Raw genomic sequence first — 72089 nt, forward strand, 5'->3', positions numbered from 1 at the left:
TTGAAATCTTATTTTTGTTTAGAATTTAGCTTTGATTGTGCTTCTTCATACACTTGTATAACATTTTGATTCTTAATAATATACTAACCTTTTTACTTTGTGTTCTAACGCTCTTTTTAAGGAATTAATTTATATAGCCTAAGAGTTTTTTTTTACTTGAATAAGAATTTTACTCATATGATGAATTTAAAAAATAATTGAATTGGATTCTCTTTTTAAATAATTAATTAAAAGATTTAATTATTTTTTAAATTATTTGGTTTTAACATAAAAAATTAATTTATTCTATGTTGATTAAAATCTTAATATTAATTCATCTCTTGTTTTGAATATTTAATTTTCTTACAAATTATTTTTTCTCTCTTTCTCACACATTTATATTCTTAAATATTTTCTTAGCTGTTGTTTAATAATTATGTATTTTTTAATATTACACAAAAAATTGATTAAAAAATATTATTTGAGTAGAAAAATAGTTCAAATATAATATAAAAATATATTATCGTGGGAGTATTTTTTCTCAATTTCAACTCTTTATGCAATCCATTTAATATTACTTTTAGTTTTTCTTCGTATTGGACATTATGTAATGGTAATGTATTGCCAATACGGAGGATTCTTATGAAATTAATTTTATTAAACCTTCTTACATATTTTAAATGAGAATTTAATAGACAAAATTTTATTAATTTTAAAATTTTAAATATTAAAAATTAGCATTGAAGATATTATAGTTCAAAAAATAGGTTATTGTAGTTATTTCCTTTCCCTATGAGGTCTTCCGTTTAATATTTTAGGGCTATTTCGATATATTAATATTGTATTTATAATTTTATAATAATATATGCTCTCATTTTTCTAAATGAATTTGTACAATATAATATATTCTCAAATAAATTAGTAATAGGACATTATAATATGTTTTCAAATTAAATTAGTAATATGAGTTTTTAAGAAGTCCTAAAAGTAATAGGATTACACGACTAAAGGTATTTACTTGTTCAATTTTATATGAATTAGACAACACAAAATTAATTATACTAATAGGATTCCTAAAGGTAATCATATAGGATTCCTAAAGTATAATATTATGTCTTAAAACTAATAGGATTATAGGGCTAATATCTATAATTTCGTTTATGTCCTTTTATTATGATTTATTATGCTTAATATTATAAGATTATTTTGATAAACCGACATTGTATTCATGCTTTTATAATAATAATAATAATAATAATAATAATAATAATAATAATAATAATAATAATAATAATAATAATATATATATATATATATATATATATATATATATATATATATATATATATATATATATATATATATATATATATAATCTTTTTCTTTATGTTAGTTACTACTTTCTTATATATATATAAGAAAGTAAGTTTTAGATGTTGTAGAAGAAAAGGTTTCTTTTAAAAAAACAAATAGAAAGAAGAAGAAAAGGTTAGCATCATTAATTGAATGTAGCACATTAATAAAAAAAATAGATTGTTTTTTTTTTTTTTTTGACATATACTGCTCTTTGTTTTTCTTGTCGGTGCATCTACATAACACGTTTCATATTATTTTATTTCCTTTTTTCTTGTAACTCGCGTTACATCCCCTCAGTTTAATTTATTTTGGATCATGGGTTTTACTGTTATTTTTTAAATGGAATTGCAACAAGCTTTTAAGACCTTTCAAGAACTATGTACAAAATGAGTTGATACTACAAATAAGACTTGTATGTGTATTTATTCGTAGAGTTCAATGGCCAAGAAATCTTGAATTTATTTTATGTCTCATCACCTATTAACTAGTAAACAAAATGAAATTAAAGAATATTGAAACTATTAAACGCATATAAAGTAGTGGACAAAAAGAAATAATAAAATGTCTGAAATCTACTTAATGAAGGCTCTAAATATTAACACTAATGCCCCACTGGTCTTTTTCACATGATCATGGACTAAACAGAAGAAAGTCCTTTTTTAATATTTAGAAATGTATATTTTTAACCGTTTCCAAAAATAATTGTTGATAAAATATATATTTAGAAATACATGTGTACATATTTTACACCACCCAATTTTATATTTTGTCCTTTCATATTCTCCATTGTGAAACAACTCAGCTAGTCCACAGACATCGACTTTTCCTTCCTATTTCTTTTCTTTTTGCCTTTTAATCATTTTTCCATCTTTATATATTAATTTCAGTAAATCATCTCATTTAAAAGTTTAACATATTAAAGATAATATATATTTTTAATTAATGATGTCTTTACCGCACCACCCACATACAAAATAAATTCTATTTCATCAACCAAGCAGGTTAATTTTCTTTGTTTTTTCTGTATTTTTGTGTGTGCGCGCGCACGTGTATTAAGTGTGGCTGCAAGACTTAATTCAAAACCTTTAATTGTTCTGATAATATATAAAAGTTTGAGTGAATCACTTCATATAAAGTTTAGAGATGACACCTTTTTTACTATATTTTATCTCTTCAGACATTATTTTTTGAAATTTTAATTCACCAAACTAAAAAGTGCGAGGGAGAGTAATTAGTAAATGATTGTGCTGATACATAAAGTCCAAGGGTATTGCATCACTAGCTCCTTTTTTTCATCACTAGCTTTAATTGAAAATGTCTAGTCCAAAGGTATTGCATCACTAGCTCCTTTTATTCATTACTAGCTTTAGTTTGTTATTTTGCTTACATCTTTTGATGTTTTTACGTACCCAATTGCTTTTTTCTGGTTTTTCATCCGAAGTTCAGTACCCGTATTGAAGTCTTGAATAATCTAGATTCGCTCCGCATAAGGCCGATTAAAGGGGAAAGTGTCTCATACGTGTCTTTTTTAAAAAAAAATTAGATCAAACCCAAAACCTCTGGTTAAATGTGTATGAATTGAAAAAAAAAAGTATTATATAACTGAGAACAAGATTCTTATTAAATTAGATCAAACCCAAAACATCTGGTTAATGATTTGTTTTCTAACAAAATTTAACTTTAAGAACATACGAGTTCCTATTTTTCATTCCTCTTGTAAAGGATTCTTGATTGACAGTGCATAGTGCCAAAAAAAATAAAAAAATAATCAGATTTACAACTGATAATTGAAAAATAACCACAATTTCAAAAGTTATCGAAATTTAACAACTTTTTCATGTAAAAATAAAATCTGAAGGGAGTTTCAACATAATATGCGGGAAGTTTATATGCAGGAGCTCCATAATCCAGCATAATGTGCTGGAATTCCAACATAATAATATGCGGGAAGTTTATATGCAAGAGCTCCATAATCCAGCATATTATGCTGGAATTTTCCGTGTGCTGGAGTTCCAACATAATATGCTGGAAGTTTATACGCAAGAGCTTCATAATTCTGCATATTATGCTGGAACATTTCGTGTTTCAGCAAAATAGTGACTATTTTTTAATAACTTTACAAACACTGGCTACTTTTTAATTACCAGTCCGAAAACTGACTAGCCCGTGCTATTGTCACTCGAACCTCCTTTTTCAAAAAGCGCAGCCCGGTGCACTAAGCTCCCGCTATGTGCGGGGTCCGGAAAAGGGCTAGACCACAAGGGTACACTGCATTTTTGCAAGAGGTTTCCACGGCTCTTTCAAACATTTCTTTTTTCCAGTTTGGCCATGTAAAGCAACATCTATTGACTGTTGCAAAGCTAAATCCATAAGATTATGAAAACAAACAAGAGAAAGAATCGGAATTGATCAATTGTGTGTTAAAGAAAGAAGGCCCAAATGAGAAAGATGGCAAAGTAAATGGAGGAAGTCACAGTCAAGCTTTGCTACCATTAAAACTTCTAAGCATTACCTATACTGCCTTTTGCTTTTAACTGCAGTATCCATGAGCCACATGCTTCACTTTAATAAGATTTAGTGGGCAGCCCGGTGCACTAAATTCCCGCTATGTCCAGGGAAGAGCCGGACCACAGGGGTCTATTGTAAGCAGTCTTACCCTGCATTTCTGCGGGAGACTGTTTACACGGCTCGAACCGCTGACCTCCTGGTCTATGTTGCTACTAATATTTGAGTTATTTAAGACTATCATAAAGATAGGTTTGCGAACTTTCACCTCTGTATCGACTTGTAAAGAACCACAGTCACGTATTTGGACAGGAACCGGTTAGTTGAACCAAGTGCTACCACAGAAGGAGTACTCCTGCCTTTCTGCATGTAGAGATGGTTAAGCACCACGTGCTGAGGCCTCGAAAGCGGAGGTGGAATTTCCATGTGAGATGAAGGGGCATTAAGCAAGGTCATCTGTAGATGGGGTGGGACCACGGGCGGCTCCTTTGCATAGTCCTCAGCTCCAAGGTGCAAGTTATTGTAGCTGGAATCTGGGGATTGAGGAGGTTCAAAACCAGAAATGCTCTCAATGTCTTCTGGAACGTAATCCTGCACTTGCATCAGCAAGGATAATATTTGTCAAGTTATAGCACGCCAAAGCAAAGGAGTAACTAATTGCACTAGGAAATAAAGCACTTAAAAACATTTCTCTTCTGAGAGAGATAGATAGATAGAGAGAGAGGCATATGATGTAATCATCCCGACACCGACCTTCGACTCCGATCCTGACCCCCAACCTCGATTCCCAACCCTGACCCGTGACCTCGACCCTAACCCCCGGCCCCCAACTCTGACGTCGACACCGACCCTGACCCTCGACCAGACATTGGACCTGACTGCGAACCCTGACCTCAAACCTCGACTTCGACCATGACCCCCAACCCGACCTCCAATCTCGACATGGTCCTCGATCCCGGCCCTAAACCCCAATCTCAAACACCAACCCCGACCAGACCTAGACCCCGAACCCCTACCACCCTGCTCCTACTTCCCTTTCACCCATTTCGCCTTCCACAGTGTTTGCCTAGATTAATTCCAAAAAATATTTTTTGCTAACTAACCAAACACCAAAAAATAAGTTCACTTATTTCTAAGAAAATATTTTCTAGGAAAACATTTTCCTTCATACCAAACAAACCCTATTACATGTTTTTTTTTTGTTGAGAAACCCCATCCATATACCCAGTGGTGAAGGATCAAATACTAATGAACTCAGTTTAGAACTATCAATACATCAAATGATGAGAATAGTCAGTAAAGGCAGCTACGCAAGTTGAGTAAGACTTCTATGACTCATTCGAGCAAGCTTTGGCTAATACTAATTAGAGAACAACCTGTGTCATCAAACAAAGTCGGGCTAATCATGCTTGTACTTTTTCTTTTTGATACGGTAACCCCAAACCTCGCCCCCCAAAACCCCTCCTACCCAGGAGTCAAAAGTGGAACTCTCACTTTTGCTCCCTTGGACTCAAAGACCTAGGAGTCAAAAGTGGAACTCTCACTTTTGATCCCTTGGACTCAAAGCCAACCTAAGGTTGGGTGAACCACACGACAAAGGCGGGATAGCCTAGTGAAAAGAGCCCTTCGCCTCCAACCATGAGGTTGCCACTGTCCTCTGAAGAGGGGGTTCGCAGAACTGGTGTTTACCATATAAAAAAGGGTTGGAGCGGATCAAGCTTGTCTTGCTACATATTTTTCCGTATTAGTCCACAAGCGTCATGAGTTTTCATCTAAGTGCTAGAATGCGCTTTTAATCACATCAATATCCACTAGAAACAAAAGCAAGTTATGGACATCAAAATGAAAAAGAAAATCACATAATAGTGGAAGTGACAAAAACCAAAGGACTCATAAACAGCCAAAATAATCTTCCTTGCAAAGTGGGATATCGGGGTTACATAGGAAATAAGTAAAGCATTTACAAGCTTATAATTAACAGCAGCAGAATAACATGTGAAAAGCTGATCTTTATCTGTTAAGACCTATAAATATAATAAACAAATTAGTTAAATATATCAGGCTTGTAGCTGAAAAGACGCACAATTTGGTGGATGACAACAGCAGCAACAACAACAACCTAGTATAATCCCACTAGTGAGGTCTGGGGAGGGTAGTTTGTACGCAGACCTTACCCCTACCCTAGGGTAGAGAGGCTGTTTCCGATAGACCCTCGGCTCCCTCCCTCCCAGAACTCCCCACCTTGCTCTTGGGGTGACTCGAACTCACAACCTCTTGGTTGGAAGTAGAGGGTGCTCACCACTAGAGCAACCCACTCTTGTCAAATTTGGTGGATGACAATGATCAAATAATAGAAAAATAGTTTTGTGGATGACAATGATCAAATAATAGAAAAATAGTTTTGTGGCCATTTGCTTGCAGGCAACCAGTATGATGAACCATGAATCAAATAATCAATAGTGAATGGAGAAGAAACAGAGAACAAAAGGATCTAGCGTGAGAAATAATCAGTAACACCTAAAATTCCCTGGAAATAACCCCCGAGGTTAGGCTGCATAAGGCACTAAAGAAGCGACAAATTTCACCAAAGAAAAGTTCATCTTTTAACTCTGAATCTGAAAAACATGGATATTAACACCTTTAATTTTTTTATTTTTTTTAAGAATGAACATGGATATCAATACTTTGTAGCTTTCCCCATCCAAAAGACTACCCCTAAACAGAGAAAAAAAGAAGGTATTCTAGTATAATGCAAGCGAAGACTTCTTAAACAGGTTCTCTGCAAAATTGAGCAAAAAACCAAAATTATTTATTAAAAAAAATGAAATAGAGGTTACAGAAAAAAATCGAGGATATCAAAAAAATAAAAAAGGCCTATTAAATCATTAAGATTTATCTTTCACATTCCCTCTTCAGCTTTTTTATTTTTTCCTGACATGGAGGCAAGGCGAGGGGGTTTCTCTTTTAGAAATTTCTTAGATCAATTTTGGCCGAGTAAATGCATTAACAACCCCCTTTAAGCAACGTGATGATGCATACAAGATAGCACCCACATAGATTAACTATGTCCAGAGATGTTGCACATGTTCCCCTCGGGATGATAAATTAGGGATACTTTTATGAACAGTGGGTTTGATTCAAAAAACCATAATGAATTCTATTTGTCTATGATTTTCTTTGAGAAAAAAGAGACATACTCAGACATTTACTCCGTGATCTTTCACCGTAATTTCTATTGCACAGACATGAACAAAGTGAGTAGAGCTTTTTTTTTTTTACAAGGTAAAGTATTTTACTGATGATTAGTACCAAGAAGGTCCTTTAACAAACTGTGCTGAGCTTAAATGGAGAAACATGTGAGGATTCACATAGCCGACTCCAACTTGTTTGGGACTGAGGCAAAGTTGTTGTTTGTTGTTGTAGACATGAACAAACTAGAAAATAGTGAAAAAATGTGTCACAGCAAAGGTTCTTTTTTTTGTGTGTATGTGCACCGTGTGGTTGATGCTAAGATATAGTGAGATTCAGCAGAGATTCGACCTAGACGCTAGAGACACATGAAATCTTTTTCCATATCATTTCTGAATGCCAAATCTTTTGACAGCCCAAAACCAGTAGCATAAGTGCAACTCATAGGAGCTTTGGATCTATGTAGAAGAGCCCTATGCCATTTCAGAAACCTCTTAATTCGAATTATCTACACCTGTATAAGAATGAGCCATGAAGACAACTCCTTCAGAAGTGGCAGTCTCAGTGCCATAAGGTGAGTTCTCAGCATGATTGAAGTCAAATTCATAATTAAGATGTGGGTTCGATAGGCAGACACTACTTGCTACAAGAAGGCTCAGCTCACTCAATCGTCACAAATCAACAGTGTATACACAGAGATCTAACAGAAACGTGTACTCATGCAAGAGAAACTGCCAATCACATAAAAATGAGTATTCCTCCGTGTCATTACACACAACACAGTTCGACTTGGTGCAGTTAATTTGACTAATATTTTTTTTAAGAAATTCCCCAGGGCTATGGTGCACAGTTCGAAACTCAGTGGATAATGAGCCCTCCCCTCTACCCTTCTCAATCCCAGTTGGATCAAATTATTGCTTTGTGCCTTTGAAGAAACAGTGCAACACAAAACTAGACGTAGAAAATCAATGAATTCCTGAAAATGTAGTAACAGCCATGACAACAAGATGACAAATATACCTTCACGTCTAAAAGATTGTAAGCATTCCCTGCTTCATCCTGAATACATGGCATGTCAGGGGAACACCGCCATTGTCCATCAACTATAAACCTATATTGGTAAACCCCTGAAGGAAGCACCTTCAAAATGGTGAAATCTTTCCCTGATTTTTGCAGAGGCATCCTGGAAAAAAGAGCTTGAATATTTCAACGTTAACTTGCAATCTTGAAGCCTAAGTAGAGATCATGCATGAGCAAATTGTGCTTTGAGGTAGAATGTGGATGAGAAAATTAAATTTCTAACCTTGATTTCCAATTATCCCATGAACCCTCCACAACAACTTCTTTGCCCTCATGTGTCCAAGATATCAGGATTGGAACTCCTTGCTCGTCGGTTTCTTCATACTCTGAAGCAGTTTGCGGCCATGAAAGGCTTGGTCCGTGCCCCTCATCGGGTCTTTGTAGAGGAACCACTGGCATCTGGGGCAAACATTTGAAAACAAAAGAACATTGACCATACAAATTATCTTCTTTTTTGGAGAAAGGTTAAGAGTACAACAACAACAAACCCAGTAGTTTCCCACAAGTGGGGTCTGGGGAGGGTAAGATGTACGCAGTCCTACCCCTACCCCTGGAAGGGGCAGAGAGGCTATTTCCGATAAACCCTCGGCTAGAGAACGACTGAAAAAGAAAAGGTAATTGCAACAAGTAGGAATAACAACAAGATGAAATAAGATTGAATCCAAGAATGCAGTCAAACTCTAGGTAGTAATAGCCATTTATGGATAAAAGATATCATACTAACACTAATGCAAACGAACTGAGTAAGACAAAGAGAAACGCTCGACTACCTACGAACCTTCTACTCTAATCTTTGACCTCCACACCCTCCTGTCGAGGGCCATGTCCTCAATCAGCTCCAGTTGCGCCATGTCTCGCCTAATAACCTCTCCCCAAGACTTCTTAGGCCTATCTCTTAAGATAAATCAGACTAAGAACATGATGGACCTTAAATTATACACTAGTAATCTTTTAGAAATCAATAAAACATGAGAGACATAGATTCCACGCTCGCTGATAACAGAAATCAACATTAGAAGTGGAAAGTGTAGTTTAGCAATTGCTTTAGGAGGCTCTTCTCAGTTTCAAAGATTTTACTTTTGCTGCTTAATTTCAAAGTTTTTATCTGGTGCTCTTGGTTTTACTAATTCAGAAAATCCTCAAGGAGAAAACTCTAATTAAATATAAAAAAATTCCCTTCAATCAGCTCCCTTCACATTTCTTAGATAATTTGTCATATAGAATGAAGATAACAAATGTGTGTCTTGAATAAACTAGTTGAGCTTATAGACTTGACATTTCAAAAACCATTCAGACTTCAGAACCATATCGTTTTCATCAATATATACAGCACTTTAAAGTGATGAACTTTAAAGTGATAACCTTTATTGTTTTCAACCATCTATTGTATTACAATATCTCCGGTCTAAGTCTACTTGATTCCGCAAACTTCAAGCAATTAGATGTACAAAGATTAACATAACAACTGACTATGCCGCAATTCCAAACTAGTTTGAACCAATTAAACAGAAAAAAAGATTACTTTATACCTACATAAGCAACAACTAATATGCCTCAAATCCTAATAGAAAAAAGATTTCTTTACACCTACATGCAATTAGATAGAAAAAGAACAAAAGTTTACACCTAAACAAGCAAAACAACAACTACGCTGCAATCCAAACTAGTATCAACCAATTAAACAGAATAATATTTGAAATTTACACCTACATAAACAACAACAACTAATATGCCTCAAATCCTAATTAGTTGAAGTTGGCTACATGAATCCTCAATAAGCATTCCACTTCATATAAACTCTTTCATTCCAATACTAAAAACATGAGAATACTAAGATAAAAAGAAAAACTAAAAAGACTACCCCTCTGCACCCAAGGGTGTGGCTTAGTGGTCAGTAAATTGCAAGGAGAATCATGAGGTCTCAGGTTCAAATCTCATCGACGGTGGCGGAGCTAGAAGACTGTAGCGGGTTTGGCCTAACTAGTAGCTTTTGCTCAAACAGTCTATGTGTATTAAGAAATTCATTAATTATGAACACATTAAATTTAGAATCCAGTTACTAGCACCTAAAGTCATCATTTTAAAATCTAAAACCTATAAAGCTTCACCTCTGCCCGCTGGAGGCAAAAAATACAGGATAATTTCTTCTTATCTGGCTAAGTCTTGTCTGGTACATTGTAGGTAACGGTGAAATAGTCGAGATGATCACAAACTGACCCACAGAAGCGGATCTGCCTAACAAATGGTGGTGCCGGTGACCCCATGCTAATCCCACAAAATTTGATTTATGACATATATAATTAATTTAATATCTATAAAAGTATTTGCTGGCCCCCATGATAAAAAATGGGTCAAAGGTGCACTAGTTGGGCCTTTTCTTTGTTTCCTTGCTGTCAACTAGTAAAGTGTCAATTTTTGTACTTAATTATTATTTTTTCTCCTCTCTTTTATTTGTTTTGCACGGTGGCAGCAGTGTATTATTTCTTTTCAGTTTTTTAATCCCAAATATCCAATATTCTCCCCAAATCACAATCCCAATTCACGCCAAAACCCCAAAAGTCAATTGCGTCTCTCTCTCTCTCTCTTAATCTAGTTCTAAACCCCAAATCACCGGATCCTCTTTCTTCTCTCGATTCACTTCGCTATAATCTCGCAATTCCAGAATGGTATTTTAGAATCTCTGTTATCAGCGATTCTTCAATCTTATTTGCTCTCTTTCTCAAGGATTTTCCAAGTTTCTTTTACTCCTTAAGCAGGTATATTTTTTATTTCTTATTTTGTTGTTAATCTCAGTTATTTTATTTGCTTTCATCTTTATAATTTTTTTCTATTTTCCTCATTTGTTTGGTTCATTGTTTATCTAATTTTTGGAATCCTATTAACCTGCAGTGTAATGCTTTTTTTGCGTGTGTCATTTGGCAGATTACATTGTGAAACTCGCTTCAAAAGTCCGGAACTTGGGCAGAGTCGCAGAGACATTCAGTTGATCAAGATAAACTATTACATATTTTGCGGACGAATTGGTATGTTTTCATTTTATATTATTGTAAGTTAGAAGGGGTGTGATTCCCCTACTATATTATGAATTTGTAAGTGTTCGTGATTCTCTTATATTTGAATGTGAAAGGGGTGTGAATGTGTGATTTCATTATGTGATTCCCCTTTTAGTGAATTCTTTGTTATGATTAAGATTGATTTGAATTTATAAAATGGATATGGTCTAAGATTGAATAAATGCTAGTATTTAATTTTGTAGGAACAATTTTTTCGAACATCAAAATGGATAGATACTTGATCAAGTTAAACAATGGACAACCAAGTTCTAGTTCATGTCAACCATATGCTAATTCACAAATAGTTCCAGAAGTTCATAGAGAAGCAATTCCTTCCCCTCCTTCAAATGTTAATAGTGTTCTTAGGTTTGGATCTCTTGAAACAGATCCTAAAGAAAGAATACCCATTTATCATTATAGTCCTAACATTCGAGATGAAGTGAGAAGATATTTTATTCAAAGAGGGCCTTGTCAACCGATTGGTCATGACTTCCCTAAAACTAAGTTTGGGAACAAAATGCGTCAATTCAATCCCGATTGGTTTAAAGGTTCAGTTTTTTTTTTGTTTTTTTTTTATAACCGTGGTGTCCGGGCCAGCTTGCGCGCACCTCGACTAATTCCACGGGATACCTGTCACCTCCCACCAGCAACAGGTATCAGGTAACTCTATCCACCAAGGCTTGGATAGATGGAAGAAATCACCTAGTATTTGCCTCCGCTGGGATTTGAACCTGAGACCTCATGGTTCTCACCCACTTCATTGACCACTAGGCCACACCCTTAGGTGCTTAAAGGTTCATATTCTCAATGGTTGGAGTATAGCATAAAAGCAGATGCTACATTTTGTTTGTGTTGCTATTTATTTAAGAATGAACTTGAGCGTAATGCATTTGCAACTGTAAGTAATGATGCTATTATGGATCGGTTTCAAAATATGAAAGCTCGTCGAGTACAAATGTAAATTGACGATGTATTTTTGAGATAATGGAATTGGATAATTTTTGCTAGTCAAGTTGTTGATTTTGTAAAATTTTATATCATGAAACTGAATATTTATCTTTGAAGCATGTTTGTCTTTGAAGTAATGGTGCACCCATCTTCTCAAATTCCTGTATTCGCCTCTGCTGACCCAAACAACACTGTCAAATTAAAAAAAGAAAAGACTAACCCCCAACTCCCACCCCACCCCACATATCCAAGAAAGGGAAACAAAATTAACAAACTAACCTCAGGTCGAAACATCAAAGGTGAAGCAGAAGCCCTAGGACTGGACGGTGGAGATTGACCCATGAACTCTCCATCAACCTGCTGAACGGCCATAATTTCTTGGGCCCCACCAGAATCAACCTCATCAACCTCCTCAACCCCAGATGGGATAATATTGCCTCCGCCTTCTTCTAAATCTTCTCTTCCATTAACATTCCCCATTATTCTTTGAATCTACAAAAAAAAGGAGATTCCTTGTACCACTATATATGATTTATTAATAACATCAAAGAATATTATACTGTGTGAATTAATTATGTATGGAGGATCTAAAGACAAAGGGTGCTAAGATTAGATGAAATTGTAGGATTTGATTGGGTTTTGTTTTTGTGTATGATTATGGAATTAGATTAGATTAAGTGCAGATGAGTGAAGTGAGGAACACAAAAGAAAGCCTGAAAAAGGAAAGGCAGAGGTTAAAGATGATATTTTAGGTGTATGGAACTAATTACTTGTGGTTCAATGGATTGAGTGAAATAATCATTGTGTTATAAGGTCTGCTATCATTTTATTAAATGTTTAATTTATCTTTTGAGTCATATATAATTAATTAATCTTGATATAATTTAATACATCAAACAATAATATTACGTGTTTGTTTAAAAAGAGTTCGAAATTTTCAGGGTTTGTTTATTGAAAAATATAGTACTAGTTTTATGGTATACTTTTTAAAAAAAAATTTTTTTACTTTTAGCCTGCGCTAGAAATTATTTATATTCATCTATTTTATATATATACAAAATATAAATTTATATATATAAAAAAAAATATACATTTTAGACTATTTTTTTAGAACGGTTATATAATGTCATTTTTCCTTTAAAAAAATCAAGAGCTTTTTTTACGCTCACAAAACGCACACAAAATTTCAATAAGATTCCAATTATCCGAACTTGTTTGTGGCTAATTTTGTATCAAGCCTCGTTTTCTCCAAAAAATCTTTTATCTCAAAAAAGTGAATTTGAACTTTTGCAATATATACAATTCCAAACGTGAAATTCTCGAGTCTCATATGTGTAGGTGTGGATCTACAATATAAATTACGAATTCAACTTAACTCAGTAGCTATGGCCTAGTCCGATGTATGTGTTACATTCTCGTAAGCGTATGAAATATTAAATTCCGAACTTCATTATTAGCCATTGAAGTTGTTAAAATTTCAAATTCATAAGATTAGTTCCGGGACTCCCTCTACATGTGCGTTGTTTAACACTAAGGGATCATTTGGTAGAATATAGTAGGGAAAATAAAATATCCATTAGCTTTGGTATTATTAATTCCTTATTTGATAGTAGATTTTAACCTATGTTTAACTAATATATGTATAATGTATTAGTTATACACCATATTCAATATTATTCTTATACATAGCAAATTATGGCATTAGCAATATCATGATTTATAATACATGGATAAGTATGTATAAAACAAAACTGCTCTTTCAAAACTTTTTTCAAATACTTTCCAAAGAATGTGGAGGTTATTTTTGTAAACAAAGATTTTTTTTAAAAAAAATATTATACAATGCATGTTATTTTTAATACACTAAACCAAACAGTCGATAAAAAGTAATTCTAGCAAACAACCTATTCAGTACTATTCTTAAAAATGATCACAATATTAATTAAATAAAATAGAATCTTAAAAAAGTGCAAATTTGTTATAATGTATTTTATTTACATTAAAAATTTGGTAAAAAAAGATTACAAAAATAAGCATAATATCCAAAATCACGAGGGAGGTCAGTGTGATAGAACGAAATGTGAGGAGATGTCTCTGAAATTATCCGTAAATTCTATTAAATATGTGGAATATGAAATTTTGAACTTTCGTTATCTTAAATTTTTAAATTCATAAAGTTTAGATCCTAAATTCGACTCATAATGTTTTAACACTAAGTATATCCCAAAATATCTTGACGCTCAAAGGTCGTTGCACGTGCTTTTCAACATTTAAGTATTTTTAGGTAATGAAAATTAACCTATTTGGAAAAGTCGTTTTCCTATCAGTGACACAATGAGCAAAAGTGTCCGCCATTGCCCACATAACTTATTGTGGTGTTCGTTTGAAAATCAATTTAGTGCCTAGTCATACTCTGAGCTTAATCAGTTGTACATTCTATATGATTCAATTCTTGTTTATATCTGATCTCTTATAAAACAATAAGAGAAGAAAAAGACAGAAAAGTATAGAGAAGATTCTTATTTATTTTGGGTCAATTACAATGGAATAGGGGCCCCTCTATTTATAGGGAAAAAGTGACTTAATCACCAAGTAACAAACCCTAAGATCTCTCTAAAATATAGAGATTCACCTTAAATACAATTCTATTTATGTCACTGCTCCTTGAATGTCTATTCAACAGATAATATGTCTCGTTAAAACCTTAACTAAAATAAAACCCATTGAAAAAAAATTCTAGTGAAGGAAAAAGAGTACACATGTTTAGAAATACGCTTTTTGGTTGCCTCGTTAAAAAACTTGTAAGGAAAACTCAGTGGGACAAAACCTTGTAAGGGAAAAGGAGTACAACGCATATTCACTCCCCCTGATGAGAGCATCAATTCACATCTGTAAGTCTTCGCATCCCAATCTTGTACGCTAGCTTCTTGAAGGTTGACGTCGGTAGAGATTTGGTGAACAAATCAGTCATATTATCACTTGAACGAACTTGTTGCATATTGATATCACTATTCTATCCCCTTTTATGAACCCCCTTCAATTGAGCTATGCCATGTTGCATTGTCTTCATACAAAATTGTGGGTAGCTTGTCACACTTCAAATCATATTTTTTTTCTCAAATAAGATGTATTGTAGACCTCAACCATATACATTCTCAACTTGATTCATGAATAACAACTATCTCAGCATGATTTGATGAAGTAGCTACGATTGATTGCTTAGTCGATCGCCAAGATATGGCAATGCCTCCACATGTAAACACATAGCATGTTTGAGATTGAGCTTTGTGTGGGTTGGATAAATACCTAGCATCAGCATAACCAACAAGATCGGGACTGCAATCATTGCCATAAAATAAGCCTATATCGGTAGTTAGATACCGTAATATGTGTTTGACTCAATTCCAATGTCTCTTTGTAGGAGCAGGGCTATATATTGGCAAGACATTAACTGAAAAAGTTATGTCAGGCCTTGTAGTATTAGCAAGATACATTGGTGTACTAATTGCACTAAGATATGGTACTTCAGGACTAAGTAGCTCTTCGTTATTTTCTTGATGTCGAAACGGATCCTTATTCACATCAAGTGATCGAAGAACCATCGGAGTACTTGATGGATGTGCTATATCCATGTAAAACTATTTCAATACATTTTATGTGTAAGTAGATTGATGAACCAAAATCTCGTTTGCCAAATGTTCAATTGTTACAGTTCTATATTGATGTAATAAACTATTAACCTTTCTGAAATATATAAACAAAACAGAAAGTTAGTAATACTTGTTTAACGAAATAAATTCTGGAAAAACAGTATAAGAATAAATCGAGCCCACTGAATACACAGTGTGTCCTTAAAAAAATTATTCTCCTTAAGTACCCGAGTTGCTGGAATATATCCTCCCAGGATAGAACGATTTAACTCACCGGAGTGTTGGTACCAAAACGCCGATGAACAGCGAGCCACTCGAAGGCTGTAAAATACACTGGAATTTTTGTGCAGAAGAAGAAGAAGCTCAAAAAATTTCGTAAGGAAAGATTCTGGGATTCAAACTCTATTTATAGAGTTGCTGGCATTGTTTCTGAAAAGGTTTGCAACCTTTCAGAATCAGTTATGGCTGTTGGAACAGGGTTGTTTGAAATATTGCGGGAAAATAGATTTAAAATAATTCAAAAAAGAAAATGGGCCTGACCGGACCGGGTCGCGGGTCATGAGTTATTCCGGATTGAATTTTTTATTAATTATTTAATTAATTAATTAAATAATTGAAAGGAATTTTGTCCAAAAAAATTAATCAATCAATCTTTGACCAAATCCAAATCCAAATCTGAATCTGAATCTGAGCCGAGCGAGCGAGCGACGACGACGGTGCGAGGCTTGCCTTCTTCTCAACTCTTTAAGAGCTAGAAGAAGAGCAATTATATATATACCCATCAAAAGCATTTTCTTCCTCCAATATGGGACAATGTCCCTTTGCCAAGGAGGGAAACTCAAATATTTCATTTTTCCTCCATTTCTCATTCACCCTCTTTAAGCTACACAAGCTTAAAATTCCAACAATTCCCCACATGAATGGGGAATGGCTATAAAATAAAGGAATGCACGGACGCGTGTGTGTTTTACATGCAAGAATTAATTACATTCGGATAAGTAGGTTTTCCTTTGAACTTTCCGTAGTGAACTTATATCGGATATACTCGATCAATCGGTAGATTTGATATCTTTGAACCGTTGCGCTTTGTTGTATAACTTGACAACATAAGTCACACAATCAATCCTTAACCATCTATGGTTCTCACGGTTGTATTCGTTTCAGCCATGAACACCGCCTGGTTTCATGAGTGCTTAGAGAATGGGCCTTTACTTTCATTCCCCTTGAAGCGGCTTACACTTCACACTCACATAAGTGATTTCTAAATGTGTAATCCTATAGACACACTATCTGGTCATATCCTGCCAGACTTAGCAAATCATTAAAAAACTTTTAAGTTTTGTTGACTCATAAAAAAGCCTTAATGCTTTACCTCGATTTCTGAACATTGTCTTCATCACGAGAATGGGTTGAGTTATTTGACAATGTTGAACCGTCATTCATAACTTTGTTTGATCTCTTTGAACCTAGCTCGTGGGATCTCCAGTCTGCTAAGTAGAGTTACCGCCATGATGACTTGTCCTAGACCTTAACCCTATTCCCTTTGATGATCTTTCAACTGCCTCTCTAGATAGGCCTTTTGTAAGTGGATCCGACACGTTATCTCTTGACTTTACGTAGTCAATTGTGATAACACCACTAGAGAGTAGTTGTCTAACGATATTGTATCTCCGTCGTATATGATGAGATATTCCATTATACATAACGCTCCCTGCCCTGCCTATTGCCGCTTGACTATCACAATATATACAAATAGGTGCCAAAGGTTTGGGCCAAAATGGAATATCTTCCAAGAGATTCCGGAGCCATTCAACTTCTTCACCGGCCTTATCTAAAGCTATGAATTTAGATTCCATTGTAGAACGGGCGATGCATGTTTGTTTGGATGATTTCCAAGACACTGCTCCACCCCCAATTGTGAAAACATATCCACTCGTGGATTTAACTTCAGATGATCCAGTGATCCAATTTGCATCACTATATCCCTCGATCACGGAGGGATATTTGTTATAATGCAAAGCATAATTTTGGGTATGTTTGAGATACCCCAAAACTCGTTTCATTGCCATCCAATGTATGTGATTGGGATTACTTGTAAACCGACTCAGTTTACTAATAGCACATGCTATATCTGGTCGCGTACAATTCATGATATACATCAAACTTTCCAATACTCTTGCATAGTCCAGTTGTGAGTCACTTTCACCTTCATTCTTTTGAAGTGCATAACTCACGTCAATTGGAGTCTTGGCAATTTTGAAATCCAAATACTTGAACTTGTCAAGTACCTTTTCAATGTAGTGAGACTGTAATAATGCTAGACCTTGTGGAGTCTTGTGAATTCTGATTCCTAAGATCACATCAGCAACTCCTAAGTCTTTCATATCGAATTTGCTAGCCAACATGCGCTTACTAGCATTTATATCTGCCATATTTTTGCTCATTATCAACATGTCATCAACATATAAACAAACAATGACTTCATGACCTTGGAGTGTTTTTAATGTAAATACATTTGTAGCACTCATTGATTTTAAACCCACTTGCCAACATTGTTTGGTCAAATTGGCATGCCATTGTTTGGGTGCTTGTTTAAGTCCATAAAGCGACTTAACAAGTTTGCACACTTTCTTTTCTTTACTAGGAACCACAAAACCCTCAGGTTGTTTCATGTAAATCTCTTCATCCAATTCTCCATTTAAGAAAGCTGTTTTAACATCCATTTGATGGATTTCAAGACCATACACGGCCGCTAGTGCCACTAACACCCTAATAGATGTTATCCTCGTTAATGGCAAGTAAGTGTCAAAGTAATCAAGGCCTTCCTTTTGTCTATAACCTTTGACAACAAGTCTTGCCTTATATTTGTCAATAGTGCCATCGGCTTTCACTTTCCGTTTAAAGATCCATTTTGAACCTAAAGGCTTATTTTCCGGAGGAAGATCTACCAATTCCCATGTATGGTTATCCAAAATTGATTGAATCTCACTATTGACTGCCTCTTTCCAAAATGCTGAATCAGAAGATGACATAGCTGCTTTAAAAGTTTGAGGCTCATTTTGAAGCAAGAATGTCACAAAATCTGGTCCAAAGGAAGTAGGTGTTCTTTGATGTTTGCTACGCCTTGGATCTTCTATACTTGGAGTATTTTCCTTTGGTTCTTCCCGAGGTCGTTTAGGTCTTTCACTTAACGACTCACATTCAGTTTTATACAGATATATGCTTTCAAAAAATTCAGCATTATCTGATTCCATTACCGTATTAACATGAATTTCGGGATTATCGTATTTATGAACCAAAAACCGACATGCTTTACTGTTTGTAGCATATCCAATGAAAACGTAATCAATAGTTTTTGGTCCGTTTTTAACCCTTTTAGGTAAAGGAACTTGTATCTTTGCTAGACACCCCTACACTTTGAAATATTTCAAGTTGGGTTTTTTTCCTTTCCATTTTTCATATGGAATAGATTGCGTTTTGTTGTGGGGTACTCGGTTAAGTATTCGGTTAGCTGTAAGGATAACTTAGCCCCACAAATTCTGCGGTAATCCGGAACTTATTAATAAAGAATTCATCATTTCCTTTAATGCCCGATTTTTTTTTTCCGCAATTCTATTGGATTGAGGTGTGTAAGGTGCAGTAGTTTGATGGATAATTCCATATTTCGAACATATTTCTGCAAATGGAAATTCACATTCTCCACCCCTATCACTTCTAATCATTTTGATCTTTTTATTCAATAGATTTTTCACTTCATTCTTGTATTGCTTAAATGCTTCAATTGCTTCATCCTTACTATTAAGCAAATAAACATAACAATATCGAGTGCAGTCGTCAATAAAAGTAATAAAATACTTTTCCCACCTCGAGATGGTGTCGACTTCATATCACAAATGTCAGTATGAATTAATTCTAAAGGATTTGAATTCCTTTCAATAGACTTATAAGGATGTTTTACAAACTTAGACACAACACATATTTGACATTTTGATTTATTACACTCGAATTTAGGCAATACTTCTAAATTAATTAACTTCCGCAATGCTTTATAATTGACATGTCCTAAACGAATATGCCATAAATCATTTGACTCCAATAAATAAGAAGAAGCTGAAATTTTATTCATACTGTCAACAACCATTACATTTAGTTTGAAGAGGCCCTCTGTGAGGTATCCCTTTCCAACATACATTTCATTCTTGCTTACAACAACTTTATTAGAAACAAATACACATTTGAATCCATTCTTAACAAGCAAAGAAGTAGAAACTAAATTCTTCCTAATAGTAGGAACATGAAGAACGTTGTTGAGTGTTAACACCTTGCCGGAAGTCATCTTCAGGAATATCTTCCCATAACCTTCAATCTTGGATGTTGCAGTATTTCCCATGGAAAGCTCTTCTTCGGGACCAGCAGTAGAGTAAGTCGCAAATGCTTCCTTGACAGCACAAACAAGTCGAGTGGCTCCAGAGTCAATCCACCACTCCTTCGGATTTCCAACTAGGTTGCATTCCGAAAGCATTGAACACGGATCATCAATGTCATCATTCTTCTCCACTATGTTGGCATGTCCCTTCTTCTTATACTTTTTCGGGAGACGACAATCAGGGGCTTTGTGACCGATTTTTCCACAATTGTAGCAGCTGCCCTTGAATTTCTTTTTGTTCTGCTCCTTAGTCTGTCCAGAAGACCTCTTTCTCTTCTTACTTTTTGGAGCAGTCTCCTCAACGATATTAGCTCCCATGATCGTTGAATTTCCACGAGACTTCTTCTCGGCTGTTTTGTTGTCTTCCTCAATCTTGAGACGAATCACAAGATCTTCCAACTTCATTTCTTTGCGCTTGTGCTTAAGATAGTTCTTGAAATCTCTCCACGAAGGAGGCAATTTTTCAATCATTGCAGCCACTTGAAATGCTTCATTCACGACCATACCTTCAGCAATAAGGTCATGAAAAATAAGTTGAAGCTCCTGAATTTGGGTTCCAACAGTTTTGCTGTCTATCATTTTATAATCTAGAAACTTGACAATCACGAACTTCTTCAAGCATGCATCTTCAGTCTTGTACTTCTTCTCAAGTGCGTCTCATAATTCTTTCGAAGTATTCATCGCATTGTACACATTGTATAAGTCATCCTCTAAAGCGCTTATGATATAGCCTTTGCAAAGAAAATCTGCCTGCTTCCACGCCTCAACAATCATGAATTTTTCGTTGTCCGACATGTCTGCAGCAGGCACTGGAGGTTCTTCACTAGTGAATTTCTGCATACCAAGTGTGGTAAGCCAGAAGAACACCCTTTGCTGCCATCCTTTGAAGTTGGCTCCGGAAAATTTCCCCGTTTTCTCTGCCGGTGGAACAACAGTCCGGCTTGACGAGGCTATCGTCGTTGCCGCAACAGTCGCAGAAGAATTTTCGTTATCAATTGCCATTTTCTCACTGCAAACAAGAGAAGAATTCAATTAATGGCAAAACCAGAACAGTAAACAATACTGTTATTAACAAAAAAAATAGTATGTATAAGAAATAAAACTGAAGTTTTTTATATACTGTTTCACAGAAAACAATGAAGTTTTTTATGTTCTTCAAATCGTTTTCTGAATTTCAATACTCTGATGAAGTTTTTATATCTTCAAATCAGAATAGTAAAATTCAGAAGGAGTAGAAAATCACACAGGTTTTAATTTTTACAAATAAAATACAGAATAAAATAATTTCCTTAAGATTGTTATAGTTCTGTATTGATGTAATAAACTATTAAACTTTCTGAAATATATAAACAAAACAGAAAGTTAGTAATATTTGTTTAACGAAATAAATTCTGGAAAAACTGTATAGGAATAAATCGAGCCCATTGAATACACAGTGTATCCTTAAGGAAATTATTCCCCTCAAGTACCCGAGGTGCTGGAATATATCCTCCCAGGATAGAACGATTTAACTCACCGGAGTGTTGGTACCAAAACGCCGGTGAACAGCGAGACACTTGAAGGCTGTAAAACACACTGTAATTTTTGTGCAGAAGAAGAAGAAGCTCAGAAAATTTCGTAAGGAAAGATTCTAGGATTCAAACTGTATCATACGTTATTCCAGATTGAATTTTTCGTTAATTATTTAATTAATTAATTAAATAATTGAAAGAAATTTTGTCCAAAAAGATTAATCAATCAATCTTTGACCAAATCCGAAGCCGAGCGAGCGAGCGACGACGGCGGCGCGAGGCTTGCCTTCTTCTTAACTCTTTAAGAGCTAGAAGAAGAGCAATTATATATATAGCCATCAAAAGCCTTTTCTTCCTCCAATATGGGACAATGTCCCTTTGCCAAGGAGGGAAACTCAAATATTTTATTTTTCCTCCATTTCTCATTCACCATCTTTAAGCTACACAAGCTTAAAATCTCAACATCAATTTGCAAACCGAGACATAATTTTGTCTTTCCGAGATCTTTCATCTCAAATTGTTTCTTTAAATTATCAATTGCCTTTTGGAGTTATATAGGAGTTCCAGTAAGATTTATGTCATCAACATATACAGCAAGTACAACAAATTTTGATGTTGTTTTTATTATAAAAACACATGGACAAATGGCATCATTTATATAACCTTCCTTTAATAAATGCTCACTAAGTCGTTTATACCACATTCTTCCTGATTTCTTTAGACCATACAAAGATCTTTGCAATTTGATTAAAAATATTTCTCGGGACTTTGAATTATGCGCGTCAGGCATTTTAAATTCCTCGGAAATTTTCATGTATATCTCATTATCAAGTGAGACGTAAAGGCAGGCTGTAACCACATCCATTAAATGCATGTCAAGATTTTCATGGACAACAAAACTAATGAGATAACGGAACGTTATAGCATCCATAGCAGGAGAATACAACAACACTTCCAATACGGCCACTAAAACTTGAAAATGAAACAATATTCTTTAAGTCTCAAGTAACGAAAAATTCGATTGACAGAAATGTTTTACTTTGAAATACACTGAAAATAATATTACTATATTTGATAAAAAGAACTAACACTATTTCATAAAATAAATAATACTAATGACTACTACTCATGTAAATAATTATGGTTACGTGCTATTTATTCGCTAGCTACTACGATTAAAAATCAAATTACTCAATCATATTTAACCATGGATCCATTACCGATCAACTGGTCTATTTTTCTATCAGGGTACTCAAAGAAGTCTGCCACATCCAAGTGGGTGATGTCAAATTCATCATCAGAGACAAAATTAGCTTCAGGGCCTTTATTCTTTAGAGATGCTTGATAAAGTTCAAATAAATGTGTTGGTGTACGTGTCTTATCTTTCCGTTAAGCCATTCCACAAAACAAGTAGATCTTTGACTATGAGATATTTTATTTTCAACCCCTTATCAAGGTGACAACGCAAGAAAATCAAGGCCTTAGCACAATCTTGGGTAGATACTTTATTTTTATCTTTAATGGCGCCTCCAAGACCCATAGCATCTAAATGAATTCCAGCATCCAACACCCATGACATATAGTTCTTGCTCGAAATTTCAAGAGCAATGAACTTTCTTTTCATAATATCAGTCATAATTAAAAGAGGAGAAAAATTATACCTTGGTCTTCTCAAAGAGTTTTTTGAGACATTAGAGTCTCGTGCTGATAACGTGTTATAAAACAATAAGAGAAGAAGAAGAGTATTGTAGAGAAAAGTAGAGAGAGAATTCTTATTGATTTTGGGATCAATTACAATGGAATAGGATCCCTATATTTATAGGAAAAAGTGACTTATTCACCAAGTAACAAACCCTAAGATCTATCTAAAATATAGACATTCACCTTAAATACAATTTTATTTATAACACAATCTATTTATGTATGGATGAGGTTAAAAAAAATGGTCTCCAATGTGCACATATAAATGTGGTTTCTATTTGCAATTTATTTTCAACTCTAATACAATGTTCAAATTCTAAAATAAGTCATCTTATGTAAAGCACTAGATAATAACAATGTATAGATATATATACAAATGTATTTTTCCTCGATAACAGTTGTTAGATAGTTATGTGTAAATAGTCCTAGTCTCATATATAGTAGGAGTAAAATATGTCCTAGTCCCGTAGGAATAGAATATGTCCTAGTCTCATATGTAGTAGGAATAGAGTATGTATTATATATAGGGCTCATTGTATCATTGTTAAAATAGATTTTTCTCCTGTGCATTCTCACATGATATCAGAGCTTCAGTGAGAATATCGTTGTGTGTCATTCCAGCGACATATGGGAAGAAAAATTTCATCGTTGTGCAATTTTCAAGCAAATTCGTCTTGTTTCCAGGGTTCAACAGTGCTATAGTGGCACTATGCATATACCAGTACCACCATCATATCTGAAACCCTTGTGCGACCAAACCCAAAAAATTCCAGTCCCATCTGAATAGAAAAGTAAGTCACCGTGTGTCTTTCCGGTTGACGACTCAAGATTGATTTGCGTTATCTCCTCATCGGTAAGTGTTGTGCGAAAACCAACACTACCATCTTGTTCGGAAAATTCATGCGACAACACCCCAGCCAATCGCTCCGGCAGAAAGTCCCTCACGCGCCTCCACGTGCCGCCAAAACTAGGGCTCCGGCGAGCTACAATAACTTTTCTGGCACGTGTGAGCCATTCCAGCTACTTTTTGACAAAACTTCTCCAGGACAACTTACTCGTCCAGTGATTCCGAGCCTACCCATATGAATTACATCAAATTCTGACAACTTTTATTTTTTTTGGCGTGAACAATACACTTTTTCACGTGAACGGTACTTTCCGGCGTGAACAGTAATTTTCAGAAAAGTTTTTATTTTCTAATGGTGTTTTAGAACCTATTCTTTAGTGCGAAATTCGGCTTAGTCTCACTATTTTTAAAATTTTCCAGCGAATTTTCGGCCAACTTCTGTTTATTAGCAACCACCTGGTTTTGTTGCCCAAGTGGAGTCTAGTGACCTTGTATGTTGAATGATCAACTTGTAGATATTTTCACAAAGTATCTCACTGATCCTCGTATAAGTTATATATGTAACAAGCTCAGTACATATGATTTGTATGCACCAGCTTGAGGAGGAGTGTTAGATAGTTATGTATAAATAGTCCTAATCTCATATGTAGTAGGAGTAGAATATGTCCTAGTCCCATGTGTAGTAGGAATAAAATATGGCCTAGTCTCATATGTAGTAGAAATAGAATATGTATTATATATATGGTTTATTGTATCATTGTTAAAATAGATTTTTCTCCGGTATATTCTCACATCAATGATATCTTGGTCACCTTAAAAGCGCCTAAACTATTCCGCCAAGTACTTGCTCATCAATACGAGTATCTAGTAACCTAGACCAATAAAGGTTAGGCAATAGGCTATACACAAATGCTTAGTAGTTCAATCTCTAATTTTGCATCTTAAATATAGTTTTAGTTTGACTAGATTTGATTTACTTCATTTCTTTTCCTTTTTGTATCTCTAGAAATTTATAGTGATTTCAACGAAATACACTAAGTTTCAATATCTCCTAGTAACAACAACAAAAACTCCAGTGCAATCCCACAAAATGGGGTTTGAGGAGGGTAGTGTGTACGCAGACTTCCCTCCCTTGTGACGGTAGAGAGACTATTTCCAATAGCCCCTCGGCTCAAGGAAAGTTACAATAGCTCCGTGTGACACTTCAATAAGTAGAAGAGAGTTCCAAAGACCAATCAAACAAACATAAATACACAAATAATTCTTGTACACTTGATGCATTGTCTATTTCACATTCAAAAATATAAATCTCAAAGCTAATACTTCCATCATAGAACACTTTGATCTCATGTTATTACATCATAATATAAAAGAATTGAACCTTTATAAACTTCATTGAAGTCACAGTGAATCAAACTTCCTATCCATATTTCTTCCTTTCCCCCCTTTGGGAGAGGGAAGAACCAGTTTTTTAGCTGCCTCTCACATTAGGGGTTGCCGCGACTATTTGTTCTGACATTGCCATTCATGTACAAGTAGGTGTTCTTCTCAGAAAAACTGGTCACTGTAGGAACTGAAGAGAATCCAGTATATCTGCCCTCCAGCTTCGCCGAGCATATGTCAGAAATGTACCTTAGAAGCTCATGTCCATGGACAAACGGCTGAGCTGCATATTGTTCAAATGGCATCCACTGCAAGTAGAAAAGCACCAAAAAGGATAGGGAAAAATATGAGCGTGCAGCATGGAGCTGGGAACTGCTAATTTAACGCAACTTAACTTTGCCATCTACAAGTTTGCACGTAATTTTCTAAGAGTAAGTTAGATGGATCCAAGTTAATTTTCTCACTTCATCTCAATTAAAGCTCATGTCAACTGTTTCTACTTGATTACTTTGTCCGAAATCAAACCGACAAGAGTCCAGCTAGAAACACTTCAAAAAAGAATGCAAGATTTGCCCAGATGAGGAAAAAGATGTTTGTTAACGGAAAAAGGAAAATCGTAAAATCTCGAGTATGATTATTTTTAACAGCATTGACATAGGAAGTCCTAGTTCTGATACCTGGGCTGCCTCTATTTCCGCGTCCTGCTTCTGGATATCAAAGGAGAGAGGTTGTAACATGCAGACAAAGAAAAGATCTGACTTGTCAAAGAATGACTTGTGGCTTTGCCTGCAATTTAATAACATCATCTTTCAAACACATACTAAGCATCTTAGTCTAAAATGCAGAAACGGTAACAGACCGAACATGTAAGGGACAACAAAATGTTTCATATGGACAACGAAAGGTTTCGTACTCATGTAAAAAGAAGATGACTATGTTGTTGGCATTCCACAATCAGAAGGGAATAAGAGCATAACCACCAAGATTATACATACATATTATCAAGAATGTAATCACAAATTAAAGATATAACGGAAACTTAAACAACTTTTAAGTGAAAGACAACCTGAATGCCAGTATTTCTACAAATTTTGCATTAACCTGCATCAATGGATACCAAGTGAGTGTTGTTACTAAATCCTGAAGCAAACTAGAATATGGAATAAGTAGTTTTTAAATTTAAAAACAAGAAATTTCATCGGAATTCTCACTCACCCCTGTCTCTTCTTTTACTTCCCTGACAGCTGCATCACATATATCTTCACCCTGTGGATAAAACGTCATCATAGCTGCAGTTATTCTTGCAGCGGATACTTTTGTTTTTTTCCCCCTCACATTTCATTTAATTTGACTTTCATATATGCCACAGAATTTATCATTCAAACATACCTCATCAACAACTCCTGTAGGAAACTTCCACACACCGGTTCCACGGAATCGTCCGCTCTTTTCTTGGACAACTAGCACCTAAGATTTTACAGAGATTAGTACTATAAGAACTCGAATAACTAACATGTACTAAGCACATATATAGCCAGATAGATACTATTAAGTACAGAAATAAATGTAAGCTGAACATTATCAGTGTACATGGAGAAAGAAAAACCCTTTTCCAGAATGGAAAAAAAACTGAAATGGCTCGAGTGTGCAGAGAGGAGGTGGAGTAAGGTGGTCCTTGTACTAACAATGAAAATTGAAGGAAAATATCCAAGCATGTATTGGGGATGAGGAATAAAAACATGAGGTGCCATACATATAAGAAGATATCTTCATGCAACCCACACTGAATAATCAGTATGTATGGAGAAATTATTTCAGTCTAAGTTGCTCGGACTCTTCACTTTTGATGCCGCACCCGCGTTGTGGGTGTGGGATTCGTACCGGATTTGGTCAACCGATTTTGGGTACTTTGACCAAAATCAACGTTGAAATTTGGGACAAATATAATGATTTCTGTAATCACAACAAAAGATAGGGTGAAATCGAAGAAAATGGAATACCTTGTATATAGAAACTTCTATATCAATCATTTTCCTTTTATCTTCTTCTCGGATTCTCCTCTTGATCATTATTTTCTCTTTCTCGGAATACCTTGTAAGTTTTTTACATAATGTCTCATAATGTATACATATTTTTACAACTCTATTTTTAGATATTTGAATTATTTTTAGCCGAATCCCCGCACCCGTATCCCCGAATCTTAAGATTTTGATCATGAAGGATCCGACTTCTAGATCCGCACCCATACCTGACACCCCCACCCGAGTCCAAGCAACTTACATTTCAGTGATATTATATGTATTCTATTTTACTAGATAAGTACCATTATTTTCATTAATGGTCCATGAATATAACCTTGAGATATAGTTATATACAAGTTTTGGCACATCTCAGACATTCTCTCCATACAGTCACTTCCTCGGTCACTTATCTACAACATTTTGCTATTTTTAACTGTCCGTTTTCTATCTCTACCTTCTGCTTCTATCTTTGGCACAATTCTGACTGTATTTGGTAATTAAGTCTAGTTAACTTCTAAGTTAACTAATTCATTCACCTTTAGGAAGAAACAACAAGTTATCTGACTAAGATCGGCACATGCAAACACACAGCAAAGTTGTGGATAGAGGTTAATATGGAGCAGCTAGGATAAGGATTCTGTAACACTGACCCGTTCTTCTCATTTTCATCCCTTTGTAAATTATGCAAAAACTCATAAAATTGATTCAACCTCCATATAGAGCTTATTATGTTATCTTTACTTATTTATTAATTAATTAATATTTATTTTGGATAAGCAATACTCCATGATAGCTAAAAGTAAGTACTCCTATAGATAAAGCTTATATAAAAGAGAGACTCCAAAAAAGTTTACCCAATTACAATCCTAGTAGAGATATATCGTGAGCTCCACAGAAAAAAAAATTAAAAAATGAATATGGAATATAGATTTTTTCATTCTTCAGAAGCTCCATATCATTTTCCTTCAAACTATCCATATTACTTCATGGGGTGCAGGTCCAGTTTTTTTTAATCTCAATTCTCTTATTTTGCAGCAAGAAAGCAGATGCTTCACTGTTTTGGATATCACCTGAATGACACCAAGTCGGCTATCCAGCAAATTACATGATTTGGCGGTAGAGGCATAGTGGATAAGTTTCACTGGCAGGCTTGCGCAAAAAATCACTATTTACATGCTGCCTTTCATACAGAAGAACTCGCTTCTTTTGGAGTCGTAAACAGACTCGGAAGGAGAGTCCCTTCTGCTTCTCTTGAGATATAATCTCTACAAGAAATTGACTTGAACTTGCCTTGAGGATAACCCATCTCTCAGTCTCGTAAGTCCCTGGTTCTATCAGTTAAACTCCCCAAACACAGAATGTGCTCTTTTTCTGGCAACCTCAACTACAGAACATCAGTTTGCGGGACTGGAGTAAAGTTGCTGAAATCTCACCTTACGAGGTCCCTCATTACACATCCTCATACCCAGAGTAGCATCTTCCCAATCTGCCCACATGTACCTAATTTCCCTTCGGAATCCCCCACCTGCGAGTCTGCGATCATGTACCTAATTTCCCCTCTATAAAGTAATTTTGGCCAATTAATTCTATAACATCCATGATACTCACGTTGGACACAAATCTTGACCAATCATGAACATATTGCAGACTTACCAAATAACAATGAAACCGTCTTCTTCTTCAAAAGAAGCCATGTAACTTCTTTGATCTGAATCTGGACTATGATTTCTGTAGATCAGATCTTATTGTTACTCGTTTTCTTGTTCATTAACAACAACAAAACAACAACAAAAAAAACCAGTGAGTTCCCACAAGTGGGATCTGGGGAGGGCATTATGTACGTAGACCTTACTCCTACCCTGGGGGCAGAGAAGCTATTTTCGATAGACCCTCGGGTAAAGACAAGATGAAAAGAATCAGTGGCAACAAGTGGTAACAACAACAACAACAACAACAAGGTATTAAGCAAAGTAAAGCGAAAGAAAATCTTCAGTTGACTGTCATTTGTGCTCTTCTTTTATGAATAGTAACATTATCTATGTATCCAATTAATGAAATAAACACATACAATCATGTACTTTTGAGGTGCTTAATGAACAAAAATGGCTCAGCAATCTAATCCCCACTAAAGTTGGAAGCCCCTCAATGATGAAGCAGATTGTAATTGTTCTTTCCTTAATGTATTATAATGATTGGTCTCTTTTCTAGCTTTTCCAACAAAACTGAGTTTATATACATGACCATTAGGCAGAATGAGTAACACCAAAATATACCTCATTCCTTTCATTGATGACAAAAGCACCAATACCCACTCTATGTGTCGCATTTGCCGGAATAGTGTTAGCAGTTCCAGGGAGCCAATTCACAAGCATCAAGTATTTTGGTTCTGCGTGGTGGTAATAAAATCCTTCCTGCAAAGAAACAGGATAATTGTGTGCAAATTGAGATATGGGAGCAATAGAATTTAATCATTAAGAGGAGCAACAAACTTACCTTAACAGCATGTTCAACAAGCGTTACAAGCTCAATAGGTAACTTGATCCAAACACCTCTTTTGCCCTGCAAGCATGTCCACCTATTATCAAGGATGAAATTTGAATCAAAATTTAATGCACAGAAATTCAGAAGTCCAATCTAAAGTTAATCATCACCTTGCAAACTTACAACTGTTCTCTTTTTCCAATAGTATCCATATAAGCGTGACAATAAAATCAGCCTTTTCAAAAGACATGTAATTCTAATAGACTCACGTTTCCCCACAATTTAGACATGGAGCCCAGAATTTGGCAGTGTGACACAAGTCATTATTCAATCACCACTTCCTACTTCTAGCACATGAATGAGCTGGTGTTCAGCAGATTGTATACTAGACGTTACACAACATTTTCCAAAGGATGAAGTCGCAAGATGCACAATAGACAACAAGATCACAAAATCAACATTGAAATCAGCTTCAGGGTGACGTTCAATTAATAGCCTCATGGTAACACACTGAGTCTTCTTCTTTTCCTTCTACTTACCCCATAAAAAAAGGACGTATTGCTAACAACCCAGCACGTAAATGTACCCCTACCCCCGGTACCTCTTAAACCTCTATGCAACTCAGCATTACTACCATGGTCATGCGGTATAACAATCCTAAATTTGTAATACCTAAGATGTCCAGGAGCAACAATAAAAAATCTAAGATGTTTAGGAGCAAACAACAATAACGACAACCCAGTGAAATCCACTAGTGGGGATGTTTAGGAGCCAAACAAAGAAAATAAATAAACATGCGTATGAAAGGAAATCATTTTTTGCCTCAGAGGACAAACCTAGCAGGATAAAAAGGAAATAATAAAGAACCTTTTTCCAACTTTATTGTTACTTTAGGGTGAGGAGACACCATTCAAAACCCTGACCACTTACAATGAAGTAGGACAGACAACAAAAGAATTTTTCTTTTTTCAAAACAGTGGTGTTTGGGTCCGCGCACCTCAACTATTCCACCGGATACCTACGACCTTCTACCAATACAGGCTCCGAATAACTCTGTCCACCAAGATTTACGGAAGAAATAAACTAGTATTTTTTGCCTCAACTAAGATTTGAACCAAAAAAAAGAATTTTTTCTCAACTTATTCACGACTAAAGGGAATCCTACAAGATTAACTTTATGACTTGAGTGAAATTTGAACAATAGAATCTGAATAGTAACTAAAAACAAAATATCCCTGCTCAAGTTCAAATCCTAGTGGAGGCAAAAGATTTCTTCTCACCCAAGCCTCGAAGTGCGTATGAGTTGGCCCGAACAGCACCATCATAAAAATAAATAACCAAAAAAAAAAATATACATAGTATTAGAAATACCTGTTGTCTCCAATGAGAAAGTGAGGCTCTAAGCAAAGAACCAAATACAGAAGGGTCCAAGGGCTCATTAGTCATTTCCACATTTACCCCACCATAGTCATCCTCTTTTGCATCTAATATTCTATCCACTTGTTCCATTTCCTTCTCCCTTGCCATTGCTGGAGTTACAGAGCAACTCATTGAGGACCTTGTGTGTAGGTAAATACTATACCTAATCTTGGTCAATTTGCCTAAAATAATCACAAACAAAAAATTGGTTAGACTTGTTCAAAACTTTAAAAAGACCAAAGGGTCAGTTAAAGAAATTAAAATACAACCTACTCTTGGACAATTTGCCTAAAATATTCACAATAAATGGTTACACTTGCAAAAAGCTAACAAACTTTTTCTGATGACCAATGTCGAGTCCAGTTTGGGCACATCTTGATTAATTTCACTAGGTACCTACTACCTTTCAACACAAATACCCGATAATAATTTTTAAAAAAAACTGATAAAATAGAGCCTAATCTTGGAAATTTTGGCTAAAATATTCACAATAATTGGTTACACTTATAAAAAGCTGACAATTTTATTTTTGATGACCGGTATCGAGGCCAATTTAGGTAAGGTCTTCTTGAGCCGAGGGTCTTTCGGAAACAGCCTGGTAAGGTGTGCGTACACACTATCCTACTCAGACCCCACTTGTGGACTATACTGGGTCGTTGTTGTTGTTGTTGGTATCGAGACCAACTTAGGTGCACCTCGACTAGTTTCACTGCGCATCTGCTACCTCCAACCACCTCAAGTACCCGGTAGTAATTTAAAAAAACTGATAAAATAGAGCCTAATCTTGGACAATTTAGCTAAAATAATGACAATAATTGGTTGAATTTAGACAAGATAAAAAAAATCAGAAAATGGTATATTCAATATAGAAAAATAGAACAAGGGTCACCTTGATTTTTGCAGAAACTGATGAGTGTTGCCGGATGGCTAGAGAAGAAGTGACGTTTTGAGCTAAAAAATGAATTTCTTGGATCGGTGACATAGGAAAGAAAAGGGGTGCGACACAAAAATTTGATTATCATTTATCAGATTATATGGGAAAATATATTTTAAAAAATAATTGAAGAATGAGGATTTGCAATTCAGGAAAATGTGTAACGTGGAGACAGAAGAGAGAGCCTGTGATTGTCTTGGAACTTGATTGAAGGAAGGAGTCAAAAAATGAATATAAAAAAATAATCGTGGAATAGCAGCGTACCAAACGCTTCACAATGTCAACTTGTTGGAACCGCACTTTTATTTTTTCTATTTATAGACTTATTAATACTCCCTCCGTCTTAAATTATTTAGCCCGATTTCTAAAAACTAATTATCTCAAATTATTTATTATTTCAAAAGTTCAGGACAATCTTAATTATTATTTTTATTTTATTTTTAGTAGTAATTATTCTTAAATACTACAAATACCTCAATTATGGGGTAATATTATGATTGTTCAAACACCAATAAGATTTAAATAGGGGTGAAATAGTTAAAAATACCTCATAAAGCAATTAATATTTTTTTAAGGGACATGTAAAAGAAAAATATAATTTGAGATGGAGGGAGTAATTAGCTTCATAGTTTCATCCATTTTCCTAGCTATTGGTATTTGGAAGGCTATCTTTTATTTAATTACATTAATGATTCTTGTAATAAGCTTTTTTCAAATTAATTTTTGAAAATGTTGATAACTTGTGAGTAGAATTGAAGTTCAAATACGTCTTCGAACCACAATTTTAACTCGATTTTTCTGAAATTTACTTTTAAATTTTGTTTTCAATTTCACATATAAACGTCAAACATGCAAGCTAAACTCTCTTAACGTAAAAGTGAAATTCCTGAATAAACCTAAATATACAGTGGTCAATGGACAAATTTATTTAAATAAAAAGGGAAGACTTATCAATTACGAGTAATATTTTTCCAATAACTGTATTGGTGAAAAAATGCATGACACGTGGACCAACAACAAGACGACAAGTGACACTTATAATTGGGCCAATAAAGAAAAACATAAAGGCATGGATAAAACACTAGAAATGGCATGGTATAGCCACTTCTATGTGGTATTTACTTTTTAGCCTGTGTTTTTAATGTTGAGCAAAAATAGCCACTACTCTATTAAAATTGATACAAAAAGTCATTTTACCCTTTCTTCACGAGTGATGTGTAAATATTAAGGACACGATATCCTTAATTTCATGAGTATTGTGTAAATATTAAGGACAAACCATGTCTTAATATTTTACACATCACTCATGAAGTTAAGAACATCATGTCCTTAATATTTTATACATCACTCATGAAGTTAAGTACACCATATCCTTAAAATTTACACAATACTCATAAAGTTAATGACACTATGTCATTAACATTTACAATGCACACATGAAGTTAAGGAGATTATGTCCTTAACATTTATACTGCACATATGAAGTTAAGGACATGATGTCCTAAAGTTTAACAACAGAAGGTGCAAATACAAGTTAAGGACATTATGTCCTTAACATTTACATTACACACATAAAGTTAAGGACACCATGTCCTTAACATTTACGCTACACATATGAAGTTAAGGACATGATGTCCTAAATTTTAACAACAGAAGTTGCAAATACAAATTAAGGATATTATGTCCTTAACATTTACATTGCACACATGAAGTTAAGGACACCACGTCCTTAACATTTACACTGCACATATGAAGTTAAAAACATGATGTCCTAAAGTTTAACAGCAGAAGGTGCAAATACAGGACACTTTGTCCTTAATATTTACACAACACTCATGAAATTAAGGACACTATGTCCTTAATATTTACAAAGCACCCATGGACACCACGTCCTTAACATTTACACTGCACGTATGAAGTTAAGGACATGATGTCCTAAAATTTAACAGCAGAAGGTGCAAATACAGGACACTTTGTCCTTAATATTTACACAACACTCATGAAGTTAAGGACACTATGTCCTTAATATTTACACAGCACTCATGTCTAGCACATGGATATTTTTATCCGGGCGGGTAAAAATTTATTAAGCACTGGATAAAGAGTAAATACATTTAAAACAGTGACTAAAAAGTAAAGACATCTCTAATTAGTGGTTATTTGTGCACTTCCCCCGATAAAACACCCACGATGTTTTAATTAGAAGAGGTACCAAATCTAACAGTTGGAAATGAAAAAATAAGCACGAGATAAATGAAGACCGTAAAAGAGAAAGATTCACGAACATGTTATAAATATGAAACCATTATTCACTTTGATTACGGGTGATCCTTTATTATTAATGTAACCATTACAATTAAATTTGGTAACGGACAATCAAGGTAATTAATGCCATTAACGAGTTAGAATTAGGCAGGGAAACCATTACAATTGTGTATCCTTATATAAGGACTCATGCCTCATTTTGTACAATCATCTGAATATCTCTAAATATATGCAATCAGTCTTTTACTTTATTTGATTCAAGAGTCCAATCCGCAATTCTGGGGGGAAGTTAGCAATCAACAATAAGCTTTCTTTCCTTACTTACTATTTTCCTTATTTCTGTATTACCAAGAAAGTGAAGTAATTTTGGTTATTAGTAATCCGATTTTTCTTAATACGCTTTGACCATAAAAACTATTTTTAGATTAAACAATAACCTTTGTAATTACTTAGCTGACTTGAGGGAGTAAAATGATCACCTCAATCTTATGAAAAGGATTCAAAAAGTTTGTGTTGTTTACCTCACAATATTTTAATTATGATTAATATTTGCTTAGTGCATAGTAAATGACACTTTAAGTGTTTACCTCAACTATTTCATCGGCTACCTGTACCTCCCAACAAGATAATACATGATAACCAAGACCTAGGCAGCGGATTATACACAAACGTTTAACGGTTCAATCACTACTTTTGCATCTAAATGTGTATTTACTTTGATTAGATTTGATTTTAGTTCATTGCTTTTTATTTTATCTCTAGAATCTTATACTAGTAGTTTTAAGGAATTACTTCAAGTTTAAATATCTTATACGGAATATGTGATACTTTCATAAGTAGAAGAGAGTTCAAAAGGCCAACTAAAGAAGCTTAAATCACAAGTAATATTTGTACAGTTGATGCATTGTTAATTTCACATACAAAATATCATATCTGGCCTGCTATTAGTACATCATAGTAGAAAAAGAATTGCACCACTATAAGCTTCATTGAAACCACAGTACTCAAATTCCTATCCAATTTTCTTCCTTTTTCTCCCTTAGGGAGGGAGGAGAACCAACTTTTCTAACTTCCTCTCACATCAGGGGTCGTCGCCAGGGGTGGAGCTAGGGTAGCGGAAGGGGGTTCCCTTCGCCGAAAAATTACACCGTATATATAAGGTCAATTTATTTTTTATGAATAAACAGTAGATGTTGAATCCTCTTCCGTTGTTCTCGTGTGTTTACTTTATAATATTCTGAATCTCCTTAGTAAAAATTTTGACTCCGTCACTGGTCGTCGCTAGCAGCTGTTTTGACCTTGTTATTCATGTACAAGTAGGTCTTCTTTCTGGAAAAACTGGTCACTGTAGGAACAGATGAGAATCCAGTATACCTGCCATTTATCTTCGCCGAGCATATGTCAGAAATGTACTTGAGAAGCTCATGGCTTTGGACAAATGGCTGAGCTGCATATTGTTCAAATGGCATCATCCACTGCAAGTACAAAGAAGAACATGAGCTTGGAGCATGAAGCTGGGAACTGCTTATTTGATGCATTTGAACTTTGTCTGTAATACAAGTTTGCACATAATCTCTTTCTCTTTTTAAAAATTTCTTTAACGTGGTGTCTAGGTCAGTTCGAATGTACCTTAACTATTCCATCATGTACCTACTACATCAAAATTATAAGACACTGTGACCAGTAGAAATAGAACCAATACATCACAAAGGTTTTGAACCCCTTGACCACTAAGTTATGTTTTTGGGTTGTGTTAAGGGGTTTCAAAATATAATATATAGAGACGTAAAACAGATTTTGCAGTTTTTTCTGCATCCTGCTTCTGGATATTAAAGGAGAGAGGTTTTAGCATGCAAACAAAAATTAAATCTGACTTGTCAAAAAATGACTTGTGGCTCTGTCTGCAATTTAATGAAGTCATCTTTAGTACACAAACTATCTTACAGTGTGAAATGCAATAAGGTAAACAGATTAAACATTGTAAGGAGACAGCAAAGGTTTCATATTCATATGTAAAAGACATTAAAAATATAACAGAAACTTAAACAACTTTTAAGTGAAGACAACCTGAATGCCAGTATTTCTACCAACTTTGCATTAACCTGTATCAATACAAATCAAGTGGCTGTTGTTACTAAATCCAGAATCAAACTTAACATATGGAATAACTAGTTTTATTTAAAAACAAGAAAAAAAATGATATCGGAATTCTCACTCACCCCCGTCTCTTCTTTTACTTCTCGGACAGCTGCATCATATATATCCTCACCCTGTCGATGAAAAGTTAACATGACTGATAATATTCGTACAGCACGAGTTTTTGTTTATTTTTATATTTCCTCTGTTCAGTTATTTAACTTTCTCATATGGCATAGAAGTTATCTTTCAGATATACCTCATCAAGAACTCCTGTAGGAAACTTCCACATACCGGTTCCTGGAAATATCCACTCTTTTCTTGGACAACTAGCACCTAAGATTTTAAAGAGAATTATTACTGCAAGTGCTTCAATAACAAACATGTACTATGATCATGGATAGCCAGACAGATGCATATAAGTATAGAAATAATGTAAGCAGAATACTATCAGAATGATGTAAATGGATAAAACAAAACCCTTTTGCGAAAAAAGAAAAGGCCAAAAGGGCGCGATGTGCAAGGAGAGGAGGTACGATAAGGAAGTCCGCATACTAAAAATGAAATTGCAAGAAAATATCCAAGCAATTAATGGAGTTGAGGTATAAAAACATGAGGGTACTATACATAGAAAAAGATATTTCATGCAACCCACACTGGAATTCGCCTTCAGGCCAAGGTCAAAAACTGAAAGATCAGTATGTACAGGAAACTTGTTGAAATCATTTGAAATGACTCAAGTAGGTTATGCCGCACATTCCACAATTTGGTGGTGCTGGCATAGCAGATCAGTTTCACTGGCTGGCTTGCACAAAAAATCGCTATTTACATGTACTCACATTCTCTTCTCAAATTTTCAGCTGCTAAAATAGCATCGCGTACTGCTGTCCATACAGAAGAATTCGCTTCTTTTGGATCCTTCACAGACACAGATGGAAGTCCCTTCTAAAAAAGGGCAGTCCGGTGCACTAAGCTCCCGCTATGCGCCGAGTCTGGGGAAGAGCCGGACCACAAGGGGCTATTGTACGTAGCCTTACCTTGCATTTCTGCAAGAGGCTATTTCCACAACTCGAACTCGTGACCTCCTGGACACATGGCAGTAACTTTACCAGTTAAGCCAAGGCTCCCCTTCAGGAGATTCCCTTCTACTTCTCTTGATATCTCATTGGAACAAGGACTTGGACTTGAACTTGAACTTGCCTCGGGATTACCCATCTCTCACTGTTGTAAGTCCCTAGTTCTATCAGTTAACCTCCCTAAAACACAGGTTGTCCTTCCCTTCTCGCCACCTCGACTGAAGAACATCAGTTTGTGGAACTGGAGTAAAGTTGCTGAAGTCTCACCTCACGAGGTCCCTCATTACACAGTCGCATACCTAGAATCGGTTAACAGCTTCCTATCTTCCACCATGTACCTTAATTCTATGTTGCGCGGACGCTTCATTTTAGCTGCCGCATCCATGTCGACACGACACTGGTACTGGTAAGGGCGAGGGATTCGTACCAGGTGTGGTCAATTGAGATCGGGTACTTTGACCACCATCCATGGACAAATTTGAGGAAACATGAAAAGTGAAAGATTGAATTTTAGTTGATGCCTGCTAGTGCCTAGTGCCTACAACTTGAGAAGTTCCTAAAATGGAAGATTGAATTATTGGCTGCACTCCATGACCATTATGAAGGATAAGTAGCACCAACATATACCTCATTCCTTTCATTGATGACAAAAGCACTAATACCAACTCTATGTGACGCATTTGCTGGAATAGTGTTAGCAGTTGCGGGGAGCCAATTCACAAGCATCAAGTATTTTGGTTCTGCATGATGGTAATAAAACCCTTCCTACAAAGAAACAGGATAATTGTATTAGATATTGAGATGGGACAATATAATTTAAGCAACAAACTTACCTTAACAGCAGGTTCAACAAGCGTTACAAGCTCAATAGGTAACTTGATCCAAACACCTTTCTTACCCTGCAAGTATGTCCACCTATTATCAAGGATGAACTTTGAATAGAAATTTAAAGCATAGAAATTCAGAAGTCCGATCTACAGGTAATCATCTTAAAGAATGGAACCTGCAAACTTACAACTATTCGCTTATTTCAACAGTATCCATATAAGCATGGCAATTAGAATCAGCCACTTCAACAGGCAGGTATCTCTAATAGACTCACGTCCCCCTCACCCATAACTTAGATTTCGAAGCCCTGAATCTGGCCATGCCAAGTGACAGTGTAACACAACATTTTTCAAACACCACTTCTTATTTCTAGCACAAGAATGAGCTGGTGTTCAGCAGATTTTACACAACATTTCAAGAATATAGTCGCAACCTGCACAATAGACAACATCATAACGTATAAGATTAACATCGAAATCAGCTCAATGTGACGATCAATTTATAGTCTCATGGTAGCACAATTCCACTTAAGGGGGCAACTAGGTGCACGAAGCATCTCGCGTTCACGTAGGGTCCGGGGAAGAGCCGCACCCAAAGAGGTGTGATGTACGCAGTCTACCCTGATGCAAGCATCGGTGACTGATTCTAAGGTGTCACACGGAGACAACTTTACCGTTGCTCCAAGACTCCTCTTCCTTTTCATTCCACTTACTCTATACAAAAAGGACATATTGCAAACAAATCAGCACTCAAATATTCCCCCTCCACTCACCCACCCACTGCCCGTGGTACTCTTAAACGTCTATGCAATTCCGCGTTTCAACCATGATCATTGGTCAAGCTGCATAACAATCCTAAATTTGTGATAACTAAGATATCCAGAGCAACAAACAAAAAACTAAGATGTTTCTCTGATCAGTTAAGCTTTCATTCAATGGCATCCAGAGGGCGCGAAAATCTGTACACAGTTTGACTCTTATTCAAAAGAGAAAAGGTCAATAAAATCCAAATGTTGTGCTACATTAGTTACATCCAAATGTAGGCCAGACAAACAAACAGAAAAATAGATTCTTTCTTTTTCTAAAAAGGTGGTGCCTATGCCACCTCTTGCACACAACTATTTTACGGGATACCAGCTAACTTCCACAGTACACGCTCAAGCTCCAGATAACGTTGCCCACCAAAGCTTATATAAGGAAGAAATCAGTTAGTCCTTTTCGCGTCACACCCAAAAGTAAAATCCTTTCTCATCACAACAAAGGGGAATCTACAGGATTAACTATATGATCAAGAACTTAAGTGAAAGTCGAAAATACAATCTGAACAGTAACCAAAAACAAAATATCGCAGCTCAGGATTGAAAATGTAATCTGAACAGGAACCAAAAACAAAATATCAGCTCAGGTTCAAATCCAAGGCAAAAAATACTAGCTAATTTCTTTCAATATGCCCAAGCATTCAGGGGCGGACTTATAGGCTTATATATGAGGCACGTGAACCCATGATTTTTCCGCTAAACTAGTTATTTCATATACATATTTTCTAGAATTGATCTAATATTATCTGCTGGCACCCATGCTCCAATAACAACAACAACAACAACCAAGTATAATCCCACTAGTGGGATCTGGGAAGGGTAGTGTGTATGCAGACCTTACCCTACCTTGGGGTAGAGATGCTGTTTCCGATAGACCCTCGGCTCCCTCCCTCCAAGAACTCCCACCTTGCTCTTGGGGTGACTCGAACTCACAACATCTTGGTTAGAAGTGGAGGGTGTTCACCACTAGAGCAACCCACTCTTGTCCAAAGAGGCTAAATAGTGCACCTGGTTGAATGCTAAGTTATTTAATTCTCACTTAATACTTTCTTTTTTCTCATTTCTTTAGTAGTGCACCCGATTTTATAAAAATTCAAGATACACCTCTGCAAATATTGTCTGGTAGAGTTACCAGATAGTAGGTACTCGGCAAAATAGTTGAACTTAAACTAGCCCGGACAACACAGTCATAAAAAATAAAATAAAAAAGTTAACCAAAACAAAATATACATATTAGTAAGACCTCTTGTCTCCAATAAGAAAGTGAGGCTCTAAGTAAGGCTGGCAAGTGGGCCAGTCCAGGCCCGGAACTGCGGGCCAAACGGACCACGACCGTTAGGACCGGTTTTAGTGGGCTTGAGTCGGTCCTATGTTTTGGGCCCGCCAGGACCGGGACCATTTGACCCGCCAGAGACCGCGGGACCGGACCAGTCCCTTCGCGGGCCAAACGGTCAACTTTTAAAAAAATAAATAAAAAAAAAATTTAAAATATAACCGGTGGGCTGTCAAAAATAGTCGTTGGCTATTTATAAAATAGTCATTTAACCCTAAACTTTTTATAATTATACTTTTTCCCTATTTTGAACTATAAATACCCCTCATTCTTTCATTTTTTCTTACAAAATCATCAATTTATCACAATCTCTCTCTAATTTTCTTCTATAATTGCTACTATTGCTTACTTTATTGTTACAATTTGTGAAAAAAATTATAAAGTTGGTTAATTTTTTTAAAAAAAATCCGTTGGGCCCACTTAGCCAATTTAACCCGCGGGACGGGACCGTTTAGCCCAAGACCAAACGGTCCCGGTCACGAGCCGGCCCCTACAAAAAGATCATTTAGCCCGGAACCGTTTGACCCGTTTAATTTGAGACCGGCCCACACGGCCCGTTTAGGCCCGGGACCGGCTCACTTGCCACCCTTAGCTCTAAGTAAAGAACCAAAGACAGAAGAGGGCTCATTAGTCATTTCCACTGTCAGCCCACCATGTGCATCCTCTTTTGCAGCTAATATTCTATCGACTTCTACTTCCATTTCCTTCTCCATTGCCATTGCTGGTGTTGCAGAGCAACGCATTGAGGACATTCTGTGTAGGTAAAAGGGTTTTTTAAAGAAGCCTAAAATAATGAGAATAATCGGTTAAACTTAGGGAAGATTTAAAATATAACAAAAATGGTGTTTTCAATATAGGAAAATAGAACAAGGGTCACCTTCATTTTTACGGCTAGAGAAGAAGTGATGTTTTGGGCTAAAACATGAAGATCTTGAGGAGGTGGCATAGGAAAGAAAAGGAGTGCGACACAAGAATTTGATTATCATTTAAACAGTTTTTTTTGGAGGCAGAATGAAAGAGCTTGTGGATCTTGGAAGTTGACGTGGAATAGTGGTTGGCACACACGATGACACGAATGTATTGTAAGTTGATGTGAAATAGTGGTTGGCACGCACGAATTATTTTTATAATGAAGTACGTGATACACTATCACGTAACCGAAAAGACGAAGCAACATTATTACAAAATAATAAATGGTGGGTTCTTTTATAAAATACAAAAGTTTGTGATAATTTTTAAAAAATATAATAGTAATATTTTGGTCCAAAATTAGGTTTTGGGATTTGAGATTTGGGATTTTACCAAAATGTAGACAAAATCTATGATCAAACATGTGTTTGCCAAATAAAACCTAAATTTATTTTGGCAAAATCTATGGCCAACGAGTCTTTAACTTCATTTGTCAAATATTGGATTCGAACCATCGTTAACCAACTTACAAAAACATAATCTAAGCAGGGTCCTCCTTTGCCGCTGAACCAACAACCGCCTCTAGTACCGGGTTCCCAACTAAAATTACTTATACATTTAATGTATTTCTCAATACAAATACAGGATCCGAACAAAAGTTACTGGGTTTCCGGAACTCCTACCCGATAGTGTAGATATGCCCCTGGTGGTTGGTACCTAACTCTTCAAATGTCAAGCGTTGACTTATAATATGGGTATTAGTTCATATTTTCGTTCATTATCCTGCACTAGTATATAATGTGTTTACATCTAACTAAATAATTAATCTTAAAATTAATAAATTAAATAAAAATATAGTTCACTTAAACAAATATAAGAAAAATGATTGAAAATAATTGAGGATTAGAAATCCAATGCAGTTCATAGTGAGAGGATTACAATTATATTACAACAACAATAACAATAATAATTATGCTTCGATCTCAAACAAAGTTGGAAGAGAATTACAAGTAATAAGCTTATAAATTGTTTAGTTTCCTTAGATTTTTAAATATCATGTTAAAATATGCATATTTGAAGATGAAGTTGAAAAGGATTATCTAAATTTGAAATTAAAAATGGATGTGTTTGGATTAGTTTGAGTTTTTTTTTCCATAAACACATTCAAGATTCGTGAATGAAAGTTGAAGTTGAAGTTATTTGATTTTTTTTTCTTTTTTGTTTAAGTTCAAGTTCAAAATTTATTCTCATTTTCACATGTAAACGTATAAGCGGTAACTTCTTTATTTTAAAGCTAAGTGAAATCAATGATCAAATAATAATATGACTTGTTAGTAGTGATCATTAGCAAATTTATTTTAAAGACATAGTTTATATTCTTATTAGTTGATGTCTGTATCAAGTGCGAGTATTTTTTTCTTTTTTCAAATGAACTTTGTAATTGCTGATCTAGTTTAACCAAAGTACCATTTCAGTCTTATATTATATTGTTTATCTCGCAATTTTAATCATAATTAGTGTTCTTTAAATGCATGATAAATTTGTTCTTGATCTAACAATATCGAAAATAATATTGTGTTGTTTATATAAACATTAACAATATAATATAATGGATTTTCATTGATGTCTAATAATCAAGTCAATTGCCAAGAATACATTACTAGGATAGCCCGGGCGGATGCACGTGGTGGCAAACTGAATCTGCTTCGTTAAAAATTAACATCGTGTATATGTATAAATTAGGATTAAAGATGCGTAAATTTTATATAAATATTTTATTTGAACCCGCTTGACAACTATTATTTTACGACTAAAGTTATGTACTTCTAAGATTGAACCCGCTTGCACAAAATCCTGTGTCCGTCACCGAGGATAGCTATGAAAGTAAACTACAGTAAAGATATTAATGGAAGATGCATTCGCTCTCAAAGGTGTATCTTAATGAATTATGAGATCAGAGTTACAAATTTCTGTAAATACAAAACTGGTAACTAATTTCGTCCCATATGTTTAAGGTTAGCTAATAAAGTTATTCAATACCTATGTACTATATCAGTGAGACGTCACAAATATCCAATGAATAGATGACGGGGGCACAAATTGATTTGGACGCCTTCCTTATTAAAAGAAAGAAGAATATATGTGTATTGGACCAAAAATATATTTTTTTTCAAAAACAAAATACATAATTTACCTTCGGAACTTGACACAAAATTCTTGTGACACACTTATAAACCACATGGATCATTTTACACACTCAATCTTTTTACAGTGTATTTAAACACACCACTCTTGTGCTTGACCATTTTTTCTTGGAGATTGCATCACATGCGTCAATTAAATCATGACACTTTTCATAACTTAAGAAACAAGAATATTTAATTTACACCCAATTAATAATATTTACTAAATAAATAAAAAAATTCCCCTCCCAGCCGTCTCTCATCTTCCCCAACCCCTTCCTCCTCTACAACTCCTGCAATCATGGCAGAGAACCTATCAGAAATTATTCATCTATATCTAATATAAATGAAGCATTTAAATTTGTCAACTTATTTCTTTCTCATTTTGATGCAGAATCCAAACTCCTATCACAATCCGCTTTCAGAAATAATTTAAATGCTTAAGTTAAACAAAAAATTCTTTTATATATATATATATATATATATATATATATATATATATATATATATATATATATATCAACAATTTTATTGTCGGATCAAAATGAAAGAGAGAAAATAAAGAGGTGTTTAACTAATCGTTAGGTTAGTTCATTTTTTTTGTTTTTTTTGTTTTTTGTTTTTGGTCAAACAGACGGAATTATATGATATTAAAGACGAGAGCCAATACAAGGAGCATTGTGGGTGCTTTACATATTGTTACAAAAAGAAGGATTGACCATTCGAATGGTCCCTAGTGTGATGACTCGCCATGTCATCATGTCACGTAGGCGCCATTTGACACATATTAATGCCATGTGGAAGCTTACATAGGAGGATAGCTTGCGTTTGTGAGAAGATTCTAGAAAAGTATGAACATTTCCTTTGGAAGACCCTAGATCCTTATGGATTTGCTAGGAAAGTCCTTGTGATGACCCAAAATATCATATTTAAATTTAACAAGTAATTCTATGTTCTAAGACCTCGAAAAAGCTCCATTTATCATTCCTCGACTTGCGTGCATAATCCGTATAATTTTCCGAAAAGTTTTTATGTGAAAAATGGATTAAAATGTGAAATAGAGCTTTAAAAACTCAATTGAGTTGACTTTAGTCAACATTTTGAGCAAACGGACCCGGATCAGTATTTTGACAATTCCAGTAGGTCCGTCTCATGATTTGGGACTTGGGCGTATGCCCGAAATCGAATTCTGAGGTCCCTAACTCGAGATATGGAATTTTGATGAAAAATTAAAAGCTTGAAAGCTTAATGATTTTTAAGAAATTACTGATATTTGATTTATTGACCTCAGGTCCGTATTTTGGTTTCGGAGTCCGGTGTGGGTCCACTATAATATTTATGACTTGTCTGCCGAATTTGGTGAGAATCGAGGTTGATTTGACGTGATTCAGATGTCCAGTTGTAAAAATATAAGTTTTAAAGTTTTCTTGGAAATTTCCTTTGATTTGGTGTCCGATTCATAATTTTTGGTGTTATTTTGGCAATTTGATCGTGCGAACAAGTTCGTATGATGTTTTAGGACTTGGGTGCATGTTTGGTTTGGAGCCCCGAGGGCTCGGGTTGGTTTCAGGTGGTTAACGGATCATTTTCGGACTTAGGAAATCTGGTTTTCTGCAGACTTCAGGCTTCTGGTGTGTTCTTCTTCGCGTTCGCGAAGGTACTCTCGCGAATGCGAAGAGCAAATTGGGGCTGGCACGTTTTGTGCTTCACGTTCGCGACATAGTGACCGCGTTCGCGAAGGCTTGAGGTTCAAAGCTTCACGTTCGCGAAGGGAAAGAGGCTGGCCAGGATTATTGCCTTTGCGTTCGTGAAGGGCATCTCACGTTCGCGAAGGCCAAGCTAGGCAAGCTTCGCATTCGTGAAGTAGCCCTCGCGTTCGCAAAGTGTAAAATGGGACAGCACAAATTTGTGCTTCGCGAACGCGAGGTACTGACCGCGTTCGCGAAGGGTAAAAGTCCCAGAAACAGAACTTAAGTTCTGGAAAATGGGATTCGTTCCATTTTCAACCCTTTTTCATTTTTGAGCTCGGGTAAGGCGATTTTTGGGCGATTTTTTGGGAAAAACATTGGGATAAATGTTCCTTATCCTATATTGATTATATTTCATGATTTTATACTCATCTATATCATGAATCCGTGAATTTATGGAAGAAAAATCAGATTTTTATAAAATCTTTTAAAAACGAAAATTTAAGATTTGAAGGTCCATTTGACATCGGAATTGGATAATTTTTATATGGTTGGACTCGTCTCGGAATGGGTGTTCGGATTTCGTAAGTTTTTTCGGGATTTGAGACGTGGGTCCCACTGCCGAATATTTTAATAAATTTCGGATTTTTATCCAAAAAATTTATAAATTCATATGGAATTAATTCCTATGATTCGTATTGAGTATATCAAATTGTTTGTGAATAGATTTGAAGCTTTTGGAGACAAATTTAAAAGGAAAAGTTGTGGTCGAGTAATTGATTGGAATTTGCAAAGCGAGGTAAGTGTCGTGATTAACATTGACTTGAGGGAATAGAACTCTTAAAATAGTTTATTATGTGAAATGCATGTGAACGACGTATAGGCGAGGTGACGAGTGTCTATACGTCGTCAAATTAATTGTTTGCCTGCTTACTTGAAAAATCATAAATTGTTTTAAATCATGAATTAATTATTATAATAATTATTTCTCTCCTATTCTTTGTCAAATATTAATTCTTGAATTCCTGCATTAATTGTTACATGCTATTTGAATTATGTGCCTTAATTGTTATTTGACATTTAGCATATTAAATATTAAACTGCATATTTTCTCTCTGATTCCCATAATAATTTGCTATTTGCCTTTGTTTGTTTCATAATTAAATTATAATTATTGTATGCTTGTTGTCTTATAATTTTATATTAATTGTTGCATTTATTGGGGAAATTTCTTCTATAAGAATTGAAAAATGAATATGTTGGAGAAGCGGGTTGCACACCGCAACAAGATTGATTATAATGAATATATTGGAGGATCGGGTTGCACGCCGCAACAGACTTATTAAAAGTCCATATTGGAGGATCGGATTGCACGCCGCAACAGACTTATTTAAAAGTTGACATACATATATATATATATTGGGGGATCGGGTTGCACGCCGCAATATACCTGATTAAAATGAATATATTGGAGGAGCGGGTTTTACGCCGCAACAGAATTGAATGTGAATATATTGTGAGAGCGGGTTGCACGCTGCAACAGAATTGATGGAAATGATAATTGGTTATGACTGTTGAGTTGGCTTAAATTATTATAAATGAGTTACCTGATTTATTTTTACTATTTGTTATTGTTACTAATATTGCGTACAGGTAATGTAAGTGACCCGCCTTAGCCTCGTTACTACTTCGTCGAGGTTAGGCTCAACACTTACCAGTACATGGGGTCGGTTGTACTGATACTACACTCTGCACTTCTTGTGCAGATTTCGGAGTTGGTCCTAGCGGCGTACCATAGACTTGCTCGGATTTCAGCTACCATAGGAGACTTGAGGTATAACTGCATGGCGTCCGCAGTTCTGAAGTCCCCGTCTATTTTACTTAACTGTGTGTTTATTTTCAGACAACTTTATTTTATTCAGACATTTATTTATATTTATTCTAGAAGCTCGTGCACTTGTGACACCAATTCTAGGATGGTATTTAGACACCGTTGCATTTATGGATTATTTCACTATATTTCAATCTTTGCTTTCGCTTTTGTTTCCTTGATTATTAATAACTTTAAAAATTATTTTAAAAATAGATAATATTATTCTAACGTTGGCTTGCCTAGCAAGTGAAATGTTAGGTGCCATCACGGTCCGAAGGTGGGAATTTCGGGTCGTGACAATTGGTATCAGAGCACTAGGTTACATAAGTCTCACGAGTCACAAGCAAGCTTAGTAGAGTCTGAAGGATTGGTACGGAGACGTCTGTACTTATTCTCAGAGGCTATGAAGTTTAGGAACAATATCATTTCTTTCTTATTCTATCGTGCGATTTTATTCTATCACTGATGATTGAATCATTCTACTCTTATTCTCTCGCAGATGGTGAGAACACGTAATACCTCTACCGATGTACAGAGACCAGAACCCCCGGTGGCAACTATGGCCAGGGGTAGAGTTCGAGGTCGAGGTCATGCTAGAGGCCGAGGTAGAGCTCAGTCCAGAGCTCGAGCAACTGTACCTGTTGTAGAACCTCAGGTGGACCTTCAGGAGGAGGTTCTAGTTCAGAATGTACTAGTTGGACCAGTTAAGGTCCCGGAAGGATTCATAGCCACTCCAGTACTTCAGGACGCTCTAGTCCGTCTGGTAAGTCTTATGGAGGGCGTGGCCCAAAATGGTACATTTCCAGTAGCACCAGCCGTCTCACAGGTTGGGGGAGGAGCAAAAACTCCCACTACTCCCGCTCCGGAGCAGATGGCTCCTCAGAATCAGGCTCCAGCAACCCTGCCAGTTGGGGTAGTTCAGCCAGTTGTTGCGGCACAGGTCGGTGATAGGCCCGCCATGTCTTTTGAGGCCTTATTGAGACTGGATAATTTTACCAAGCTCTTTCCATTTCACTTTAGTGGTACACCTTCTGAGGACCCACATGATTATCTTGAACGCTGCTGTGAGGTACTGCGGAACATGGGTATAGTTGAGACCAATGGGGTTGATTTTGCTGTATTTCAGATGGCGGGTTCCGCCAAGAGGTAGTGGAGAGATTATACATTGACCCGACCAGTCGGATCGCCTGCGCTTACATGGGAGCAGTTCTCTCAGCTATTTCTGGAAAAGTTCCTCCCTATCACACTGAGAGGGGAATTCCGCAAGCAATTTGAGCGTCTACAGTAGGGCAGTATGACTGTTACTCAGTATGAGTCCCGTTTTGTGGATTTGACCTATCATGCTCTCCTTTTACTACCTACAGAGGGAGAGAGTGAGGAGGTTTTTTGAGGGACTCACTCACCCTATCAAACTTCAGATGGCCAAGGAGACCGGAAGTGAAATTGTTTTTCCAGGTGGCTGCTAATGTCGCAAGGAGGATCCAGATGGTTCTTGCACAGGAGAGAGGGCAGAGGTCCGATAAGAGGCCTCGTCAGTTCGGTGGTTTCAGTGGTGCCTCGTTTGGAGGCAGGGGTAATTTTAGTAGGGGTCATCCTCCCAGACCGTTTCATTCAGCACTTCATGTATCTCCGGTGCTTCAGGGAGTCACGGTCCTATTATGCTTTACTCTAGGCAGCCAGCATTCAGTGCACATTCAGCTCCTATCAGTGCACCACCACTCCAGAGTTACTACAATGGTTATCTGGCCCATTTGGGTCAGCTTCAGCTTCAGCAGCCACGACATCAGGATGGGTGTTATGAGTGTGGGAACATTGGTCACATCAGGAGGTATTGCCCTAGATTGGCGAGTAACAGATCTCGGCAAGATTCTCGTGCTATCATACCGGCACCGGTTGCTTCACCGCCTGCTCAGCCAGCTAGAGGTAGGGGTCAGGCAGCTAGAGGTGGAGGTCAGGCCATTAGAGGTGGAGGTCAGACCGTTAGAGGTGGAGGCCAGCCAGTTAGAGACCATCCCAGAGATGCAGTTCAGAGTGGTGGGGCCTAGCCCCGATTTTATGCTTTTCCGGCTAGGCCTGAGGCCGAGTCATCTGATGCTGTGATCACAGGTATTATTCCAGTTTGCCATAGAGATGCTTCAGTTCTATTTGATCCAGGATCTACTTATTCCTATGTGTCCTCCTATTTTGCTTCATATTTAGTTGTGCCTTGTGATTCTCTAAGTGCTTCTGTGTGTGTATCTACACCGGTGGGAGACTTTGTTGTAGTAGATTATGTCTATCGTTCGTGTGTGTTTACTATTGGTAATCTTGAGACTAGTGTGGATCTTCTACTTTTTGATATGATAGATTTTGATGTCATCTTGGGTATGGATTGGCTGTCCCCTTATCATGCTATATTGGATTGTCATGCCAAGACAGTGACCCTAGCTATGCCGGGGTTACCTCGATTAGAGTGGAAAGGAACTCTTGGTCATTCTGCCAGCATGGTTAATTTCTTATATGAAAGCTCGGCGTATGGTTGAGAAATGGTGTCTAGCCTATTTGGCTTATATTCATGATCCCAGTGCGGATGCTCCTTCTATGGACTCAGTACCAGTTATTCGTGAATTTCCAGAAATATTTCCTGCAGATTTGCCGGGGATGCCACCCGACAGAGATATTGACTTCTGTATTGATTTGACTCCGGGCACTCAGCCCATTTCTATTCCATCATACCGTATGGCCCCGCCAGAGTTGAAAGAATTGAAAGAGCAGTTACAAGACTTGCTTGATCAGGGATTCATTAGACCAAGTGCCTCGCCTTGGGGTGCACCAGTATTATTTGTAAAGAAGAAAGATGGCTCTATGCGGATGTGTATAGATTATCGGCAATTGAACAAAGCCACTATCAAAAACAAATATCCGCTGCCAAGAATTGATGACTTATTTGATCAGCTTCAGGGTGCCAAGGTATTTTCGAAGATCGATTTGAGGTTTAGTTACCATCAATTGAAGATTAGGGCATCTGATGTCCCTAAAATAGCTTTTCGAACTCGGTATGGGCATTACGAATTCCTAGTGATGTCATTTGGGTTGACAAATGCCCCAACAACATTTATGGATTTGATGAATCGTGTGTTCAAGCCTTATTTGGATTCTTTTGTGGTTGTATTCATTGATGATATCTTGATTTACTCCAGCAGTCGAGAGGAACATGAGCAACATCTTCGAAGTGTGCTTCACACCTTAAAGAATAATCAGTTATATGCCAAGTTTTCAAAATGTGAGTTTTGGTTAGACTCAGTTGCCTTTTTGGGACATGTTGTATCGGCAGAAGGCATAAAGGTGGATCCTAAGAAGATTGAGGATGTTCAGAATTGGCCTAGACCTACTTCAGTTACAGAGATCTAGAGTTTCCTAGGTTTAGCAGGTTATTATCGTCGGTTCGTGGAAGGGTTTTTATCTATAGCAAGCCCATTGACCAGATTGACCCAGAAAGGTGTCCCATTCAGATGGTCAGACGAGTGTGAGTTGAGCTTTCAGAAGCTCAAGACCGCTTTGACTACGACGCCAGTGTTGGTATTACCCACAGGTTCAAGATCGTATATGGTATATTGTGACGCATCTCACATTGGGGTTAGTGCAGTATTAATGCAAGATGGCAAGGTAATTTCATATGCGCCTCGGCAGTTGAAAGTTCACGAGAAGAATTATCATGTTCATGACTTAGAATTGGCAGCCATTGTTCATGCGCTGAAGATTTGGAGGCATTACCTCTACAGTGTCTCGTGTGAGGTATTTACTGATCATCATAGCCTTCAGTATCTGTTCAAACAAAAGGATCTTAATTTGAGGCAGAAAAGATGGTTGGAGTTGTTGAAAGACTATGATATCACCATTTTGTATCACCCTGGAAAGGCCAATATGGTGGCCGATGCTTTGAGTAGAAAGGCTGTGAGTATGGGCAGTCTCGCGTATATTCCGGTTGGTGAGAGGCCATTAGCTGCAGATGTTCAGACTTTGGCTAATCAGTTTGTGAGGTTAGATGTTTCAGAACCCAGTCGGGTTCTAACTTGTACAGTCGCTATGGTGGAGAAGGAAGATATCCGACGTGGATAAAGGTCTATGTACTATTAGCACGTGGGATCAGTTCAAAGCCGAGTTCAAGCGAAAGTTCTTTCCAAACAATGTCTTGTATGAGGCAAGGCGTAAGTTTAGGGAGTTAAAGCAAACAGGGAGCATACGTGTATATGTCAAGGAGTTCACTACCCTTATGCTTCAAATCCCTAACCTGACCAATGATGACTTGTTGTTCCACTTCATGGACGGGTTGCAAAATTGGGCCAAGCAGGAGTTACAACGCCGACAAGTCGCAAATATAGACCAAGCCATAGTGGAGGCCGAATCATTGATGGATTTTAGGCATGACAAGCACGACAAAGGGAAAGTCAAAGAATCAAAGTTTAACATTGTCAGAGGTGGGGGAGATCGTGGCAAAGGCAAGGAGATACAACAATAATACTACAAGACTCAAGATTCCAAAATTTTGAGTGGCCGTCAGGGCTACGCCAAGAAGAAGATCCAGGCCGAGAAGAAGGGATGTTAGATATACGGAGGGCCGCACAACTTCTGGAATTGTCCCTACCTAAAGAGCCTTAGCGCCATGGTCCATAAACGGAAGGAGCATCCGCAAGGAGAGAGTTCTGGAACCGCACAATTAGGTATGATCGGATTATGTGGTGCTATCACAAAGCAATCTATCCAACCTACCGAGAATGGCAACCAGTACGTGGATCTCACCATCAATAATAAGCATGCTCGTGCAATGGTGGATACTGGAGCAACTCATAATTTCGTGACTGAGGCTGCTGCAAAGAGACTAGAATTGAAGCTTGCTCCAACCAACTCCGGCGTCAAGACCGTGAATGCCGAGGTACAAAATGCTCTTGGGGTAGCTAACGGAGTTGGTATCAAATTGGGAACTTGGAAAGGTATGACAAACTTTACCGTAACCGCTATGGATATCTTTGACATCATATTAGGACAAGAGTTCTTTAGACATTGTCATACTTTGATCGACCCTACCTCCAACATCTCTTGGTTATGGAGCGAGAAGGAGCATGCATGGTACCTACAGTGTCTATGCCACACGGACAGAGCCAAGCACAACTCTCAGCTATGCAGGTTGTCAAGGGGATCAAGAAGGGGGAGCCGAAGTTCGTGGCAACCATCGCAAGTCTGGAGGAAGACAAGAGTTTTCAAGAGACACTACTACCTTACATAGAGAAGTTGCTTGAGGAAAACAAAGATGTCATGCCCGAGGAGTTGCCTAAGCACTTGACGCCTAGGTGAGAGGTGGATCACAAGATTGAGTTGGAGCGAGGGGCTAAGCCACCCGTATTTGCCCCATATCATATGGCATCGCCTGAGCTAGAGGAGATCAGGAAACAATTGAAAGAGTTGCTAGATACTGGTCACATTCACCCATCAAAGGCACCTTTCGGTGCACCGGTATTGTTCCAGAAAATGAAGGATGGATCACTGCGCTTGTGCATAGACTACAGAGCACTTAATAAGGTCATAGTAAAGAATAAGTACTCGATCCCGCTCATGACTGACTTGTTCGATAGACTTGGGTAAGCCAAGTACTTTACTAAGGTGGATCTTCGCAAGGGCTACTACCAGGTTCGCATTGCAGAAGGGAATGAGCCGAAGACAACATGTGTGACGAGATATAGAGCCTTTGAGTGGTTGGTGATGCCCTTTCGACTTAACCAATGCACCAGCCACATTTTGCACCCTTATGAACAAGATGTTTCATCCCTACCTTGATCAATTCGTGGTAGTCTACCTAGACGACATAGTCATTTACAACAACACCTTGGAGGAGCATATGGAGAACTTAAGGAAGGTTTTTCAAGTCTTGCGGGTGAACGAGCTATACATCAAGAGGGAGAAATGCGAGTTTGCGCAATCAAAGGTGCACTTCTTAGGCCATGTTATTAGCAATGGCGAGCTACGCATGGACAAGGTTAAGGTACGTGCTATCACGGAGTGGGAGGCACCTATAAATGTAACTGAGTTGAGATCCTTCCTTGTCCTTGTTAACTACTATCGTCGGTTCATCAGTGGCTACTCAGCAAAGGCCGCACTATTGACCGAGTTGCTAAAGAAGAACAAGCCATGGGTTTGGACGGAGCATTGTCAAAGGGCGTTTGAAGACCTCAAGGCAGCTGTAACAGAGGAGCCAGTCTTGGCATTACCTAACTTTGCCAAGACATTCGAGGTGCATACTGATGTCTTAGATTTTGCCATTGGGGGTGTCTTGATGCAGGATAAGCATCCCATAGCATTTGAGAGCCGCAAGTTAAATGAGACGGAGCAGCGTTACACGGTGCAAGAGAAGGAGATGACCGCCATTGTGCATTGCCTTCGTACATGGTGACATTATTTGCTCGGGTCGAGGTTCGTGGTCAAGACCGACAAATGTATCTACTAGTTACTTTCAGACGCAGAAGAAGCTCACACCAAAACAGGCTAGGTGGCAGGATTTCTTGGCCGAATTTGATTTTGAGCTGGAGTATAAGCCGAGCAAAGGTAATGTTGTAGCCGATGCCTTGAGCCGGAAGGCCGAGATTGCTGCAATTACTTCAACAGGATGGGACATCCGTGAGGCTATAAAAGAAGGCGTGCAACATGACGTTTTTGGGTCGAAGACGATCTACTGCTTACCACAGGTCGGCGGATCTATGTGCTTAAGTTTGGAGACATTAGACGGCGGATCATAAGGGAGAGTTATGACACAATGTGGGCTGGTCATCCAGGTCAACGTCGCACTAGGGCCTTGGTTGAGTCAGTCTACTATTGGCCACGCATGCGAGATGACATAGAGTGTTATGTGCAGACTTGTCTTGTCTGTCAACAGGACAAGGTTGAGCAACAAAAACCCGGAGGACTTTTGGAGCCACTACCAGTTGCAGAGCGTCCATGGGAGAGCGTGACTATGGACTTTATCACTTGCCTACCGAAGTCTGATGGTTATTGTACTATTATGGTGGTCGTGGATAGATTTTCCAAATATGCCACCTTCATGCCCGCCTCACCAGGTTGCACTGCCAAGGATGCCAAGCTATTCTTTAAGAATGTGGTGAAGTATTGGGGCTTACCAAGTCATATTATCAGTGATCGAGACACCCGTTTTACTGGAAATCTTTGGAGAGAATTATTCGACATACTTGGCACGGAACTGCACTTTTCCACTAGTTTCCACCCATAGACAGATGGACAAACGGAACGGGTCAATGGCTTACTAGAATGCTAATTGAGGCATTATGTAAGCGCGCATCAGAAATATTAGGCAAGGCTCCTAGACATCTCCCAATTCTCTTATAACTTGCAGCGGAGTGAGTCCACGGGGCGGACGCCATTTGAGCTAGCCACATGCCAATAGACACAAACTCCACATTCATTACTAGCCGCGTTCGAGGGAAAGAGTTTGGGGGCTTATAATATGGCCAAAAGATGGGGGGAGCAGCTTGACACTGCTAAGTCTTACTTGGATAAGGCAACTAAGAAGATGAAGAAGTTTGCAGATCATAAGCGGCGTCCCATAGACTATAGTGTTGGGGACATGGTCATGGTGAAGTTTAACCCAAGGCAGTTTAAGGCACTCTGGGGCATGCATCAAAATCTGATTTGCAAGTATGAGGGGCCATTTAAGATAGTCGCCAAGGTAGGCAAGATCTCATACAAGCTTGACATACCATCGTATCTTGGTAAGCCATCAAAATCTATGCCAGCATGCTTAAGCCATATCATGAAGATAAAGATGATCCGAGTAGGGGCCAATCAAGTTGAGCGCCTATGACTATCACCTCATCGCATGATAGGGAGATTGAGCCTATCATGGATTACCAAGCCAGGCGAAAACAAGGGCAAAAAGCCACCGCTATGTTCCTCGTCCATTGGAAGGGGCAATCACCGGAGGAGGCCACATGGGAATGATATGAAGATTTATGGCAATTCAAAGATAAGATCCGAGAGTTTATGCAGCAACATTGCACCGCGGTCGTCGCAACATTAGGTGGGGGAGAGTGTGATGACTCGCTATGTCATCATGCCATGTAGGCGCCATTTGGCATATATTAATGCCATGTGGAAGCTTACATAGGAGGAAGACTTGCATTTGTGAGAAGATTCTAGAGAAGTACGGATATTTCCTTTGGAAGACCCTAGATCCTTATGGATTTAGGAAAGTCCTCGGAATCTTCTAGGCTTGTAGATAATTCTAGAGAAAGTCCTTATCTTGTAAATATTAAGGATTTGTGTAACAATTAATATTTACATACTAGCCCCTAGGAGACTAGTATATAAAGGGGGCCATTCATTTGTATTTCATCAAGCAAACAATTCAAGTTCTCTCTAATATAAAGCTTCCATTAACAATTCTCTTTTATTCTTTCTACCATTCTCTTAGCGATCTTGAGTGTAGTAAGGCTGACTTGGCATAGCAAGAACGTGACACTAGGCTATGCTACAATATTATTGCCATTATCATGTTCAGTAATACACAAAATATATGTTGTTTGTTGATGTAGGCATTGTTGTGTTTCTTGGTCGTCCATAAGTTGCTGATTTAAAAAGTTTGGTGATTGGTGCAGAATGAGAGTCTGCTCCGGTATTTTTTTGTGACTCCGTATTATGCAAGTTCATCTGCAACACGATTTTGCTCCCCGTATGTGTGCTTGATGCATGGGTTATCCAGTTGGCGTAGCAAGTACCTATTTCTAATGGGACGAAGTGATGATGCCATGCTAATTGTAATCCTTGTAGTAATGCACATAATTCCATATATGTAGAGTTTCATGTGGGTCGTGCGCCCATGAATCCAAGTAACCAATTGGCTATATCATTTCTAAAAACTCCGCCTATACCATTTATGGGGGGCCGTCCTTTAGAAGATTCGTCAGTGTTGAATTTAATAATTCCATTTATTGGTGGGTACCATTTGACATACATGGGTGTGATGGTGATTTTTGTGTCTTTTATTGGATAATATAGTTATATTCAGCTGCTTGGGAAATTAGTTGCTGAATTTTTGGGGTGGTTGGTTGGTGTTTAAAGATAAACAGGTTACGGAGGTTCCATATATACCATGTTGTATATGGAACTAATAATCGTGAAGGTAGGTTTAGCGGAAGATTATTTTTGGTATGGAGTAATGTATTAATTATTTGAATATGGTGGGTATTTGGTATATCTATACAGTGTAGAGCATTTGTTAGGCCTAATTGGGCCCATATCTGTTGAGCGTTTGTGCATTGGAAGAGTAGATGATTGATTGTGTCATCACTTTGTAGGAAGATTGTAAAGATGTTTGAAGTGGTGATATGTAATATATAAAAGTGAGTGGCAGTGGGAAGTCGTTGGTGGGAAAACAACCACAGAAAAAGAATTGTTTTAGGTGGTAACTTTAATTTCCAGAGCCAAGTGTATGAGTAGTGGTTATTTGTGCCAGTTAATTCTTTATAAAGATATTTTACTGAGAATTGTCCTGAGGAGGTAAGACCCCATTTTATTTGGCCAAAAGATTGTAGGTTATTTAGTGGTGGTACATAAATTTGACGGATTAAGGATAGAGTTTCTATAGGTAGGTCAAAAGGCAAATTTGTAGTATTGATAATATTGTTTGTGATGTATTGATTGACCTTGGAATCATCTTCGTGGTTGGGTGTCACAACCCAAATTTTCCTCCGTACGATGTCGTGATGGCACCTAGTCTTAGGGACTAGGTAAGCCTAACACTTACTGAATTAGTGGCAACTCAACCAATAATTATTAAATATGAAATAGAATTTTTTTTACAAATCCCAAAACCGGTAGTACAAGTCACAAGCTCTACAGAGTTTATTAGAAAATCTCTAAGTACAACGAATAGTATCAAACAACACAAAGAAAATATCAGAAGGTGACTCTGAGGTCTATGAACGCGACAACAGGTGTACCTTGAATCTCCACAGAGATGCACGATCAGATAACATGAATATCAACAACTCTGAAGTACTTGGATCTGCACAGAAATGTGCAGAAGAGTAACATGAGTACACCACAGCGGTACCCAGTAAGTATCAAGCCTAAACACGGTAGAGTAGTGACGAGGCCAGGTCAAGACACCTACCGGACATATAAACCTGTACAAAATGCTACATAAAGCTAATAAGGAAAGAATATCAATGTAAGGCCAATAACAGAAGAATTGCCAATTCAAATCAACAATGAGAACACTGATAGCAACGAGAAAACAATCAAGTAATTAAGCAACAACATAGTCAGAGTACAAATGACATATGAATGGGTTCAAGTAAGGAATCATATGACAAATCAATCAATTAAATTATTTATGGTGCATGTATTTCAACATAAATTACCCGAGATATCACTCCTCGAAATCCCAATTCACGATTCACAACTTTTAATTCTTACACATGTGGCATCTTGTGCCCATATCTTCCGAATTACTTTTGCACGGCAAAATCCTCGTGCTACCATGTGTCTAATTTCCGTATCAATATCAACCAAGATGACCAATGAATAATTTAAACATAATTAAATACAATTTTCAAATTAAATACAGTGAAGCATCAAATGAATCATTAAGCCAATTTAGGATTTAAATAAGGTAAAATAGTGGAGAGGTTGTACAAATAGAATATCAATTAAGTTTAGTTTAGAAGTATATGAGATTCGATAAAATATTGTATTTATACAAAATAAGACATTCAATCAAGTTTTAACGAGATAAATATGGGATTTATTAAAGTAAAACAAAATAATAATTTTTCATGCAAATTACATGACAATAAGATAATGAGAAGGTTGAGATATCTATTAGAGTAAAAATATAATCACCATTTAATTTAGTAAATCTCCAAATAAGATATGAGTTTTATTTTTGAAAGGAACAACTTGAAAATTCTTTCATTTACCTCTGCTAAATTCTCAACAACTTAACATATCACATATGATGCATGACTCACACAAGAAGTCCATATTGTTCTATTTTTAATATATTGATGGCTAATTAATTATAATCAAAATACAATGAGGTGATTTAAGAAACCACAGTAACCGTCCTAGCATGAAATATATCGTTAAAATCACAATCGGAATTAACCTTAATATCACAATAATTTCATATTTGTACATTTATTGCGGCGTGCAACCCGATCCCTTACAATAATAAATCATATCTGTTGTGGCGTACAACCCGATCCCTCTCAATATTAAATCATATATGTTGCGGTGTGCAACCCGATCCCTTACAATAATAAATCATATATGTTGCGGCGTGCAACGCGATCCCTCTAAATATTAAATCATATCTGTTGCGGCATGCAACCCGATCCCTCACAATTATAAATCATATTTGTTGTGGCGTGAAACCCGATCCCTCTCAATATTAAATCATATTTGTTGCGGCATGCAACCCGATCCCTCACAATATTAGTCAACCGATTTACAACCAACTACGGTATACCACAAAAATCAAAAGAAATAATGAGGCTATACAAAGAAGTCACAACTAATGAAAAAGGCTACATGATAGCTCACGAAATCAAATAGCAAGGAAATGACAATCCATAAGCTAAGGCACAATTTATGAGCATCAATTAACAATTAAGGCATGTAGCACGTAAATGTGATGACCCAAAATAGTATCTTTAATTTAAACATTTATTTCTGTATTCTAAGACCTCAAATAGCTCTATTTATTATTTTTCGACTTGCGTGCGCAGTCCGAATAATTTTTCGGAAAGTTTTTATATGAAAAATTGATTAAAATGTAAAATAGAGCTTTAAAACTCAATTGAGTTGACTTCGGTCAATATTTTGAGTAAACGGACCCGGATCAGTATTTTGACAGTTGCAGTAGTTCCATATTATGATTTGGGATTTGGGCGTATGTCCGGAATTTAATTTGTAGGTCCCTAGCTTGAGTTATCGTCATTTGTTAAAAAATTGAAGTTTGAAAGCTTATAGATTCCAAAGTTTGACCACGGATTTGACTTTATTGATATCGGACTCGGATTGAGATTCTAAAAATTTGAATAGCTCTGTTATATCATTTATGACTTGTGCGCCAAATTTGAAGTCATTTCGGATTCGTTTAATATGTTTCGGCACGAGTTTTGTAAATTGAAAAGTTTGAAACTCAAAAGTTCGAATCGAGGTGTGAATTATAATTTTGATGTTATTTGATATAAGTTGAGACCCTGAGTAAGTCCGTATTATGTTATGGGACTGGTTGGTATAATTGGACGAGGTCCTGAGGGGCTCAGGTGAGTTTTGGATGAGTTTCGGACCATTTTTATAAAAATTGTAGGCATGGTTCTGGTGTGTCGCACCTGCGCAATTTTGGCCGCAGGTGCGTGCCCTCTTCTGCGAAGGAAATGTCGCTTTTGCGAAGGAAATGTCGCTTCTGCAACATTGAGGCTGGGAAGGAAGCTTCGCTTCTGTGAAGCTTTGATCGCAGGTGCGATACCGCTTCTGCGGCCAGCCGATCGCAAATGCGCATCTCGTCGCTTCTACGGCTCCTTCTTGCCCTTTCGCGCAGCCGGAAATGCGGCCCCGTTTTTGCAGATGTGGAACTCGCTTGGATGCTTGGCTTCGCAAATGTGGCCCTGGTCTTGCAAATGCGAGGCCGTAGATGCGGCATTTTTCCTGCAAATGCGAGACTGGGCAGAACATTAAGGGGTCGAAAATGGCCATTTTTCTTCATTTCGTTTAGGTTTTAAAACCTCGGTTTTTGGGCGATTTGAAGGAGTTTTTCACGATTTCGAACTGGGTAAGTGTTCCTTATCATATATTGATGATATTTCATAAATCCATGTTTATATTCATCATTTATTTCGGATTTAGATGGAAGAAATTGGAATTTTTGTAAAACTTTCCAAAAATAAAAATTTAGGATTTGAAGGTCCATTTGACATCGGAATTTGATAATTTTTGTATGGTTAGAATCTTCTCGGAATGAGTATTCATATTTTGTGAGTTTTTTCGAGATTCGAGACGTGGGCCCCATTGTTGATTTTTAAAATGAATTTCAGATTTTAATCTGAAAAATTAGTAAATTCATATGGAATCAATTCCTACGATTTGTATTGAGTATATTGAATTATTTATGACTAGATTTGAGGATTTCGGACACGAATTCTCGAGGCAAAGATTTATTGGAATCTTGAATTTGGTTGCAAATCGAGGTAAGTGTCGTGACTAATCTTGACTTGAGGGGGTATGATTTATTTGTCTATTTGCTATGTGATTTAATGTGCGGTTACAACATATATGTGAGGTGACGAGTACTTATGCATTGTGGTTGAGTCAAAGCATGTTGGAGGAATTTATTTCATTTTGAATAATTGCTTATTTAATTAAGATATTCCTGGTTAAGTTTATTGTTGATTATTTGATCATTATTCATGAAAATTTTATTGATTTAATTATTGTTGAATATGGTGAGAAAGAGTGTAAAAGCACTAAAGGTGATGCCGTGCTATTTTTATTATTTATACTATCATTGTTATGGTGAGAAAGAGTGTAAAAGCACGAAGGATGTTGTTGTGTCATTTTTGAGTGTAAAAGCACGAAGGGTAATGCCGTGCCATTTTCAGAGAGTGTAAACGCACGAAGGGTGATGCCGTGCCAAAAGAGAATTAAAGCACGAAGGGTGATGCCATGCCAATTATTATTATTTATTTATCAAATTGTGGGAGGAATGAGAGTAAAAGCACGAAAGGTGGTGTCGTGCCATTTTCATATTATGAGTTGCTCATTTTATTATTGATGAATTAATTGGCTATTACGTGACACTTCTGCTGCTAAAATTTCTATATCATTCCCTTTCGCATGTTCCCTCCCAAATTTATAAATTTTTATTTATTGTGTCATTGTTGTTTCACATTTGTATTTACTTGTACAAGTTATTTACGTACGTGTCTTGTCATAGCCTCGTCACTACTTCGTCGAGGTTAGGCTCGACACTTATAGAGTACATGGGGTTGGTTGTACTCATACTACACTCTGCACTTCTTGTGCGGATTTTGGAGATGGTCCCAGCGACGTACCATAGACTTGCTCGGATTCAGCTACCTAGAGGAGACTTGAGGTATAACTGCACTGGGTCCGCAGTTCTGAAATCCCCTTCTATCTTATCTTAGCTATGTATTATCTTTCAAACAACTTAAATTTTATTCAGACCATTATTTGTATTATCCTAGTAGCTCGTGCAATTGAGACACCAGATTCGGGGATGTATTTTGATAATTCGGGGATGTATCCTAGTAGCTCGCGCTTAAATTGATTTGTTTAAAAATGGTTAATATTTTTCTAACGTTGGCTTGCCTAGCAAGTGAAATGTTAGGTGCCACCACGGTCCCGAATGTGGAAATTTCGGGTCGTAACAGTAAAGCATGAATTCAACGAGTAGTTACAATCAATAATTGGCATATAAGGTGATCTTGACAACAAAGATGGAACATGTGCGAACAATTTTAAGTAAAGCACATACAAATAATTCTAACAACAAAAGATGTAGTCATGAAACGATAGTTGCAATTAATTACATGAAGGAAACCTAACAGTCCAAACTGGTCAAATACCACATATAGGTCATGTGCCCACTCGTTACCTCGCGTACACGACCTTCACATAACACAAATGGAACAATCATCTCAAATTCCAAGGGGTGGTTTCCCTCCCACAAAGTTAGACAAGGCACTTACCTTAATGAAGTTAGGCCGGTATTCTAAAACAGCCTTCTTGCGCGAAACAATCTTCGGACTGCTCTAATCTAGTCAAAATAATTTTATAAAATAATTTCTATTCATAGAAAATAATTTCGGATAATAATAAGTCAATTTTTAATTTTTATTCTAAAAGTCAGTCCCGGGGCCATCTTGGAACCCGACAAAAATTGACGAAATCCGAATAACCATTCCGATACGAGTTCAACCATACCAATTTTATCAAATTCCGATAATGAATCGACCTCCAAATCTTAAATTTTCATTTAAAAAAAAAAAGTTTTACAAATTTCTCCAATTTCTTCCATTTGATTCACTAATAATTATGAAAATAACCATGGAATCATGAAGTATAATCACTTTTGGATATAGAACATTTACCCCAATCCATATGGTAAAAATCATCTCAAACATCGCTTCAATCCGAGCTCCATAGCTCCAAATATGTTAAAATAGATGAAACCCTAAAATATAGCTTCAGTCCATGTAGGCCGCATCTTTAAAATGCGACCTATTTCAACTTATTTCCAAGCAAAAACTGTAGTGAAAAGTCTTTAGTAAATCGATAATAACTTTCTGTACAAATGTCCAAATGATGAATGGTTTAATTTTTTGAAAATTAGACACCAAGAGCTACAACTTTTATGTTTTGCTCATCTTCCAATCCCTTATATATGTCGAGATATAAGCTCCTAAATTCAGCCCTATGCAGAAAACATTTCTTCTTCGTGATTCTAAAACTCTTCCTAGATAGCCTGTAGTATATCAACCATAACTTCTTGTACATAACTCTAAATGATAAACGGTTTGCATTTAAGAAAACTAAACACAAAGAGCTACAATTTTTATTTTTGGATCATCTCCAAATTTCTTATAGATTGCGAGATATAAACTTCAAACATCAGCCCTATGCAACAGAAATTTCTCGCGATGTACAGAGATGTAGCCAAATATCAGCAATTAAAAATGGCCTAGAAATGGTTCGAAACCACTCTGAAACTCACCTGAGCCACTCGGAACCCCGTCCGAATATACCAACAAGTCTCATAATATAATAAGGACTTAGTCGAGGTCTGAAATCACATCAAACAATACCGAAACAATGAATCACACATCGAATTGAACTTATGAGTTTATAAAATTTTCCAAATTCTATATCTTGTGCCGAAACGTATCAAATCAACCCGGAATGACTTCAAATTTTGCATGTATTTCATAAATGACATAATGGAGTTGTTCCCATTTCTAGAATCTAATTTCAACCTCTATATCAATAAAGTCAACTCTTGGTCAAATTTTTCAAAAATCTTTTATTTTTTAACTTTCACAAAAATGCGTCGAATTGTCCTACGGACTTTCAGATCCAAATCCGGACATGCGCCAAAGTCCGAAATCACCATACGAAACTATTGGAATCATCAAAATTCCATTCCATAGTCGTTTGCTTAAAAGTCAAATCTCCGGTCAAACTTTAGAAATTCAAGCTTTATAAAATCAAATCTTTTATTTTTTATTTTTTTCAAAAACTTACGGAAAACGTGCCTTCGCACCTCGGAATAACTTCAAATTTTATACATAAGTCATAAATATTGTTACGAAGCTGATCGAACTCTCAGAATCCAAATCAAGTTCCGGTAACAACAAAAATTCAATTATGGCCAAATTTAGGAATTCTTTAAACTTTTAAATTTCTAGTTTCCGTCAAAAGGCGATAATTCAAGCTAGGGACTTTCAAATTTAATTTCGGGAATACGCCCAAGTCCCAAATCATGATACAGATCCACCAGTGTCACACCTCATTTTTCTCGAGGGATAGAGAGTTTTTTCAATTAAAGTAATATTATTTGAAATAGGATTATTTATTCAATTACAGTTGCCACTTAGAATATTAATATAGTGTCCCAAGTCACTGGTTTGTTTTAAAATCCCAAATCGAGGAAGTATTTGACTCCGAATTATGGTCTGCGAATACAGAAGACCGGATAAGGAATTCTGTTAATCCGGGAGAAGGTGTGAGGCACTCCCGAGTTTCGTAATTTTAGCACGGTCACTTTTAATCATACATGGCTTAATTAATTATTTAATTACGTATTTTTAGAACCTATGTGTATTTTATCTTTTATCGCTTTTAATTGTGGTGTTATGGAATTATCTTGAAACGAACCATGTGTGATTGAATCCGTTTTATTTGGTAAAATTATTTCGCGCGTACGTGTACACAATTAATCACGCCTAATTAATTATTAAGATTATTTTTTGGCCAATATCGCGCGAACGCGTACCTTGATTTTGGAAATCATAATTATGTCACGCAAACGTGTACATAATCACAATAATATATTGGAATGCGCCTAAAGCATCCTACGAAGATTCATAAGTTAACTATTTTCCTAAGATAGTTTGAGATTATTGTAAGGCTTGAATATATATATATATATATATATATATATATATATATATATATATATATATATATATATATATAAGAGCCTGTGGACTTAAGCGAGTGATTTTATTATCTAAGCTATAATAAAATGATCTAACTCAATTCTATACTTTTGTATCTTGAGGATTTATAGCCGGCTGTACCATTCTTGGCTTGAAGTCACATGGGTTAGTGTAACGTGGGGCTAATAACGACTTACTTCAAGTGAGAAAACCATTTTTGTCATTATAAACTATTTCACAAGATAATGAAGGAATCAAAATTACAACCAAAAAAGTGTTAAACATAATGATATTTCCACTATTAACGTGCTTAGTTCAGGTAAGTCAAATGTCAATAACAATTAAAAATTAGTTGGCAAGCAATTCCGATTTATACCTTCATCTCAAAACAAAGAATCACGATCAAATACGTGACAAAGAAAACAAAACCGAACAGATCTGGTGGTCGAACACAAGGAATACAAAAAATTGAACATATTCATAGAGTCAACAATCCAAATATTCATTCAAATTCAATTGAGGATTTTGGGTAAATGTATGTACACCTAGATAACCGTAAATAAACTGAAGACAACAAATAAAAGTTTGAAATAGAAGGCGAGATCCAACGACAGAAATAACAACAAACCAGCGACCAAACGAGCAAATCTACAGCTCGATTACCACTCGAAATCATTTTTTTTTTAATCCAGAAAAATGTTTCAGCTATTTTTGAAGGTGATAGTGAACGAGAATAAGAAGAGTGTGAATAGTGTGAATAGTGTGTGTATGATGGTGAACTATCGTCTGCCTTTTTGCGTGAAAGGGAATGGGTGAGTGATGCCGATCGGAGGGATTCCCGGAGGGAGATGGGGTGGCTAGGGTTTTTATTTGAGGGAGGGGGTCCGTTTTTACTTCAGAGAAGATGGGAATTAGGGGGACGACTCTTATGAGGGGAGAGTGGGGGCATGGAGTGGGTCACAAAGAGTGGAAAAGTAAAGTGGGAAAGTAGACATGAGTGGGAAAGTGGAGTGGGGATACACGTGGGGAAAATGGGAGCGGGAAAGATGGAGTGGGAAGTCAGGTATTGGTGAGATGAGTGAAAAGAATTCAAGCATGGTAAAAAATTAGATGCTCACAGCATGCCCCTCTTTGCTTGAAAACATGAAGAGTTTTCATGCAAAGAAAAGATGAGCGGTATGACTAATTTTTGGCCATACTATTATTCAAAAGGGAATAGATAAGAGAAAAGAGTGCAACCAAATCCTGGTTTGGACGATCTACATATCCCGGGTTATAAGAGAATCAGGTCGTGTGTAATTTAAGAAGAGTGATGGAATGATGAGTTGGAGAGTCGAGTGAGGTTCCGTCGAGACTCCGGTCTGTGGTCCTGTTATTACATCAAAATAAAAATAAAAACTAAACAAACCTATCAGCTATGAGTTACAAGATTCCTATTTATAAGTTTTCTAAAACTTGGTTTTGAGTCTTGACTGGTTTTCATGCAGACGTTCATCAGAAACTTGATGCTTGCTAGCTTCAGGTGCTAATTCATTCTTCTACGACTTCTTCTAATCAAAACGAGAAATGCAATGCTCATGACTTCAGTCATGTCTCAAGCAATCTACATCTTTTCATCCGCTTCTGTATTTTGGATTCACTACTTTTTGTTTTCTTTTCTTTATTCTGGACAGCATCTCTACCCCCTCGGGGTAGAGGTAAGGTTTGCGTACACACTACCCTTCTAACACCCCCACTTGTGAAATTTTACTGGGTCGTTGTTATTGTTAAAATTTTGCATACATATGTATCATTATCTACCCCACATTTCAAAATAACTTTTGTAACTCCCCCGTTTTGTATTTTGGTTTACGTTTTTCAAAAGAGCCATAAATGTTACATCAAGAACTTTTGTTATTATTAAAACAAAGTTAGAAGCAGGTTGAATGCTCCAATTATTTTGAACTCAAACACTGTGTTAATGTAGTAACATTCTTTTTATCCTTTAAAAGATTTGTTACTATTTTACATAATTTATTTTTTAAATAAAGTTTTTTAAATTGACGTGACACACACGTGCAACGCACGTACTCTAAAACTAGTACTATATTAAAAGCACGAAGGCCTTTAGCAAAATGTCGTTCGACTTTTTTACCCTTTAAAAATTATCACGATCCAAAATCCACTATGGATCATGATGACGCCTAACGTCGCTGTCAGGCAAGCCAACAGAGATTTACCAACTTAATTACCCATTTTAGTATTTCCGAAATTAATTTTTTTCCTTAATTAGACAGAGTGAATGAAAATATCATCACAAACCACAATAATGAATAACCTGAAAGAACCTCCAAAACCCGGTGTCACAAGTGCATGAGCATCAACTAGGAAATATGATAAAATACAACGCCTGTCTGGAATACAAATTAGACAGGAGAACGTAAATAACTTTGATGGAGACTCTATATGCTGCGGATTCGTAATATGGAATGCAGCTCACCATAAGTCCCCGCAATAGCCGCGCCTCTGTGCCCCAAAGACCACTAGACACATGTACCTGCACAAAATATGCATCAAGTGTAGTATGAGTATGTAAATCAATGCGTACCTAGTAAGTATCAAGTCTAACCTCGAAGAAGTAGTGACGAGAGATCGGCATTGACACTTACTAAAGGTCCAACAAAGCAATATAATAAAAATGTGAGTAGATATGAAGCATACAAGAAATAGTGAAGTAAATCTGCAATAACATAATTTTTTCAATTATCCCTTTTTAAAGCATAATTTACTTTTCTCATTCTCGTGCTCTACCTTAATATCTTAGAACATGTCAAGTGTCCATACCAAATAAATAATAAATACCATAAAATTTCGGGCATCGATGGAAAAACTAGCTCGAGAATATTCAGCTACAAGCGGTATAACACACGATTCTGCCGAGGTCGTTCGACCCGATCCAGAATAACGTGTACATCACTGAGGGACGTGTGGCATGATCCATAGATACATCTATATTGCCGAGGTATTCAGCCCGCTCCACAAGAAAGGAGGACATTTTATGAACCTCCGGAATGAGAAGCTATCACAAGGCTAACATATAAAGATGTACAATTTCTATTAACGGTCGAGTAATTTGCACAAAATTTCAAGTATGTAAAATTACAGCCTTTTACTATTTTCTTTAACAATTCCAATATGATTCAAGTACTTCAATTAATAAAGGATTCAAACATTACAAATAATTCATGATTTGGGTCCTAAACTACCCGGACATAGCAAACTTAGTAGCTACGCACAGACTCTCGTCACCTCGTGCGTACATAGCCCCCACAATTAGCACCAAATATTAATTTAAATCACCTATAGGGTAAATTCCATCTTACAAGGTTAGACAAGAGACTTACCTCACTCCGAAGTTCCATATCCGGCTCCAACGCCACTCTAGCACCTCAAACCAATGCTTGTCGATCCAAACCTATGCAAGCAATGTGCAAATAAATCAATATGTGTTTTAATACCCATAACTAATAAATTTAAATAATTTTCAACTCCGCTCAAAAATTTTGGAGTGGGTCCCACGTCTCGAAATCCGACGAAACTCACAAAATCTGATAACCCATCTAATTACGAGTTCAACCTATTAATTTCACTCAAATTCGACCCCGAATCGATATTCAAAACTCGAAAATTTATTTTATGAAATTATAGAAATTTCCTTCGATTACTCTTAAAGATTTGATAATCATACACCAATAATGAAGATTAATTCATGAAATATAATTACAAGGGAGTCAAGAATACTTACCCCAAGTTGTGTGGTGAAATTTCTCTCAAAGGTCGCCCAAACCGAGCTCCAAAATCCGAAAATGGGGAAAATTATCGAACCCTCGAACTTATAGGGTTCTGTCCAGTCATTTCCGCTTCTGTGGACACAAGAGCCACTTCTGCTGAAGCTTCCTCTCTTTTGCGGAAGACCATTGTTAGCAAACCCTCGCACCTACGAAAATTCTTCCGCTCCAGCGCAACCGCAGGTTCGACACACCCTAGCGCTCTGCGCACAATCCCGCACATGCGGCCCTTACTTCGTTTTTGCACATATGCAGGTGCGCTGCCCCCTTCGGCTTATGCGACTTCATGCCCAGGCTTTCCAAGCCACTTCTGCAGACCTCACCTCGCTTCTGCGAGGTCGCTTCTGCGACCAAACATCTGCAGAAGCAGTCACACCAGCTGCTGCCCAGCTTCAGCATTTCCTAAGTCCAAAAATAAATCTGTTAACCATCCGAAATCCACCCGAGGCCCTCGGGACCTTAACCAAATAAACCAACACGTCCCAAAATACGATACTAACTTGGTCGAGCCTTCAAGTCACATCAAACAACTCTAAAACCCCGAATCACACTCCAATTCAAACTTAATGAACTCTAGAACTTCAAACTTCTACATTCAATGCCGAAACCTATCAAATCAAGTCCGATTGACTTCAAATTTTGTACAGAAGTCAAAATTGACATTACGGACCTACTCTAACTTCCAAAATTAGAATCCGACCCCAATATCAAAAAGTTCACTCCCGATCAAACTTCTTAAAATCTTCCAAATTTCCAACTTTCGCCAATTGACGCCGAAATGACCTACGTACATCCAAATCAACGTCCGGACAAGCTCCTAAGATCAAATTACCATACCGAACTATTCCCAGGCTCGGAATCCCAAAAATACATCGATAACATCAAAATTCACTTCAAGCCAGACTTATGAAATCCTTAAACTTTCAAAATGTTAACTTTTCATGATAAACGTCGAAATGCTCCCGGGTGATCCGATACTCAACTCGAATATACGCCCAAGTCTGAAATCATCATACGAACCTATTGGAACTTTCAAACCTCAATTTCCGAGGTCGTTTACTCAAAAATCAAACCTTATTCAATTCTCCTAACTTAAAGCTTCCAAAATTAGAATTTTCTTCCCAACTCAACTCCAAACTTCTAGAAATTCGATTTCGACCACACGTACAAGTCATAGTACCTGAAGTGAAGCTACTCAGGGCCTCGAACCACCGAACGACGTACTAGAGCTCAATATGACCAGTCAGGTCGTTACATTCTCCCATACTTAAACATATGTTCATCCTCGAACGTGTCAAGAAATGTTCCGGAGTTGTCCAAAATTATTTTTTAACACCTTGTGCACCTACCTGTGCCATCACAATCCCAGTTTGGCACCTCAACTCGAGCCGGACTAAAGGTCCTCTATTTTATTCAATCAATAAGCCTTAAAACCAAATTCTAACCTCTGAATTCTTTACAATACCTGATTCTAATATACAAATACTGTATCAATCACTATAAACTGTACTAAAACATGATTGTGCATCTGTGCTGAAATCACACCACGCACCATATAAGTCGGTTGCCTATAGTAACATCCCCCAACCACAATAGCTGAAATTTCACGAAGCTGACGCCCGCAATACACCTCATAACACATATAAGCCTGGTTTCAATTCTCACAATACTGCCGTGATAGATAAAATGTATAGAAACTCGTAACCATCTGCCGAATCAACAAATCATTGAGTCTCTCCTCCTTACAATGACCATTACCCTATCCTGAACTGAATAGCGATATTTGTTCTTTAATATACCTTATACAAATTTGATTGCACTGATTTCAGGTCCAATGATCTCGTCTCACCCAGTATAAGCTACACAGGCAATAAGCCACCTCAAACACTGACCGAGATCCCATATGATGCCAATAATGTGCCAATAGGCTACAAACTCGAATGCGATACATAAGGAAAAAACGAGCTCTGGAATGGAACTTCCCAGCCTGCGTAACGAATAAAATGGACACCAGACATTATGAGCCTTTCTCAGAGGTAAGAAACAGACACACAAAATAAATATAAGGAACCATGCTTAACATCTACTGTTGCAGCGTGCAACCCGATCCAATGTGATACTGTTGCGGCATGTAACCTGATCCACACAACATACCCGTGGCGGTGTGCCACCCGATCCGCACATAACAATCAAGAAGGAAACACGCATCAAGCCGTAACGCTTATACTCACGAAATAGTGAATATCAACCACAAGCACGCCCAGTGCAAAAGTATAATCCTGGGGCGAATAGTGCCATATGCTACAAAACCCAAGGACAACTAAGGTGCGATATATGACCTACATCTCGAGAACTATCCTGCTCATATAACACCGCAAGCTACACGGGACCTCAACATGCGGATAATCAAATCGCCTCACAATCTACATGGCACAATGGACTATTACATAAAATAGTTGACGACGGAAATAACAGCCAATGTACGAAGACTCCTCCATAATAAACGCTATGTTGAATGAACCCACCCGGTCTAGTGTAAAGCACACATCCACTTTGAGACCCATCCACGGGACTCAAGCCAATTCTGATCATACCATACTGGGAAAATAACCTTTCAAGGATCCACAATAACCTATTCATGACAAATAAAAACAACCTCCAAATTTGGAACAACTCACACAGTCTACAACCCAAGGAAAATAGAACGCCTCTCAGGCAATAACTCTCACATTGACGATATTATCATAACCTCTATACTTGGTTTTAATCTTTAGCAATGAAGTGACTAACATATCACACTTATACAGATTATCCCGTGGGGTACGCTCCCACAGCCTTCCGCTCAGGTAGTAAAGTCTGCATATCTACACCACCAATCGTTAAAATTCCTTAAAACAAATTAAGAATCCGCAATTCAATACTGTAACGACCCGGCTGGTCATTTTGAGAATCAGAGCCCCGATCCCCTAATATCTTCTTTTCCCATATTTGTTTCTGCTTTTGGGACTTGCCGGAGTGATTGGTTATGGAATTCAGAGAGTTTTGAGACACTTAGTCCCTAGTTGTGAGTTTAAGCCTTAGAGTTTGGACCGTAGTCGGAACTATATGAAGACGGATCTGGAATAGAATTTCGTCAACTCCGTTAGCTCCGTTGAGTGATTTTGGGGTTAGGAGCGCATCCGAAATATGTTTTGGAGGTCTGTAGTAGATTTAGGCTTGAATTGGCAAAAGTTAGTTTTTCGGCGATTTCGGCCGATAGTGGAAATTTTGATATCGAGCTCGGAATGGAATTCCGAAAGTGGCTGTAGGTTCGTAGTGTCATTTTTGGCATGTGTGTAAAATTTGAGGTCATTCGGACTAGATTTGACATGTTTCGGCATCGTTTGTAGAATTTGGAAAATTTTAAATTCTTATGCTTGAATCCGCGCTTAATTCATGATTTT

At 36.8% G+C, this 72089-nt stretch overlaps 2 protein-coding genes and 1 pseudogene across 5 annotated transcripts; all 3 read right to left on the reverse strand.

The window, feature by feature from the left end:
- Window positions 1-3729: 3729 nt before the first annotated feature.
- On the reverse strand, window positions 3730-12899 carry LOC107776056 (SNF1-related protein kinase regulatory subunit beta-2). The gene is made up of 4 exons (XM_016595865.2): window positions 12390-12899; window positions 8333-8508; window positions 8050-8212; window positions 3730-4431 (listed from the first exon to the last, which is right to left on the reverse strand). The coding sequence occupies exons 1-4, from the start codon at window positions 12588-12590 to the stop codon at window positions 4105-4107; spliced, it is 867 nt and encodes a 288-aa protein (XP_016451351.1). The 5' UTR covers window positions 12591-12899; the 3' UTR covers window positions 3730-4104.
- Window positions 12900-25509: 12610 nt separating this feature from the next.
- On the reverse strand, window positions 25510-32730 carry LOC107776058 (nudix hydrolase 2-like). 4 transcript variants are annotated; one of them, XM_075227771.1, is made up of 9 exons: window positions 32439-32730; window positions 31502-31731; window positions 30143-30208; window positions 29923-30060; window positions 27018-27095; window positions 26844-26894; window positions 26695-26729; window positions 26306-26414; window positions 25510-25936 (listed from the first exon to the last, which is right to left on the reverse strand). In XM_075227771.1, exons 1-9 carry the CDS (start codon window positions 32569-32571, stop codon window positions 25733-25735), a joined length of 1044 nt encoding a protein of 347 aa, XP_075083872.1. In that variant the 5' UTR covers window positions 32572-32730; the 3' UTR covers window positions 25510-25732. The 4 variants fall into 4 exon arrangements, with proteins under 4 accessions (XP_075083872.1, XP_075083874.1, XP_075083873.1 ...); XM_075227773.1 differs by lacking the exon at window positions 32439-32730 and having other exon boundaries at window positions 30143-30224; window positions 31502-31704; XM_075227772.1 differs by lacking the exons at window positions 31502-31731; window positions 32439-32730 and adding an exon at window positions 30301-30395 and having other exon boundaries at window positions 30143-30224.
- Window positions 32731-36079: 3349 nt separating this feature from the next.
- Window positions 36080-41690, reverse strand: LOC107820132 (nudix hydrolase 2-like; annotated as a pseudogene).
- Between the last annotated feature and the right edge of the window lie 30399 nt (window positions 41691-72089).

This window comes from Nicotiana tabacum, chromosome 13, assembly GCF_000715075.1.
Source record: "Nicotiana tabacum cultivar K326 chromosome 13, ASM71507v2, whole genome shotgun sequence".
NCBI classification, from domain to species: domain Eukaryota; kingdom Viridiplantae; phylum Streptophyta; class Magnoliopsida; order Solanales; family Solanaceae; genus Nicotiana; species Nicotiana tabacum.

What these genes read in the sequence shown, in the direction of transcription:
- LOC107776056 (XM_016595865.2), bottom strand. Translation starts at nt 12,590, where the DNA reads ATGGGGAATGTTAATGGAAGAGAAGATTTAGAAGAAGGCGGAGGCAAT. An exon ending in TGGGATAATTGGAAATCAAG is followed by an intron (nt 8,213 to 8,332) that starts GTTAGAAATTTA and finishes TCTTTTTTCCAG; the next exon opens with GATGCCTCTGCAAAAATCAG. An exon ending in ACAATCTTTTAGACGTGAAG is followed by an intron (nt 4,432 to 8,049) that starts GTATATTTGTCA and finishes ATGCAAGTGCAG; the next exon opens with GATTACGTTCCAGAAGACAT.
- LOC107776058 (XM_075227771.1), bottom strand. Translation starts at nt 32,571, where the DNA reads ATGATAATCAAATTTTTGTGTCGCACCCCTTTTCTTTCCTATGTCACC. An exon ending in GTAGAAATACTGGCATTCAG is followed by an intron (nt 26,415 to 26,694) that starts GTTGTCTTTCAC and finishes ATTAAATTGCAG; the next exon opens with GCAAAGCCACAAGTCATTCT. An exon ending in CGGAAATAGAGGCAGCCCAG is followed by an intron (nt 25,937 to 26,305) that starts GTATCAGAACTA and finishes TTCTACTTGCAG; the next exon opens with TGGATGCCATTTGAACAATA.